The sequence below is a fragment of the Myxocyprinus asiaticus genome, chromosome 22, assembly GCF_019703515.2.
Source record: "Myxocyprinus asiaticus isolate MX2 ecotype Aquarium Trade chromosome 22, UBuf_Myxa_2, whole genome shotgun sequence".
NCBI lineage: Eukaryota > Metazoa > Chordata > Actinopteri > Cypriniformes > Catostomidae > Myxocyprinus > Myxocyprinus asiaticus.
In genome coordinates, this window is record NC_059365.1 from 4182782 (window position 1) to 4254870 (window position 72089).

At 38.2% G+C, this 72089-nt stretch overlaps 2 protein-coding genes across 2 annotated transcripts; both read left to right on the forward strand.

Annotated features, from left to right (window-relative positions):
• Positions 1-21407: 21407 nt before the first annotated feature.
• LOC127412796 (stress-70 protein, mitochondrial-like) lies at positions 21408-39521 on the forward strand. Its single transcript, XM_051649442.1, has 17 exons — positions 21408-21647; positions 25247-25305; positions 25401-25488; positions 26185-26366; positions 28653-28777; positions 28869-28942; positions 29458-29564; positions 30080-30242; positions 30999-31091; positions 31225-31434; positions 31563-31790; positions 32143-32247; positions 33839-33956; positions 36548-36642; positions 36960-37052; positions 37128-37268; positions 38246-39521. The coding sequence occupies exons 1-17, from the start codon at positions 21573-21575 to the stop codon at positions 38321-38323; spliced, it is 2034 nt and encodes a 677-aa protein (XP_051505402.1). The 5' UTR covers positions 21408-21572; the 3' UTR covers positions 38324-39521.
• A 5563-nt stretch (positions 39522-45084) lies between these two features.
• LOC127412817 (rho-related GTP-binding protein RhoG-like) lies at positions 45085-51686 on the forward strand. The gene is made up of 2 exons (XM_051649470.1): positions 45085-45141; positions 47664-51686. Exon 2 carries the CDS (start codon positions 47689-47691, stop codon positions 48262-48264), a length of 576 nt encoding a protein of 191 aa, XP_051505430.1. The 5' UTR covers positions 45085-45141; positions 47664-47688; the 3' UTR covers positions 48265-51686.
• The last annotated feature ends 20403 nt before the right edge of the window (positions 51687-72089 follow it).

Sequence of the window (72089 nt, forward strand, 5' to 3'; positions counted from 1 at the left end):
AACACATCCTTTCTTTGTTGGAGAGTGCTTTGTCATCGTGCTACTCCTAACTATGTTAGGATACATATCCAAAGTCTAAGTCTTAACACTTGTGAACCTTTAATGAATGACACTTATTCTTAAAGGGATAGTTCACCCAAAAATTTTAATTCTCTCATCATTTACTCACCCTCATGCCATCTCAGATGTTAATGTCTTTCTTTCTTCTGCTGAACACAAACAAAGATGTTTAGAAGAATATCTCAGCTCTGTAGGTCCATACATTGCAGGTGAATGGTGACCAGAACTTTGAAGGTCCAAAAAGCACATAAAGGCTGCGTAAAAGTAATCCATACAACTCCAGTGGTTAAATTCATGTCTTCAGAAGCGATATGATAAGCATGGGTGAGAAAGAGATCAATATTTAAGTTATTTTTTACCATAAATCTTAACGTTCACTTTCACATTCTGAAAGTGAAAGTGGAGATTTATAGTCAAAAGGATTTCTCACCCAAAACCAACTGGATTGATTCAGAAGACATATTAAACCAATTAAATTGTATGGATTACTTTTATGGTGCCTTAATGTGATTTTTGGAGCTTCAAAGGTCTGGTCACCATTCACTTGCATTCAAAGGTCCTACAGAGCTGAAATTAACAAAAAATCAAAAAATCTTTGTTGGTGTTCAGCAGAAGAAAGAAAATCATACACATCTTTTATGGAAGTTTTGGGCTCATAACTCTAATATATATGCTCCTTAAATGTATTTATCTTAAAAATCCATAGACTTAAGATTTTAAGTGTTAATAACTCAAAAAAATTAGGTTATGGAGAATTCTGATAGTCCCTTGTGTTTAAATTATTTATTTATGTTTCCTTGGTCAAAAGGAACTTAGGCTATGTTCAGACTGCAGGCAAATCGGATTTTTTCTCAAACCAGATCTTTTCAGGCAGACTGTCCGCAATATTAATTGCAAGTGATCAAATCAGATTTGCACGTTCAGACATAACCAACTTATCTGCATGGGTTGCTTTGGTAACAACGTAGGTGTACCCACGTGATGATGCTTTCAAAACAGTTGTGGGGAAAATGGAGGTGCATCATCTCGCTCTCCAAATAAGCGCCCTGTCCAGTCGCGGTGCAGAACTCTGACCAGGGACTGGTAAATATTGTGATGTTCCGTGCTGCAGTCACAGCTGGTTTATGAATACTTCCGGCATTTCCGTCACCAATTTTTGACATCATCGTTTTGTGTCACGTTAAGAGTGACGCAAAAGACCATTTGAAATCCAATTTGAGCTGCCAGAGCGTCCGGACTGAGACGCATCTGAACAAAATCTGATTTAAATCGCATTTGAAACCACCTTCCAATGTGGTTTGAATCAGATTCGGAAAAATCAGATTTCATGTGGTTTTTTGCTGTCCAGACTATCAACTCATCTGGATACAATCTGAATATTCAAAAAATCTGATTTTTAGTGGCAGTCTGAACATAGCCTTATTGTCAGGGTTGCTGGATGATCTGCTTGGCGAGTCTGTTCTATCTCTGTCTGTTCCCAGCATTTTCTTTTGTACACAGGGTTGCCCTGCAGGGGCTGAGGTGTGTGCCAGCACATAGCTTGATTAGCATCACCTGTTCCTTGTTGGAAGTTAATTTCTCCCCATCCACAATATTTCTGAGTCCCATGTGGGTGGAACTTCCGGTTAAGGGTAAACACCATTATGTTATGTACTAGCAGCATTAAAAATGACAGAAACTTGAGTACAAATGATCACAGAATTATAGTGAGGTGATATTGTTCTTCCTCACCTATCTGTTAATGATTATGGATTTCAGGATGATGGCCAAATATCGCAAATAGAAGCATTTTAGTTATTTTGTTGAGTCTTTTTCCATCGATGGAAGAACCTGAGCAGACTAACCTGAAAAGCTATATAGCCTATTAGCACCTTCACAGCTGTAAAATTGGACATGTTTTGAGAACTGTAGATAATTATGTTTATTTTAAAGCATATATTGAGTCTAGTCAGAACCTGAAGAGTTTGTTGTACAGAGATTATGTACTTACAGCAGATACAGGGGAGGTTTAGACAGCAGGATGCTCGTGTATTACAGGACTCAGGCGTTGATACTGTCATGCTGCCATTTTTTTTGTTTTGTTGATAAAATACAATTATTTTGCGTGAGATGAATGTGTAGTAAGCTCAATCTAGCTTTATAATCGTTAGTTTACATACATAATCTCTGTATCTAAATGCTATAACCTACATGAAATGTTTTAGTGTTGACTGAACAACTGATCCTGTTGATAGATTGAATGTATTGTTCTTGTGTAGGAAATAACGATGTTTTAGCAGCCTCACAATACAATTTACCATACAAAAAGAACAACATGCAATATATGCAAATTTGGACATATATTATAAACATTGTACACAAAAGTTCAGTGTTCTCTAGAAAGCAACTATATAACAGTATGCATTATTAAAAGCACTGTACAAATAAATGTAATTGATACTGAATTAATTTCCACATTGTTTTCTAAATGCACATTCTGCAAAGACACTCAAAAGAAAGTGAATTGCATGCAGGAAAGAGGAAAATCAGAATACAATTAATTTCAAACGTGATAAAACATCTCACTACTGTACATGTCTCATCTAATAATTATGGTCTTTCACTGTAGAATTTATTCATTTAGCATCACAGCATGAAAACCTCGTCACTACTAGCAGACAGTTCAGTAAAAACACTGTTCCTTTTTATATGCAGTAATAATGCCATTTTAAAACACATGAAGCATTCACAAAGGCCGATGCTGAATAGAAATGAACAAACTCTCAAAATCTCTAATGAACTTTCAGTACATGTACACACACCTGTTAGCACGATAATGTTTTCTTTTATGTAATTCAGTGCGCTCCGTTTATGGACGTCTATCGAAATCAGACCGTAACGGTGGATAATATGAGTAACCCCCCGCTGTTGACTTCTTGCCAATAAAGTGAAAAGAGCGCACAAACTAATTAATCCAAGCTTTTTCAAACAGATGTTCCTAAGACAATCCTTCTGTAGGCAGCCGATGGAAGACTGGACTGGAAGACGGGACTGGAGCGCTGTGCGAGTGGTTTCTGATCATAACATTGCTGTTTTAGATAAAACTTTAGTTTCGCTTGATTATTAAGATAACCATTAATTGCACACATTGTCTGGCAAATTTTAAAGACATCTTACAATGTTTATAAAGCAAGAATCAAACCGCATGACATGCAAGCAAGCAGAGACCGGCTACACACAATGCGCCAACCAATCGCACTTCCGCTAGCCAACCGGAAATTCCGCCCACCTAGCGAAATACAGTGGACTCACTGAGAATATTGTGGATATATACCGTGTACTCCCTCTTGTGTGGTGCTTTCTTGTACCAGATTGTCTTGTGCCTTCAGCAAAAGCAGTTGTGCCTAGGTCGTCAGCCGGTTCATTCGATGTTGACTCTCTTGTTTGTGTTGTCTGTTTTCTGCCATCACAGGCAGTCCTCCCCAGTCTCCAGTTCTCACCGTGTTCCACTCTGGTTTCTCTCAGCCCTCTCGGATTAGTTCCTGTGTGAGACTTACCCTTTTCCACCAGCCTGGAAACTTCTGTCACTGTCCACCACTGAGTAAGTGGTTGCCGCCATCTTCAACTATCAGCCTGCCAGACTGTCCTCCTAGAGACTTCCAGGTCCTTCTCCTCGACGTGGGTCCAGTTGTTTCCCCTCAGCCCACCCGATCTCTGATTTCATCCTTCACCTTTCCCATTGCTCTTCATGGCATTGCTGTGGATTCTGTTCTGTCGGATGCCCTCAAATACTGTAACCAGTTTGTGTTTAAATACAGTGGTTTATCCAGTATTTTCCCTGTGTTTGAGTCTTCAATAAATCTGGTTTATTTTCACAGTTTTGGATTTGCCTCTTCCCCTTCACCTTAACACTTTTGGTGGAATTTGAACTTTTATTAAAAATGCATAGAAGTTTTAGCACTTTTGTAGTATTATTTATGTTTTTTTGTTTGTTTTTTGTTTGTTTTTGCGAACAGTAGTTTTGTGTGTCACCATTGGAATGATCTGTGTCCCCTTTGACCAATTTCTGTGTAGAATTAAGTTTATCAAATAGAATCGGTTATAATCTTCTTTATTTGAGCTCTGTTAATGTATGACCTAAATTCGAGTCTATTCAATTAAATTTATTACGTAGAAACAACAATATTAACATAGCAAATCTTTAGTCCATTTGCATCTAGTTAATTTATCTTAAATACAGTAGTTAAGTTCATTCTGTATGAACACCAAGTTAAGTTAATGTGAATTTTTAGATATGTTAAGGGAACTCAATTAAACTGAGGGAATGAGTTTACTCAATCAATTGAGTAAAGTCAACTTATTATGGTCTTCAGTGTAGGAATAAGAGCAAAATGGCATCATTCTTAGAATTTTGACATACAAACAGCCCCCGCTCATGTTTTATGAATGCAGCCAAATGTGTCTGGATTGAACATGATGCTCAGTTGGACAGATGTCCGGCAGAGAATCAGAGAACATTCTGTATTCTTCTTGAAAGAGCTTGTGCTTCAGAAATCATGTTTGTCCCTTTCTAACACAGAGGGAAAAATCATATTAGACTATATTCTGTTTATAAGGCATTCTCTCTTTTTCAACGTTCCTCAAGTATTCCCCCCTCCCTGTTTCTAACGGTGAAACCTTTGGCTAGCGAACACCTATCTAGTATTCTAACAGAGTATTTTTCCCTTTTAAGCATCCTCAAAATCCTTATTCAATTCTAGGGAGTTTTTTGTTGTAATTTGTGGCCTTTTGCTTTCAGGGAGACCTTTAAACAGCACATAAATCTTTATTATGATGATACTGCCATTGTTTCTTATACCACATCTAATCAAACCCCATGACATCAGTGTAGTTTCATTAATCCGCCCGGTCTTGCCCGCAGCTGTAAATTCACTGTGAATTGTTTTTTCATGTGGGTTAGAAATCCCACACCTTGTGGTCAGTTGAGTTAGCAGGTCAGTGTGATGCCCGGTCGAGCTTCCTACACATTCGAACTCCAGACCGGTGTGAATTTACTAACCTCCTCTCCCTTGTATGTATATTTAGCTGGGCTTTCATTCAAAGTCTTACTATTGGAGTGCATCTTCTGCCAGACAAAATGACTTGATAGAAAATCACATGGCTGTTAGAATTTGTTTATTTGTGCTGTTTGCTTTTATTCATTTCAGTCCCGCTCTTTGTTTGTTGAAAGATTAAAACAACATTTAAAAAGCAAAGTCATGTATTTTCTCATAAATAAATAAACCACAGTGTTAAGAATCATCAAGCAACCAAAAGCATATATAAAAATGTTTCTGTTTTACCTTGGAAATGTAATAAATATTTAAGAAAGAGGGTGCACCCTCAAATATAAAAACATTACATAATAGATTGTTTTGCCAAAAAAAATAAACTTGTTAGATATAATCAAGTTCCAAGACCCTACCAGAAATAGTAACACTTTACACTAAGGTTGTATTTGTTAGCATTAGTTAACTAATGTACATTAACATTTAATACTTTTACAGCATTTAGTAATCTTGGTTTATGTTGATTTCAAACATATACGTTTTTTAATTAAATGTTGTACATGTTAAAGGTGCTGTAAGATTTTTTCATGGAAATGTATTCTTTCATTTTTTACTGCAGCCTGAAAGATATCACTAAAACAAAGATATCTCACCAGTCTCTGTGACAGCTCTAGACTCTGTAAATAGCAAACAAAAATGTGTCTGAGGACCGCAGACAATGATGCTTTATGCCTGACAATCATTTTGCACGTTCTCATCATAGTACTGTAGTTGCAGTGAATTATTGAGGCTAAATGTCATTTTTATGCCATGTTGCTCATAATAGTTGTCAGTTGAGGGCGCTATTTTGCTGCTGTTGTTTTTGAGAACCGTTTCTGCTCATGTCAAATCAAATCAAATCAAATCACTTTATTGTCACACAGCCATATACACAAGTGCAATGGTGTGTGAAATTCTTGGGTGCAGTTCCGATCAACATAGCAGTCGTGACAGTGATGGGACATATACCAATTTACAATAACATCAAATTAACACAGCATAATTTAAACATCTGATATACACATAATTACACTCAACAATATACAAATAATAACATACAAAAAAGTATATATAGTATATATAGAATGTACAGTATTGTACTGTATTGACATTCAGGCTGTCGATTGATAGTCAGTTGTTAAGAGAGAATATAATATAATAATAATATAATTTATGACAGTCCGGTGTAAGATATAAGAGTAAGGGTAATAAAGTGCAGTGCTGATGTATTTGATCGTGGGAGATCAAGAGTTCAAAAGTCTGATTGCTTGGGGGAAGAAGCTATCATGGAGTCGGCTGGTGCGGGTCCTGATGCTGCGATATCGCCTGCCTGATGTTAGCAGTGAGAACAGCCCATGGCTCGGGTGGCTGGAGTCTCTGATGATCCTCCGAGCTTTTTTCACACACCGCCTTGTATATATTTCCTGGAGGGAGGGAAGCTCACCTCCGATGATGTGTCTGGCAGTTCGCACCACCCTTTGCAGTGCTTTGCGGTTGTGGGCGGTGCTATTGCCGTACCAGGCGGAGATGCAGCCAGTCAGGATGCTCTCTACAGTGCAGGTGTAGAACCGTGTGAGGATGTGGCAGTTCATTCCAAACTTCCTCAGCCATCTCAGGAAGAAGAGGCACTGATGAGCCTTCTTCACAATGGCTTCAGTGTGGACCGACCATGTGAGTTTCTCAGTGATGTGGACACCCAGGAACTTGAAGCTGCTGACTCTCTCCACTGGTGCTCCATTGATGGTGATGGGACTGTGTTCTCTGTCTTTTCTTCTGAAGTCCACCACAAGCTCCTTTGTCTTACTGACGTTGAGGGAGAGGTTGTGCTCCTGACACCAGTGTGTCAGAGTGTGCACCTCCTCTCTGTAGGCTGTTTCATCATTGTTAGTGATCAGACCTACCACCGTCGTGTCATCAGCAAACTTAATGATGGCATTGGAGCTATGTGTTGCCACACAGTCATGTGTGTACAGGGAATACAGGAGTGGGCTGAGAACACAGCCCTGCGGGGCTCCAGTGTTGAGGGTCAGTGAGGAGGAGATGTTGCTGCCTATTCTAACCACCTGGTGTCTGCTTGACAGGACGTCCAGGATCCAGCTGCACAGCGAGCTGTTTAAGCCCAGAGCCTGGAGTTTCTCATCTAGCTTGGAGGGCACTATGGTGTTGAATGCTGAGCTGTAGTCTACAAACAGCATTCTCACATAAGTGTTCTTTTTTTCCAGGTGGGAGAGAGCAGTGTGTATTGTAGATGCAATGGCATCATCAGTGGAGCGGTTGTTGCGGTAAGCAAACTGCAGCGGGTTAAGAGAGAGAGGCAATACAGAGCAGATGTAATCTCTGATTAGTCTCTCAAAGCATTTGCTGATGATGGGGGTCAGAGCAACAGGACGCCAGTCATTTAAGCAAGTTATTTTTGATTGTTTTGGAGCAGGCACAATGGTGGATGTTTTTAAAGCATGTGGGGACTACAGACAAAGAGAGGGAAAGGTTGAAAATGTCCGTAAAAACACCAGCCAGCTGGTTCGCCAGTCGGTTTTAACAAAGCTCATTTGGTATCTCTGGAGTGCAGGGTTTTGGAAAAAGGTGGCATGGCTAATCCAACTGCTTAGTCTCGTGGAAGTAGAATGGCTAAATTTGCTTACAGCACTTTTAACATTAGTTAACATATTATGAACTAACACTGAACAATTGTATTTATATAAACTAACATGAAGATTAATAAATGCTGTAAAGACTACCACACCTGGAGTCACAAGTTCGAATCCAGGGCGTGCTGAGTGACTCCAGTCAGGCTTCCTAAGCAACCAATTGGCCCAGTTGCTAGGTTGGGTAGAGTCACATTGGATTAACCTCCTCATGGTAGCTATAATGTGGTTCTCGCACTCGGTGGGGCACGTGGTGAGTTGTGCATGGATGCTGCGTGGAATATCGTGGGCCTCCACACGTGCTACGTGCTCAACAAGCCATGTGATAAGATGCACGGATTGACAGTCTCTGACATAGAAGCAACTGACCACAAATACCAGCATCCTGACCAACGCTGTTATGAGTGTCGAACGGCCCTTCGGGGACAAGTCGACTGCCCAAAAGATAAAGATAGGCTAGCCCAGTTGTGGCCTCTTATCCTCTTTTTTTTTCCTCTCCCCAAAAAAAGAGTTAACCAACTGGGGCCACCAGGTCTACGTCGGGGGGGGTTTATGTCATGTGGAGAAGTCCCATGGTAGGTCCTACCCTACGGGGGAGGAGTTTCTACAAACATGGTGAAGGAAGACGCAGTTTACCAACAGGGAAACGAATTAGTGGAAGATATACGTCGCATGGGGTTACCTATGGGGAACCAACACATGCGGAGCACCTACCCCAGTACAGGGCTTAGTTAGCACATGTACTGAGCCAGCAGCGAGTTTCTCCGCAAACTTGTCTGCCACAGGGCTCGGAGGAAATCATCCAGGGAACACAGTTTGTGAATACTACTGGGAGTCAACAGCACACGTCTTCAGCTCAGGGGAGGTGAAAGGCACTATGCGCAAGCGATACACCTGCTCAGCTGTCCCGGACTTACCTGCTTGTGACTGCCACTACACGGGACAAAGCCGGTTCCACCCGGAGATTGTAGAACCTCGCAAAGGTGTTGGATGTTGCCCAGCCCGCTGCTCTGCAAACGTCTGTTAGAGAGGCGCCACTGGTCAAGGCCCAGGAGGCTGCCACACTTCTGGTAGAATGGGCTCATAGCCCTGCCAGGGCGGCACGTCCTGGGCATGATACGCCATTGTTATGGTGTCAATGAGCCAGTGGGCGATCCTCTGCTTGGAGACAGTGCTTCCTTTCTGCTGTCCACCAATGCAGACAAAGAGCTGCTCAGAGACTCTAAATCTCTGTGTGCGATCCAAATAGATGCGTAAAGCGTGCACCGGACACAGGGCTGGGTCTGCCTCCTCCTGGGGCAGTGCTTGCATGTTCAATACCTGATCTCTAAAAGGGGTCGTGGGAACCTTGAGGTCCCATGAGGGAATGAGGCGCAGTCTGAAGGGATTCAACTTCCTGGCACCTCTCAGGAACCTGATGATCAGGTCGTGCTTCCCTAAGGACTTACCGTCCACTGTGTCGTGGTGTGCCGCAATAGTGGCTACATACACCTTCAAGGTGGAGGGGGACAGCCACCCTTCCAACTCTCCTGCAGGAAGGAAAGCACCGTATCCGACTGTGCATCTTTGGGGGTCCGGGATGTGAGTGGCTCGCAGCGACTTGAGGTGCTGCTGACTCCAGAGGAGGAGATGTTGGGCGAGTTGTGACATACAACGGGAGCATAAACCACCTTGACGGTTGATGTATGCCACCGTTGCCGTGTTGTTTGTCCGAACTAACACATGCTTGCCCTGGATCAACGGCCGAAACCTCCGCAGGGCGAGCAGAATTGCCAACAACTCGAGGCAGTTGATGTGCCAACGCAGCCGTGGGCCCATTACATACAGCGCCCAGCCCGTTTTGGAGGTGTCTGTCGTAACCACGACGCACCTGGAGACCTGCTCTAGGGGAACGCCTGCCTGTAGAAATGTGAGGTCGGTTCAAGGGCTGAAGAGGCAGTGACAGACCGGCGTGATGGCCACGCGATGTGTCCCGCAGCACCATGCCCATCTCGGGACTCGAGTCTGGAGCCAGTGCTGAAGCGGTCTCATATGCATCAACCCGAGCGGAGTGACTACAAACAGTTTCAGTGGAACCGCTGTCTTCTGTCTGAACGCCTTCAAACAGGTCAGCACTGACTGTGTGCGCTTGTTCATGACGCGCCGTCATCAAGACTGAGTCCAACTCCAAGCCGAGAAAAGAGATGCTCTGAACCAGGAGGAGCTTGCTCTTTCCCCAGTCGACCCGAAGCCCTAGCTCATCAGACCATGGGAACAAGGGAGGTTGAAAGCCGAGCATGCACTGAAAGGGAGTTAGCCCCATAGCAGGTTGTCGGAGGGAGTTCTGGGCATACTCGGCCCAAGGAAGGAAACGATTCCAGCTGTGTTGATGGCTGTGGCAGTATGTCCTCAGGAAGCGTCCGGTCTCTTGGATTTTCTGTTCTGTCTGTCCATTAGTCTGAGGGTGATAACCAGACGAGAGGCTGACTGACACCCCTAGGATGGAGAAGAATGCCTTCCAGACCTGGGAAATGAACTGGGGACCACGGTCAGACACTATGTCTTCCAGGAGGCTGAAGTTTCAGAAAACATGGAATAGCGCTTCCGCGGTCTGTAGAGCTGTAGGTAGGCCCTTCAGAGGTACCAATCGACAGGCTTTGGAGAATCGATCAACTGCCACTAGAACACAGGTGTAACCATTGGATGATGGTAAATCGGTTACGAAGTCCACTCCTAGGTTTGACCAGGGATGATGAGGTATGGGAAGTGGAAGGAGTTTGCCAGATGGAAGATGATGAGGGGACTTTGACATGGCACATTTGGGGCAGGGTTGGATGAAGTGTTGGACTTCCTGAGACATACGGTGCCACCAGTAGCGATCACTGAGGAGTGAGAGGGTCTGATGGATGCCTGGGTAGCCTGTGCCCAGGAAGGAGTGAAGGGAGTCTAGGAGAAGCAAGCGGAGAGATGTGAGCATGTAGGTGCGTCCCTCCAGACACCCCGGCAGAGCAGGCTCAGTGGAGGTAGCTTCAGCAATTTGTTCATCCAAGGTCCACTGAATGGGGCTGACAATGAGGGATGGAGGAAGGATGGGTTCTGGAGTGACAGTGGTAGTGTCAGGAGAATGAAGCCGGGAGAGGGCATCCGCCTTGATGTTTTTGGACCCTGGACGATAGGTGATGGTGAAATTGAAGCATGTGAGAATAGGGCCCACCTGGCCTGACGAGGGTTCAGCCGCCGTGCCTCCCGGAGGTATTCGAGGTTTCGGTGGTCAGTAATTACTTGGAACGGATTATGGGAACCCTCAAGCCAGTGGCGCAACTCCTCCAGGGCCAGCTTGATGGCTAGAAGCTCCCGGTTGCCAATGTCATAGTTCTGCTCCACCAGGGACAATTTTCTGGAAAAGAAGGCATATGGGTGAAGCTTGAGAGGATTCCCCTGCCACTGAGAAAAGATGGCTCAGACACCAGTGGTGGAGGCATCCACTTCGACTACGAAAGGTCATTCAGGGTCTGGATATTGGAAAACTGGAGCAGTGGTAAAAGACTCTTTGAGTCGCTGGAAGGTGTGACTGGCTTGGGAGGACCAGGACAGAGATTTTGGCTTGGCACACATGAGGGAGGTGAGAGGTGCTGTGATGGTACTGTAGTTCCTAATAAAACAATGGTAAAAGTTTGCAAATCCAAGGAAGCCTTGCAAGTCCTTGAATGTAGTCGGTTGTGACCATGTCTGTACTGCTTGGATCTTCCCTAGGTCATCTGTATGCCTTTGGGACCGATGTAATATCCCAGGAATTGGACAGAGGGCTGATGGAATGTGCACTTCTCCTCCTTGAGGAACAACTGATGTTCACAGAGCTTTTCCAGGACCAAGGTGACGTGTTGTGTATAATCAGATAGGGTTCGGGAGAAGATGAGGATGTCGTTGATGTAAATGAGGACGAATCGCCGAAGGTATTCCCAGAAAATCTTATTCATGAACCCTTGGAACATGGAGGGGGTGTTGGTCAGGCCATGCGGCATCACCCAGTACTCATAGTGGCCAGTAGGTGTTATAAAGGCAGTTTTCCATTCATCTCCATCCGTATTCAGATGAGATTGTACGCGCTGCACAGATCAAACTTGGTGAACACCGTTGTACGCACTGCACAGATCGAGCTTGGTGAGCAGCCGGTGAGAGTCTCCAGAGCAGCCGGGACCAAGGGTAGAGGGTACTGAAACTTTACAGTGACCTCATTCAGAGCACGATAATCTATGCAGGGCCTTAAAACTCCATCCTTCTTGGAGACGAAGAAAAAACTCGAAGTCGCAGGGGATGTTGAGGGACAAATGTATCCTTGTTTGAGTGCTTCCTCCACATACTCCTCCATGGCCTTCTGTTCAGGTAGTGAGAGAGGATAAATCATGGTAATGGTGCTCCCTGCAGCAGATCAATGGCACAGTCCCAGGGTCGATGAGGTGGTAACTGTGAAGCTCTTTGAGGGCTAAAGACATCTCGGTAGTTCAGGTAGATTGGAGGGATGTCAAGTTTACGATTGCTCATGGGACTTTCTATGGAGGTGGCAAAGACAGATGCAGGACATGGTAGATCAGAATGGTAATGGCACTAGAGACTCAACGAGGAAGTGTCAGGCAACTCCAAAAGCAGGACTCACCCCAGTACAGGACCTCACCTGATGCTCAGGACATTACGGGAGAATGTTGCACCAACCAGAGCTCACCGTTAGATGTGGCGGATGGACTGGACAATCGGGGATGGCATGACCGGCAGCCCCACAGTAAAGGCAAAGATGGAGCTGAATGCGGTGTTGGCGTTCTGAGGGAGTTAAAGTCGATCTGCATGGGTTCCTCAGAGGTTTCAGGATGGCGATTCTGATGGGCAGTGGAAGAAGTCAAGCATGGATGAGGAATAGTTTCTGACTGGCAGGAATTCATACAATTGGCTACTCTTATGGAAAATTGAATAAATCGCTCTAACCCCATAGTGTCATCATATGAGTCCCTGGTGATAAGTGGTCAAGAGGGATGGCTCATTCCATCCACTAGCTGCGGCTAAAGTTCTGAACAGGATGGCATAATCGGATATCAACCGCTTCATCTGGCGGGGGTAATAGAGCTGGTCGTGAACATGGGAATCTCCAACGGCACGGCCAAAGACCTCTTTGAATTGCGAGATGAATGCTTTGAGGGAGTGAGTGACAGATCCATCCTGCTCCCATATGGTGGTGTCCCACTGCAAAGCTCGCCCAGTGAGGAGGGAGATGATAAACACTATTTTCGCTCTCTCAGTACTGAATCTGTGGGGCTACATCTCCATAGCAAGTGAACACTGAAGTAGAAAGCCATTGTAATCCTCCGCCAAACCAGCATAGGGTGCTGGAGAGTCCAAGGAACCAGCTGAACTCACCGAGGAAGAAGTAGAAGAAGTGACAGTAGGAAGCGGAGTGGTAGCGGGATGCTGAATACCGACAGATTCTCATGGGTTGGTAGTATTGGAGATTGAAGTGGATGCAGACGAAGATGAGGTGAGAGCTCGACGATACTGGTTAACCAGCATTTCAATATCGTCCAAGAAGAGATGAAGATCCAGAAGGTAATGTAAGGAAGGTAACACACGCAGATGGATGGTGAACCCAGATGCGGGAACTTTATTGAAACATTTAAAAAAACAGGTGAGTAGAATGATAAATGAACTTAGCTGGTTTCAGAGTAGTTTGGTTTGCTGTAGTCAGTCACTGATGAATAAGCAACAATGATGAAGAGCGCACAAAGATAGAGGACATTGCTGTGGAAGAGCAGTGAGGTCTGTGTGATCCTAAGGGAGACTAGACAATGACTGTGTGGCTGTGACAGATATTTGAGCTGTTCTTGATTACTAGTGAAACTGTGTGCAGGTGCAGGTGATTAGAAGCTTGGGAAGAGTGATCAGGGCAAGGGAGAGCCCGGTGGAGGCGAGTCATTTTTTGTTTTGCATGGATGAAAAAAAAAGCTATACGGGGTTGGAACAACATGAGGGTACATAAATGATCATAAAACTTTCATTTTTGCGTGAACTATTTCTTTAACCACCCGATCTCGTTACATTTTGCACATGATATTTCTCTTCTGAATAATGATTGCTGAGCCTGTTGAGCCGGAGAGAGAATGAGAGCTTCAGTGGAGGAGATCCGGCATGCTACCGTCTGAGTCCCAGCCATCCATCAGTAATGATTTCTGGCATGCTCGCTGGGACCAGACGTTGGCACTCTGCACTCACATTGCAATTATGGGATGTATGGAGCATGACCTAGCAGCCTAACGGTGGAAATGGAGGGAGGGAATGAACAGATTATTGGAGTTAAAATTGCAGAATGCAAGAGGGAAGAAAGTGAGAGAGGGAAAATTGTGTTTTGGTGAGAGTATGTCAGTAAAGGTAAATTATGTGTTTGTATACAATGCTTAAATAAATTTCTCAATCAGTATTTAAGTCTTGTTTACCAGTAAAAATTTCTAAACATCTTTAAAACATATCAATTTATCTGTAAAGCTACAAACAGTTCGGACGATTCTGTCAAGGCTCGGGAGTCCTTGGATATTATGGCGTGTTTAACTGCAATATGTTTTATTTATACTTATAAACAGTGCTGGGCGGATTACTTGGGCGGTACTAATTAAAAATTACACGACAAAAAATACAATCAGTAATGTAATCTCATAGATTACATTTTTAAGGGTAATCTAATCGATTACTTTCAACCTAAATCTATTTTATTATATGTCACATGCTTTTGAGTAGGATAATCATTTTAACATAAAACTACAAAGAGGAAGAAAATGTATTCCATTCTTTGAACTAATGTGTACCCTGTGGGTAGAGCCATTAGAGATGGCATTCTCTAGATCCTTTGAAGCAATTCATTTCTATGCGTGAGCTACACACCACTGGTGAGGTACTAAGAAATAATATATTTTTTAAACATATTTAGTTTATATTAAGTGCATAAACAATGAACAAACAGTAATAAACCTGAAATCAACAGCAATGACATTGTTGGGTCAATGCTAACAGCTCAAAATTCTGACACACTTACTTTTAACCCTTACTACATAGTAATAGTCCATCACCTATTCCTTTGCTGAGGTGCATATCTTAGTGTTGTAACGTAAAAGGAGCATATGCTTCATCTGAGATACTGTTGCACTTTGGGGTAAGAATATGATGATATTGATATGAAAATGATCAATAAATTATTAACAATTTACTGCCATTGACTTGTTAATGTGCAATCATGTAATCTACTAAAAAGTAGCTGTAGTCCGATTATGAGTATTTTAAAATGCTATGTAATCCAATTACAAGTACTTGATTTTTTGTAATCTGATTACATTATCCAGATTACATGTAATTCATTACTAGCTGCACTGCTTATAAACATATTAGTTTAGTTACATTGTATTAACATATTGATATTTTTGGCTCCCTAACACAACTTAACCACTTTTCAACAATATAAAACATGTAACAAGTAGATAAATTTATAGTAACAATAATTTTAGTTACATTTCACTATTATATCGATGTTTTTGAGTACCTAACCCAACCTCTTCACCTAAACACAGCTACATCTCAACAGTATACAAGATATATTTAAAATGTAACCTTGGGTAAAGTATTGAAATCCACCAAAATGAATTAAATACGTCTTCAGGGTGACATTTAAAATACATCAAAAGAAAACGTTTGGTTTGTGCACGCAAAAAGTCACTATAGGGACGTATCGTTATTTTGATGCTTGTATATTTTACGGTTCACAACCATTTATATTAGTAAATAACATAAACTTACAGTAAAATACCTACATTGTGGAACTGATCTGTTTTCACTTTAAAATGTATTGTTAATCACTGTAGTAACTACAGAAAGTTCATCAAGAGTGATTCTTCACAAAACACCATCAGATTAACACATATGAAATTAAAATAATTCAATAAACATGAACTAAACTACATAAAATATAATACAGAACAGCCTAATGTACATAACTGATGTTAAAAATAAGAAGAAACATAACTATTCCCATAAAATGTAATGAAATGTGATGGGTTACACAGAGACCTCCGGGAACACCAGATTATTATTTTTCAATATCATTTTAATAATAGTTTACTGTAAAAGTACATGTATTCTCTTGTGAAACGTTAATATACACTTATACCGTTAATTACAGAGTAATATCATGGTTTATTACATTTAAAAAACATAGTTTTTTACAGTATTTTACTGTAAAATTACATGTATTTTCTTGTTAAATTATTATATTTTACCATATATGTTGGTTGACCAATTAACTTTTTTTACTGTATCATTTTTACATTCTTTTTCCGTTAAAATTACGGGAAAAAAAAAAGTTTATAGTGTTGAATGATCTTATTTTAAGTGTAAATCTTGTGAATGGGGTAAGAAAAATAAACTTAATTTAAGTGATATTCTCTGAAAACAAGTCATTATTTTACACAATGATATTATTATTATCTTACACAATTTTGCCTCTCAAGTAAATTTATCCAGTTTCATTTCTAAATATCAGCATCATTTATAAACTCATGTCTCCATAAAAAACAGGATGAGCACTATTAACAACTATCTAGCAACACCCTGGCAACCACATAACACCTAAAACACACAACAAATAATAAAGTGTCTTAAATCATTCTATTCTATTCTATTCTACTGTAATATCAATTATAAAGTGTTCATGTGAACTATGTGATCTGTAAAAATAAGACATTTAAACGGGTCATTTTATGAAAATATATTATTCCCCCCAGCACACTGACGGTCCAAAAGTCATATTTAGGCAGCAGAAAAGTGATCCACACGACTCCAGTCGATCAGTTAATGTCTTCTGAAGCGAATCGATAGGTTTATGTAAGAAACAAGTCGATAATTAAAGCGTTTTTAACTTTAAATCGGCGCTTCCATCCAGGTCTCTGATGCAGTTTGAAATGGCCGAACTCTCGCGTGACGTTCATTCTTCTGTTGTAAATAAGCAGCGCTTCTGAATTCTCGCGGCAACTCGCCGACGCGCTTACATCACGCTACGTGTCAGCTGCTGATAGGAAGCGCTTTTTAAATGTTAAGAACATTTTAATTATCACTTGTTTCTTACATAAACCTATCGATTTGCTTCTGAAGACATGCATTGATCGACTGGAGTCGCGTGGATTACTTTTGTGCTGCCTAAATATGACTTTTGGACCGTCAAAGTGCTGGCACCCGTGTACTTCCATTATAAGGTCCTGACAGAGCTCTGTCTTCTTCTAAAAATCTTAATGTGTGTTCTGCTGAAGAAAGACAGTCATACACATCTGGGATGGCATCAGCATAAGTGAATAATGAGAGAATTTTCATTTTTGGGTGAACTATTCCTTTAAGACTTGGATTTAAACACAATTTTCACATTAATGTAGTTGCGTCCATTATGAATAGAGAAATTATTTCGGGTTAGGGATTTCTTTTTTTAAATCTCTGTAACTTCATGTCATCCCTTGTACTTGTTATACTGCAAAATTATGTGTGTGTCACTCCATGTGATTTTCCACCTCTCGACACCCTCCCACCTCATCCAGCAGCCTTGCTTGGCTTGGCATGTTGCTTTAGCACACCTGGCTGCTTCTTCTTGGTGGCGCACTTCCTCCACCACCAGAAGCCGGTGTTCAGTTGGAGAAGCCTTTTGCCAGGTAGGTTTGTATCTTATGTGTAGATTATGTGTTACGCGTAGCTCAATATGTGTTTGACAGCCAGTTACGTCTCAGGAAATTTCAGTGTGAAAGTAATGAATCCTGTTCTAGATTAGTTTGTTTGTAGTGGTGTATTTAATTAATACCACCTCATGAGATAAGTGTTTGCAGTCATTTTCTTCCAAACTGTATTCTTCAGTCTATAAAATGCAAACTAACAATTTCCAGCTCTCAAACGCAGAGATAAAGCAGCCCAGTATTCCTCTGCTTAATCACAAGAGTGGCAGGCATGTTAATCGATAGGAAACAGTTTTGAAGTTCAGGGCTGTATTACTCCTGTCAGTCTTATATGGTCCAAATAACACAGGGCTCTCTGTAGTGTCACTAATTACATCTGTTTCCTGTTTCCTCTGTCCTCTGCCACAGCATGCATCTGTACCCGTGTCATCATGACCCCGCTTGAATGTCACTGATAATTGGTTACTTTTTTTCACAAGGGCAGTTCAACGGGGTTCTGAAACATGTATCATAGTGCATACTTGATATTTGTATTGGAGGAAGAACAAAGGGAAACATTCCTACGGAAGGAAGTGTACTACTGTATGTATGTAAGAATGGTCCTGCAGAATGCAGTTGTCATGGCAGAGAGTGTTCATTTATTCCAAACTATGCCAAAAATCACACAAAAGTCACAATCTAAATTCAGTCAGATGGCTCCCTCTACAGGACCATTTGAGAGTGTGAAGTTAATCTCGTCCATAAATCGATTTCACATTTACTTTTCTTTTAAAAAGGATTTTTGCCTTTATAAAAAAAAATGATGTGAACTTCTAGAGTCCTTCATTTGATTCCAATGGGAATTTGAGTTGTTATTTCACTTATTAAAAACCAATTTCATACAGATAAATTCAGTTTTCAGGAAAAGTATTCTGATAGCAGAATTTGTCAGCATTTCTCAACATCATTTGTCTGGTCTTCAAATTTTAATGAAATGAAATAAATAAAGTGTTTGTCTGATTGTTTGTTTGTAACCCTAACCCATCTCAGAGCTGGTATGTTTATTTCAAGGCTTGGAACTCTTTATTAAATTAATGGATACATTTTTTCAGAACTGATAAAAATTGGGGAGTCACTGTTGTGCTACATTAATATGAGTTAATTGTCTCTTATGACTGCACGTTTCTCTAACTATTTTTTATTTTATTTTATTTTTTTCTCCCCTTTTCTCCCCAATTTGGAATGCCCAATTCCCACTACTTAGCAGGTCCTCATGGTGGTGCGGTTACTCACCTCAATCTGGGTGGCAGAGGACAAGACTCAGTTGCCTCTGCTTCTGAGACTGTCAATCCGCGCATCTTATGATGTGGCTCGTTGTGCATGACACCGCGGAGACTCACAGCATGTGGAGGCTCATGCTACTCGCCGCGATCCACGCACAACTTACCACGCGCCCCATTGAGAGCGAGAACCACTAATCATGACCACGAGGAGGTTACCCCATGTGACTCTACCCTTCCTAGCAACTGGGCCAATTTGGTTGGACCTGGCTGGAGTCACTCAGCACGCCCTGGATTCGAACTCGTGACTCAAGGGGTGGTAGTCAGCATCAATACTCGCTGAGTTACCCAGGCCCCCTTCTCTAACTATTTTTAAAATAACTGGCGAAAACCCCCAGCTTTCAGTCATCATTTACACTACCAGTCAAAAGTTTTGAAACACTTGACTGAAATGTTTCTCATGATCTTAAAAATCTTTTGATCTGAAGGCGTATGCTTAAATGTTTGAAATTAGTTTTGTACACAAAAATATAATTGTGCTACCATATTAATTTATTTCATTATAAAACTAAAATTTAATTTAAAAAAAAAAGTTTTTGAAATTGATGACTTGGACCAAATAATAAAGAAAAGCAGACAATAAGTGCCCTTATTGTCTTATATATATATATACAGGTGCATCTCAATAAATTAGAATGTCATGGAAAAGTTCATTTATTTCAGTAATTCAACTCAAATTGTGAAACTCGTGTATTAAATAAATTCAGTGCACACAGACTGAAGTAGTTTAAGTCTTTGGTTCTTTTAATTGTGATGACTTTGGCTCACATTTAACAAAAACCCACCAATTCACTATCTCAAAAAATTAGAATATGGTGACATGCCAATCAGCTAATCAACTCAAAACACCTGCAAAGGTTTCCTGAGCCTTCAAAATGGTCTCTCAGTTTGGTTCACTAGGCTACACAATCATGGGGAAGACTGCTGATCTGACAGTTGTCCAGAAGACAATCATTGACACCCTTCACAAGGAGGGTAAGCCACAAACATTCATTGCCAAAGAAGCTGGCTGTTCGCAGAGCGCTGTATCCAAGCATGTTAACAGAAAGTTGAGTGGAAGGAAAATAGTGTGGAAGAAAAAGATGCACAACCAACCGAGAAAACCGCAGCCTTATGATTGTCAAGCAAAATCGATTCAAGAATTTGGGTGAACTTCACAAGGAATGGACTGAGGCTGGGGTCAAGGCATCAAGAGCCACCACACACAGACGTGTCAAGGAATTTGGCTACAGTTGTCGTATTCCTCTTGTTAAGCCACTCCTGAACCACAGACAACGTCAGAGGCGTCTTACCTGGGCTAAGGAGAAGAAGAACTGGACTGTTGCCCAGTGGTCCAAAGTCCTCTTTTCAGATGAGAGCAAGTTTTGTATTTCATTTGGAAACCAAGGTCCTAGAGTCTGGAGGAAGGGTGGAGAAGCTCATAGCCCAAGTTGCTTGAAGTCCAGTGTTAAGTTTCCACAGTCTGTGATGATTTGGGGTGCAATGTCATCTGCTGGTGTTGGTCCATTGTGTTTTTTGAAAACCAAAGTCACTGCACCCGTTTACCAAGAAATTTTGGAGCACTTCATGCTTCCTTCTGCTGACCAGTTTTTTAAAGATGCTGATTTTATTTTCCAGCAGGATTTGGCACCTGCCCACACTGCCAAAAGCACCAAAAGTTGGTTAAATGACCATGGTGTTGGTGTGTTTGACTGGCCAGTAAACTCACCAGACCTGAACCCCATAGAGAATCTATGGGGTATTGTCAAGAGGAAAATGAGAAACAAGAGACCAAAAAATGCAGATGAGCTGAAGGCCACTGTCAAAGAAACCTGGGCTTCCTACCACCTCAGCAGCGCCACAAACTGATCACCTCCATGCCACGCCGAATTGAGGCTGTAATTAAAGCAAAATGAGCCCCTACCAAGTATTGAGTACATATACAGTAAATGAACATACTTTCCAGAAGGCCAACAATTCACTAAAAATGTTTTTTTTATTGGTCTTATGATGTATTCTAATTTTTTGAGATAGTGAATTGGTGGGTTTTTGTTAAATGTGAGCCAAAATCATCACAATTAAAAGAACCAAAGACTTAAACTACTTCAGTCTGTGTGCACTGAATTTATTTAATACACGAGTTTCACAATTTGAGTTGAATTACTGAAATAAATTAACTTTTCCACGACATTCTAATTTATTGAGATGCACCTGTATATATATATATATATATATATATATATATATATATATATATATATATATATGTATATTCGGCAAAATGTACTTCTTATTCTTTTATTATTAGTATTATTATTATTAAACGGTATTTTGTAATTTGCATGACACTCATTTGTCAGTGTTATATGATGTAATGACTACGAAACATTTTCGTTTGACCTTCACGATTGCATCCTTTGACATCCACGCATATGCCTGTTGTGTAGTTAATAACGTAACAGTTGAATAATTATATTCTGACCTCAAGTAAAAATACATTCACACTAAAACAACTCATAATAAACATCAAAATAAAACTACATTCAGAAACAGTACGATTTTTTTTCAAAGTTGAATTGTAAATTCTCTTCAGGCGTCTTGTGACTGCCTGTAGGGGTCCTTGTGATCGCCATGTGGTGTTGGATAATTCGAGAAAAGCGTCAGTGAGACTTCCCCATCGCAGATACCTGTGAACAACACATCGCAGCTCATTTATCTGATTTTCAGCTGCTTTATGAAGGCCGGACGTTCAACGATTAGTTAAAGAAAAATCATATAAATCAAAAGATGTTGTCTGCTGCGGTCCGAAATGTGTCGTGCTCTCAGAAGAGTGCCAGCAGTGTGTCTGAACTTATCAAGAAGGTGAGTGATGCTTGAGAACTACATGCTACTGTAAGAGTGTTACGAAATTTACTGTATACTAGATATGTGCTTGATGTTGATATTTCATCTTTACCTAATGCTAAGACGATTGTTGCCATATAATGTATGATATTAGCGCATGTTTGGCAGTTCTGTAATGTGATCTGGTGTGTGTGTGTGTCTATGACATTTGGCTGCAGTGGTGTTTAATAAGTTATATTATAGTTTTACATTTTTAAAATAGCTCTTAAACCAGTTTTCCCAATAATGTTTTGTTTTCGTTAGTCACTCTGTTCTAGTTTTCTAGTTGCAGTTTAGAATTGGTAAAGGCCTCTTTCCACTGTTCACGTGATTAACCGGCTTTCTACTTTGGTGTTTTGTAAGTTATTTATAAGCTACATCTCTTTGAAGATTTTTCAACAGCAGTGGAGGTCATTTATTCGTGTGGTTCAGAGTGGGTTTGTATGACCTTCATGAAGTGTCCCCGAAACATCCCCTCCCCCTTGTAGTATGATGACTTTTCATCAGTGTATTTTGCTTATAAATACGTTATTAATAAGTAAACTGCATTGCATATTTTAAGTGATGTTGCAGGTAGGGCAGATCGGTGAAGTCCACGTGATTGCCACCTTCTGCATTTCATTATGAAATGAAACCGCATGATCAGACCTTATGAAAAACCTATCAGCTTGCCCAACTTTATAGCTGGCTCTTTTGTTTATTTTTATATTGTGCTATTTACAAGTATGATTTATTTTTTGTTATACTGTTTTGATGATAATCGATGTTTCATCAGGAATAAAAAAACATGAGCTTTTGTAACTGTTCCACATCACACACACATTCATATGCATATATAGTTAAACCCTCTCAAATTCAAATAGAGTATATTATTATAGACTGGGGCTAGTTGTCAGACTTTTTACTCTAAATATTTCTCAGGGCAGGTCAGGTTCTGTACAGGTGTGTACATTAAAGTCTTGGTTACAAAAACAGGACATTTTCACCATTGCTGCCTAAGAACAAAGGTACCGTTTAGCAGTAGACCAAAATATCGCTTTTACAGATTAATCTGTGCCGATATGTGCTCTTTGGAACTATCGGTTATCAGCAAAAATTAAGCTGTGCGTTTGTTGCTCTTTGGAACTATCGGTTATCGGCAAAAATCAATTAATCGGTGCTGTTAGCTGCTCTTTGGAACTATCAGTTATCGGCAGAAATCAATTAATCAGTGCCGTTTGTTGCTCTTTGGAACTATCGGTTATCGGCAGAAATCAATTAATCAGTGTCGTTAGCTGCTCTTTGGAACTATCGGTTATCGGCAAAAATCAATTAATCGGTGCCGTTTGTTGCTCTTTGGAACTATCGGTTATCGGCAGAAATCAATTAATCAGTGTCGTTAGCTGCTCTTTGGAACTATCAGTTATCGGCAGAAATCAATTAATCGGTGCCGTTTGTTGCTCTTTGGAACTATCGGTTATCGGCAGAAATCAATTAATCAGTGTCGTTAGCTGCTCTTTGGAACTATCGGTTATCGGCAAAAATCAATTAATCGGTGCCGTTTGTTGCTCTTTGGAACTATCGGTTATCGGCAGAAATCAATTAATCAGTGTCGTTAGCTGCTCTTTGGAACTATCTGTTATCGGCAAAAATCAGTTACATCGGCGCTGTTAGTTGCTCTTTGGAACTATCGGTTATCGGCAAAAATCAATTAATCGGTGTCGTTAGTTGCTCTTTGGAACTATCGGTTATCGGCAGAAATCAATTAATCGGTGCTGTTAGTTGCTCTTTGGAACTATCGGTTATCGGCAGAAATCAATTAATCGGTGTCGTTTGTTGCTCTTTGGAACTATCGGTTATTGGCAGAAATCAATTAATCGGTGTCTGTTTGTTGCTCTTTGGAACTGTCGGTTATCGGCAAAAATTAATTAATCGGTGTCGTTAGTTGCTCTTTGGAACTATCGGTTATCGGCAGAAATCAATTAATCGGTGCTGTTTGTTGCTCTTTGGAACTATCTGTTATCGGCAAAAATTAATTAATCAGTGCTGTTAGTTGCTCTTTGGAACTATCGGTTATCGGCCAAAAAACAATTTATCTGTGCCGTTAGTTGCACTTTGAAACTATCTGTTATCTGCAAAAATCGATGCCGATAGTTGCTGGAAGGTTTTTTTTATTCCTCTGTGTTCCTCAATCTTTCATCATTGATAATATTTATCCATATTTTTATCCTCACTTCAATGCATATTTTCATTAGAAAATCAAGTATCTAAATTGAAGCAAGGGAAATACGACTATATGGAAACGTATTCCGTCAGGATATACTTTGTGTCTTGAACTTCCTATCTTGTGAATAAGAATAAACCTTATTCCTCATTAATCCTCATCTGGTAAAGTATATAAATATACAAAACCCTTCATCTGGTGAATATATAGGCTATAAAAAGCTTAATTTGGTTAATACTGAAATATAGAGCATTGTAACAGAGCCAAGTCTTGATCTTTTCAAAATGAGTCCCTGGTGTGTTTCGGGCTTATTTATAGTTAAAAGTCTCACGTTATACACCAAATCTTCATTTGTTTTCTGGTTATTTTGGGGATTTTGGATGAACAAATAACTACATCTGGGATTTTATTTATTTTGGACGTTTGTAGCCTCTGTTTTTGCATGTCATAGAGTAAGAAATGCTTTTATAAATCATTCTATAAATCGATTTTAAAAACTATCAGATGATTCATCGGTTACCAGCCTTTACCTCCATCTCCACCAAATCCACTATTGTTCGACCTCTAATATGGTTAATTGAAAACACATTGACCTTTTGTTACAATATGCCCCAATAGAGGTGTACGTTGTCCTACTATATGGGGTAAGTTGTCACAATAAACCCTGCCATTAAACTTCCTATTATAGGCTTTTCAGCTTAATTTAAACAGTTATAAAATCCAAAACAATTCATAGTATCAAGTATCAAAGAATATATATAAGGTACAAAAATATTAAACCATTGTTTGGGCCAAAAGATAGTGTAAATGAATAGGTCATATACATTTATAAAATTTAAAAAAAGATTTAACAACCACCTGACATTCATGAGAGGAAAAAAAAAGAACAAGGAACAGGGTTCCACATTTTGGTGAAATTCTACCTTAATTTATTAGTTGAATTTACACTGGATGAATGCTAGTGTGGTTTTATTGTGTTCACTTGTTTACCCAACAGCTATAACACATGATGATTTGGATAAAAGTGTCTGCCAAATGAATAAATGTAAATATGATGATGGAATTTTAGATTGAGGACAGAATTTACAAGAATTATTCTTATGAGTTGGTGTGACCTTGGTGTATGTGACAAACATACAAAATCGCTGCTAGAGAAACAAGCATTTGTAACTGAACTTGTGACATGAAACCTATCCCCTTTATTTTCACAGGCATCTTTACAGTCTAAGTTTTGTTCATTCAATTACTAAGTAAATTGCTCATTATAGAATATGGTAATCATTCAGTACCACAGTGTTTATCATGTGCCATGGTATTACCATGTGATCCATCACAGTAACATTTCATCGATAAACAACGATTTCTGTTTCCTCAGGCTTGCTGGAATGGATTGACACAACAAACTCTCCAGACTGCAGCCAGACGTCATTATGCGTGAGTTACTTTCTACTACTGTAAATTAATGATATAATCATGATTGTGATTTAATAAGATGAGTGTGTGAGATGCTCAATGTGTTTATTTCTCAGTTCGGAGGCGATCAAAGGAGCAGTCATTGGAATCGACCTGGGAACCACAAACTCTTGTGTGGCTGTCATGGAAGGCAAACAAGCGAAGGTAAGCTACCACTGGAATATTACATTATTCTGTGATTAAAAGGAAATAATGGCCAGTTATTGTGTCTATAATAAAAATAGTTCCAAAGAAAGCTTTAAGTGTTGCCGGTCGACTCAAGTAGAGTGATAGAAACTGTGATATCCCCGTTAGAGGTAGACCGATATATCGGACTTACCAATTAATCGGTGCCGATAGATGCTTTTTGGAACTATCGGTTATCGGCAAAAATCAGTGCCAATAACTGCTGTTAGTTTTTACATCATTTCGTATTTTCAATATACTTAATTATACTTTAAAGTCCAGCGTTATGCACCAAATCTTAATTTTTTCTGGTTATTATTGGTATTTTTGTTGAACAATAAACCGCATATGGGATTTTATTCATTTTGGACTGTTATTCTGTGCCCGCCATAGTAAGAAAATAATAAGATTGTTTTTTTGACATTCTATAAATTAATTTTAAAAACTATTGGACATTTAATCGGTTATCGGCCTTTCTCACCAGCTTAGTTATCGGTATCGGCAAAATCCACTATCAGTCGACCTCTAATCACTGTAAATATCGGCACTCTTGGAAGACCGCTTGGCCAATTAAATTAGAGGATCGGAATTTTTACTACTGATAGTGTTGTTTAAGACATGTAATTAATTGCATTGATGTAATATCCAAATCTTTACTATGTAACCTTGTAACAGGTCCTGGAAAACGCTGAGGGTGCGCGGACGACCCCATCTGTGGTGGCCTTCACAGCTGACGGCGAGAGGCTTGTGGGAATGCCTGCCAAACGTCAAGCTGTGACGAACCCCAACAACACCCTCTACGCTACTAAACGTCTGATTGGACGGCGCTATGATGACCAAGAAGTTCAGAAAGATTTGTAAGATACTTGATTTAATACTATGAAGTGAAAGTACTTGTTGGAATTTTGATAATGGATTAAATATTTGTTTAGTACTGACATCTCCTACTCATCACTTACATTTTACTGCTATTTTCTGTTTTATAATGTAAACATGTTATGAATTCAAATCAGCCGCGTATTTCGCAGAAATGTTTGTTCTTACCACAAGCGAGTGTCTTTTGAACTCTTGAGCAAGCGAGTGCGCGCATCCGCATCAAACCGATCGCAATGGAAAAAGGGAGTGCAATCATTTACATCATACCACGATTTCAGTTTCAATGTAATCAATTGTGCAGCTTTCATAGATATCAGACTGAAGTCTCAGCAGTCAAGGTGTGCCGGCTTTTAAAGTGTTTTCTCCTGTCTTTTCAGCACAAGAGTGAATTTGCACTGTGTTTAAAGATGATTGTACTATATTAACGAGTATGTAATGTTGAATATAATGTATTATTAGGGCTGTCAGTCGATTACTTTTTAATCAAATTTATTACATGGTATGCCGATTAATCGCATGTATAAATATTTTTTAGAAAGCCCCTGAAATACCAATAATTCAGTAAATAATGATTAAATACTTATAAATAGTTATATTTAAGTCATTATAAATAAAATATAAGAAATAATAATATCGATAATTAAAATGCATTATATCATTGCGGCACACGAGTAAAGCATTAAAAAAGACGGTAACACTTTACAATAAGGTTCCATTTGTTAACGTTAGTAAATGCACTATGAACTAACATGAACTTAAAATCAACAATTGTATTTTTATTAACTAATATTAACGAATAGAACCTTATTGTAAAGTGTTACCAAAAAGACAATTCAAAAAGTGGTTTTAGTATGCAATATTTTATTTCGTATTATTGAACATAAGCCTATCGTTGGCCTACAGTACACAATCCATTTTGCAGTTGAATTCGTCACACAGTCCGAGATTTATTATGAGAGCTTTTCTAAGGATGCGTCAATGCACACCTGCGTCAGATGCTTTTGGAGTGTCTCGTTTGCGTCGCGTCATAAACATACTGTTTTTAGGTCGCTGTGTCAAGTTAAACATAGTTTGAAGCTTAGAAAAACACGTCTTGAGATCCCTGTGTTCGTATTTGCGCTCCTTCAAGCTGTGTTTGAACGCAAGTACGTGTTTTCATCTTGTTTTGTCTGCTGTCGGTGAGTGTGGTTTGTTCTCTGTATAAGCTGCACATTGCCTATACAGCTGGAGTTTTGCTTACTGCCCCCTGGAGAAAACAGCTGGTACTTCAAGCTTGAATTGCTCAGATGGAAGGAATATTCCTTATCACGGTCCGTTATTTTATTTTTTTTAACGCGTTATTTTTTTATATAATTAATCGCACTGAATTAACGCATTAAATCCACAGCCCTAATAATAATGCTAAGGGTCGTGATATTTGAAAGTCCTCCTGATAATGCCTCATGTAAAGTCACTAGTAAATTTATACTATGCCAAAAATTATTTTACTGGATAAACGTACGCAATTTATTGAAAAGAATAGTTTAGAAACATGTAATCAGTGAAAATACTATTTTAAAAACTATAATATTAAAATACTTAAATGTTTGTAATCAGTGACAGTGTACAAGCATATGTATCTAACATAATTATGTATTTTTCAGCTGGGCAGAATTATTAATATTTCTATTCTCGTGCCACTATTGCCCTCCGCTGGGCTGCTTAATTTATTTTTGTCCAACTCCATGCCCATAAAGATTTTATTCTTTAATGAGTAATTTTTTTTTTTTTTAAGTTTTACAAGTAAAGCAACTGTTTTGCGTATGTCCTGAAAGTAATAATAATAAACTTTTCATGATTCAGACTTTGTTCAAAGTTTTGTGAGAGTATAGAATTGTGAATTCAGTAATGTAGATCACACCAAATCCTTACGCCCTTTATTATTTCAGTTTTTTGAATAATGTTAATAAAATACAGGAAATAACATTTAATTTTTATCCGATTAATCGTAGAAATAATCGAAGATTAATCGATTATCAAAATAATCGTTAGTTGCAGCCCTAAACATTTGCAATCCATTTTTACGTTCACATTTGTGTGTAAGCACATGTAGTGAATGATAACCCACCATAATTTTGAATTGTTATTCATGGAAGGTACATGTGACTCAAGTGCACTTATGCCTTGATTCTAAGTAGGCAAAATCTACAAATGTATGCTTTTTTGATGGGTTTCACGTGTTAATTTTGATTTGTCATAAAAGTGATGAGCTGTGCTGTAATTCACAGGAAAAATGTGCCCTATAAGATTGTGCGTGCCTCTAACGGTGACGCCTGGCTCGAAGCTCATGGCAAACTGTACTCGCCAAGTCAGGCTGGAGCCTTCATTCTGATGAAGATGAAGGAGACGGCAGGTGAATCTGACAACTATCTGTGTGAAGAAAATCATTTTTTTTTATGGAAAAACTGCAAAAACTTATTCAAACCTCCTTTTCTCTATTTCAGAGGGCTACTTGGGTCATACGGTGAAGAATGCGGTTATTACAGTGCCTGCATACTTCAACGACTCCCAGAGACAGGTAAGCACAATACAGTCCACTGCAATATTAACCTATATTTATGAACAGGGTTCCCATGGTCATGGAAAACCTGGAAATATCAGGGAATTTAAAAAGTGTGTTTTTCAGGCTTAGAAAAGTCATGCAAATTAATAAAATCTTCAAAAATCATGGAATTTTTAGTGAAATATGTAATATGCAATACTTGCCTAGTTGTGCTCAGCTCTAAAATATTTTTTCACATTTGTTGTTTTCCAAGTAGCCTGTATGTACATATACTGCATTTAATGTGTTCTCTTTCAAGTTACTTTTGGTGCAATAGACAAACTATTAAAGATTGTTTTCATTTTCTTGCCAAAGACACATTAGGGGAAGTATTTAAAAAATCCTATAAATGCATAAACTCACACACACACAAAAAACAGAATCGAATCTAATTGAATTTTAACGTGTATCAAATCGTTCTGAAAGTTTTGCTTTCAATCCAAAGATTCACACCCCTACATACTGTTTAATATCTACTGTGTTTATTACAGGCGACGAAGGACGCTGGACAGATTGCAGGTTTAAATGTGCTGCGTGTGATTAATGAACCGACTGCTGCTGCTTTAGCCTACGGACTTGATAAGACTCAGGACAAAATGTAAGTATTATACACTTGCATTAAATTAATTGATCAGATTTAATTTTTAAAGGGAAAGTTCACCCAAAAATGAAGTTACACTTATGTTGTTCTAAACCTGCTTGACTTTTTCTTCTGTTGGAACACAAAAGGAGATGTTAGGCAAAATGTTCAGACTCAGTCACATTTCACTTTCATTTTATGGGGGAAAAAAAAGATGCAATGAAAATGAATGTTGCCTGATTCTAACATCTCATTTTGCGTTCCACAAAAGAAAGTCAATGGGTTTGGAAAGACACGAGAGTCCGTAAATAATGAGAGAATTTTTGGGTGATTAGGTTGTTTTTGTAGACTGTTAGCTAATGACTAATTGTTGCAGTAATCAACCGAATAGTCAAATAATCGTTTGATTAGTCGATTAGCAGAATAATCGTTAGTTGCAGCCCTACATGTTAGTATACTTCAATATTAGATGATGTTTTGGTCCTTGACGCAATGCAGAAGAACTGATATGATCATGGTCTATTTCATTACAGAATTGCGGTGTATGATCTTGGTGGTGGGACGTTTGATATCTCTGTCCTGGAGATCCAGAAGGGGGTGTTTGAGGTAAAGTCCACCAATGGAGACACGTTTCTGGGTGGAGAAGATTTCGATCAGCACCTGCTCAGACATATTGTCAAGGAGTTTAAGAGAGAGGTAAGAGTCCCATTAGTCCACCCAAATAATGAAAATTCTGTTAGTTTCTCACCCTCATGTTGTTCCAAACCCATATGACTTTTTCCCATGAAACGCAAAAGAAAACATTTTTGTAAAGTTTCCATACGGTGGGGTCTGGGTAGCTTAGTGAGTACTGACGCTGACCACCACCCCTGGAGTCACAAGTTCAAATCCAGGGCGTGCTGAGTGACTCCAGCAAGGTCTCCTAAGCAACCAAATTGGCCCGGTTGCTAGGGAGGGTAGAGTCACATGGGGTAACCTCCTCGTGGTCACTATAATGTGGTTCTCGCTCTCGGTGGGGCGCGTGGTGTGTAGTGTGTGGATGCCGTGGAGAATAGCGCCAAGCCTCCACACTCGCTACGTCTCCGCGGTAACGCACTCAACAAGCCACGTGATAAGATGTAAGGATTGATGGTCTGAGATTCATCCTCCGCCACTTGGATTGAGGCGAGTCACTACGCCACCATGAGGACTTAGAGAGCATTGGGAATTGGGCATTCCAAATTGGGGAGAAAAGGGGAGAAAATAATTTCCATGCAATGAAAGTGAAGTGACTGTGCTGTCAAGCTCCAAAAAGGACTAAAAGACACCATGAAACCACAGTAAAAGTAGCCAAATGATGGCTTATTCACTCTCAAATCAAACCATTTATGATCTGAGGATGTGGCACACAAATAAAATATGTGGACTAATTAATCCTATTCTTGTAATCTAAAGTGTTGTCTGTCATTGCAGTCTGGTGTAGATCTGACCAAAGACAACATGGCACTGCAGAGAGTGAGAGAGGCCGCAGAGAAAGCCAAATGTGAGCTGTCTTCATCTCTACAGGTAAGGGTGTCTTTTAATCGTCTTCACAGCACTATTCGATTCTCTGCGTTGTGTTGTGGCCGCATTATCACCTCAAGGTGTGCATATATTTTCAATAATTAAATGGCCCGTCATCCATTATTCCTAACTACAGACTGATATCAACCTGCCGTATCTGACGATGGATGCATCTGGCCCTAAACACTTGAACATGAAGCTCACTCGCTCTCAGTTCGAAGGCATCGTGGCCGATCTCATCCGCAGGACTGTTGCGCCCTGTCAGAAAGCCATGCAGGATGCTGAGGTCTCCAAGAGTGACATCGGTGAAGTGCTGCTGGTCGGAGGAATGACCCGAATGCCCAAGGTAAGACCCAGATGCATATTGATGATACTAGAGAACAAAAAGTGAAGTTCTTCTAGCCCAGCGATCCAGAAGTGAGACACTTTTTCTAAAGTATGCAAGTGTCTATGTATCTTGTTTTACCACGTTAGGTCCAGCTGACGGTTCAGGATCTGTTCGGTCGAACTCCCAGTAAGTCTGTGAATCCGGATGAGGCCGTGGCTATCGGAGCAGCCATTCAGGGTGGCGTTCTCGCGGGAGATGTCACCGACGTGCTCTTGCTGGACGTTACGCCGCTGTCTCTCGGTATCGAGACTTTGGGAGGCGTCTTCACCAAACTCATCAACAGAAACACAACCATTCCTACCAAGAAAAGCCAGGTACGGTAATATGAGAGGGTGTATAGAATAATTAACAACAAAAACATTATTTGCTCTGCACCTAGCACAAACAACTGTTTGTTAGGACACTGACAATATCCAAGGAATAAACTTTCCCATGCACTAGGGCTGGGGTTGGGTGATATATCAAATATTCATGATTTATTTGCGTTTGTTTTTGCTGGCGATTTAAATCAGCTTGGTTGAAATGATGGTTCTTCTGATTGGAAAAACAATTATCTCAGAGGAAATCTCTAGCAGATGACGTTTTCTTTTCTGTTTTGTTATCTAATAAAGTAATTTGAAGTTTCTTTTTTGTTGGTGATGTGGTGGTCTCTTCTCTGTTTGTCAGGTGTTCTCCACCGCTGCTGATGGACAGACGCAAGTAGAGATCAAAGTGTGTCAGGGCGAGCGAGAGATGGCTGGAGACAACAAGATTCTGGGACAGTTCACACTGGTACGTGTTGAAATTGGAAAAAATATTCTGATTCAGATCATAACTAGTTATTTTGTGGCCGATTGCATTGGCAGAATTTGGTTGAGAATTGCTCATCAAGTTAGGGATGTCATTTTTCAGAAAATGTTCATTTTTATAGTCATTAAAATTAATTAGTTTTATGGATGTTAATCGATCGTGATTAATAATGGTACATTAAAACAAACATTTAAGTAGAATCAAATATATTTGTCACAAAAAAATTGGTTAGTCACCATTTATTTTTGTTATTTAAATATGTACATGTTAAAAAACCATAATAGTTCAATTAGACACATTTTTACAGTTAAGTATGTATTCATGCCATAAAATCAGTGGCATGCTGTCATTAAAAGTTGAGCAAAATCTTCTGCTGTTTTCCAGTGGACTTTTTGAATGCTTGCCCGTAGCTTGCCCGTTCTCCCACACCTGGCTCACCACTGGCGTTTGAAGTCTCCTTTTTCCGTACAGTTAATCCAGTGTTTATTTTACCTCCTGGAAATGTATTTATACCAATTTTAGCATCAGGAAGTAAAAAATAAAATAAAATAAAAAATGGATAATTGCGTTAATTTTTAACTTTTTTTTTTACACATTACACAGTCGCAGAAATTAATGCATTCAATTTCCCAGCCCTAATTAATTGTTTACGTTAATACCAGGTATAAGGTATAAGGTATAAGCAGGACCCAAAATATATGTAAAAAATTGTACTTGCTATTTTCTTAATACATTTCCAGTCCACTATATTGAATGATACATTTAGACTCTTAAAGGAATAGTTCACCCAAAAAAGAAAATTTGCTGATAATTTACTCACCCTCAGGCCATCCAAGATGTATCTGAGTTTGTTTCTTCATCAAAACAATTTGAGATTTTTAGGATTTTATTTCAGGCCTCCTCCTTTAAACAATTCAAGTGAATGTCCTCCATTTTTTTGTCGGTCCAAAATGCATATTTAGGGTGCATCAAAATAATCCACACGACTCCAGTCGACAAATAAAATTCTTCTGAACCCAAACAATTGATTATTTTTAGAACAAAATAATACTTATATACTTTTTAACTACAAATGTTCGCTTCTGTACATCTCTGTGACGTGAGAGGGATGACGTAAGCTCGTTGGTAAGGTCACGCGTCACATGGAGGAGTGAACTATTCCTTTTAAGTGTGAATTTAATTTAAATTGTTAAATGTTAAATTATTGTTAATGATAATAGTACTGTATATAGTAAGTTCAGATATGACTCTTTCTCCATTAAACTTTACTTAGTGAGATTTTGACAAATTCTGACTGAACTTAAAATAATAACACTGATTACTGCATTCTTACAAGAAAGCCAAGAGTGTCCCGTTTAAACCGCAAACATTATGTAGTGTGTGAGCTGCAGTACACACTGTAACATCACATGATTTTAAAGGCAATGTTTTCGCCATCTGTTTGCATGATTACTGAACACATTTGTGCTGAAATTGATTAGTCGACAATCAATAAGCTTATTCAATTAAATATTGACAACAATTATTCGATTGATTAATCGTGTATGTTCATTCCCTACTTTGTATTGAACAGGTGGGCATCCCTCCGGCTCCTCGTGGAGTTCCTCAGATTGAAGTCACCTTTGATATTGATGCTAACGGTATTGTGCACGTCTCTGCTAAAGACAAGGGGACCGGACGTGAACAGCAGAGTAAGTCTGGGCACAACTTTAAGTGGCAAGTCTTGGTGAAAAACGTCTGAGACAGTATAAAGGGGAGGTAATGGGCACAAACAATTATTTTCAAGCTTAAGTTATCCTAAATATATGCACAATGATGTGGCTAGTTGCATTTAATTATTGTCATTTAGCGTGTGTTATTCTTTGCGCACTGTCGCTGGGGATTTAAAGCAATGTTCTCTGTATAGATGCTTTAGAACAATATTTATTGTGGAAAGTGCAATATATATATATATATATATATATATATATATATATATATATATATATATATATATATATAATGTATATATAAATTTTATTAGAACTGAAAATGAATTGGAAAAGAGATGCGCTGTCAACTAAATGCAAAAATAATTTCCATATACTGTGTGTGTGTGTGTGTGTGTGTACTATATATATATATATATATATATATATATATACATTGGCGGCCAAAAGTTTGGAATAATGTACCGATTTTGCTGTTTCGGAAGGAAATTTGTACTTTAATTCACCAAACTGGCATTCAACAGATCACAAAGTATAGTCAGGACATTACTGATGTAAAAAAACAGCAAATCAAATCCCTCAAATCCCTTTATTGTCACTCAACCATATACACAAGTGCAACAGTGGGTGAAAGTCTTGGGTGCAGTTCCAAGCAGCATAGCAGTATGACAATTACAATAAACATCTGATTTACACAAAACACAGTTTACACATCTTGTTACACAACACAATATACACCTCTATAATATAGAGTTTGCACCTCCTCTGTTTCATCATCATCAAGGCTGTTTCATCATTGTCAGTGATCAGACCTACCACCGTCGTATCATCAGCAAACTTAATGATGGCATTGGAGCTATGTGTTGCCACACAGTCATGTGTGTACAGGGAATACAGGAGTGGGCTGAGAACACAGCCCTGCGGGGCTCCAGTGTTGAGGGTCAGTGATGAGGAGATGTTGCTGCCCATTCTAACCACCTGGCATCTGCCTGACAGGAAGTCCAGGATACAGCTGCACAGCGAGCTGTTTAAGCCCAGAGCCCGGAGTTTCAAATAAAGCTTGGAGGGCACTATGGTGTTGAATGCTGAGCTGTAGTCTACAAACAGCATTCTCACATAAGTGTTCCTTTTTTCCAGGTGGGAGAGAGAAGTGTGTATTGTAGATGCAATGGCATCATCAGTGGAGCGGTTGTTGTAGTAAGCAAACTGCAGTGGGTCCAGTGAGGCAGGCAGCACAGAGCAGATGTAATCTCTGATTAGTCTCTCAAAGAATTTGCTGATGATGGGGGTCAGAGCAACAGGACACCAGTCATTTAAGCAAGTGATTTTGGATTGCTTTGGTACAGGCACAATGGTGGACATTTTAAAGCATGTGGGGACCACAGACGAGAGCACCATCACTATTTGATAAAAGTAATTTTTAATCAAATCTAGACAGGCCCCATTTCCAGCAGCCATCACTCCAACACCTTATCCTTGAGTAATCATGCTACATTGCTAATTTGATACTAGAAAATCACTTGCCATTATATCAAACACAGCTGAAAGCTGTTTGGTTCATTAAATGAAGCTTAACATTGTCTTTGTGTTTGTTTTTGAGTTGCCACAGTAAGCAAAAGACTGGCATGTCTTAAGGTCAATATTAGGTAAAAAATGGCAAAAAAGAAACAGCTTTCTCTAGAAACTCATCAGTCAATCATTGTTTTGAGGAATGAAGGCTATACAATGCTTGAAATTGGCAAAAAACTGAAGAGTTCATTCAAAGGTGTACACTACAGTCTTCAAAGACAAAGGACAACTGGCTCTAACAAGGACAGAAAGAGATGTGGAAGAACAGATGTACAACTAAACAAGAGGATAAGTACATCAGAGTCTCTAGTTTGAGAAATAGATGCCTCACATGTCCTCAGCTGACAGCTTCATTGAATTCTACCCGCTCAACACCAGTTTCATGTACAACAGTAAAGAGAAGACTCAGGGGTGCAGGCCTTATGGGAAGAATTGCAAAGAAAAAGCCACTTTTGAAACAGAAAAACAAAAAGAAAAGGTTAGAGTGGGCAAAGAAACACAGACATTGGACAACAGATAATTGGAAAAGAGTGTTATGGATCTTAACCCCATTGAGCTTTTGTGGGATCAGCTAGACTGTAAGGTGCGTGAGAAGTGCCCGACAAGACAGCCACATCTATGGCAAGTGCTACAGGAAGTGTGGGGTGAAATGTCACCTGAGTATCTGGACAAACTGACAGCTAGAATAACAAGGATCTGCAAAGCTGTCATTGCTGCAAATGGAGGATTTTTTAATGAGAACTCTTTGAAGTAGTTTAAGAAGTTCTGAACATTTTTTTCAAATTGTAATAGTAATTTTTCACGTTATTAATGTCCTGACTATACATTGTGATCAGTTGGATGCCACTTTGGTGAATTAAAGTACCAATTTCTTTCCATAAGAGCAAAATCTGTACATTATTCCAAACTTTTGGGTGTGTGTGATTTATATATCATGCATACTAGTTTTCTACTACATAAATATGTTTATTAATCATACTTTTTTTTTTTTTTTTTTTTTTCAGTTGTCATCCAGTCGTCTGGTGGCCTCAGCAAAGACGACATTGAGAACATGATTAAGAACGCTGAGAAGTACGCAGAGGAGGACAGGAGACGGAAGGTAGTGTCTTATTTAATGATTTTAAATGCTTTTAAATGACAATTATTGTTTGTGTCATGATATGTGATGTCACTATTTCTAGCACAGTTAAACTGAATCTTACTTGTGAAGAATATTAATCGCTCTGTTCCAAAATCTAGTGAGCTGACTCTGAAGGCAGCACTTTCAAGCATCCTCGAGTTGCTATTTGTATGATGATCAAAAGTTGCTCTCTATGTAGAGCATTTGTTATGTTGCTGCTTTAAAAGTTAGCAGCCTACATGGGAACAGAGCACATACTTATTGCAACACCTTAACCGGGTCATTTTGATTTGTAGGACCGCGTGGAAGCCGTCAACATGGCCGAGGGCATCGTTCACGACACCGAGTCAAAGATGGAGGAGTTTAAGGATCAGCTGCCAGCCGATGAGGTATGAAGTCATGCGAATGATCAATCTTAAGTGTCTCGACAAAAGATACTAATGATTTGTTATTGGTTCCTGCAGTGTAATAAACTGAAAGAGGAGATAGAGAAAGTACGAGAGCTGCTTTCACAGAAAGACACAGAAACGGGAGAGAACATCAAACAAGCGGCTACAAACCTACAGCAGGCCTCGCTCAAACTTTTCGAGATGGCATATAAGAAGGTAAACGCAATGGTTTTTACATTTTGCATGTGCTTGATAAGACGCACATTGGGCGCCATTTTTAGACTTATGCGGACACGTGCCTAAACTGTAATGTTTTCTCATATCTCTATTTCTTTCCTTTCCTCTTATCTATCTATTTTCTTTCATCTATTATTTTTCTTTCTTTCCTCTTCATCTATCTCTTTATCTTTCCTTCCTCTCTATTTTCTTGCCTCGGTTTTATCTGTTCTCTTTTCCTTTTTTTCTTTCATCTATCTATTTTTCTTTTTTCTTATCTATTTAATGGTTTTCTTATTATCTCTTTAATAAAGAAAGAAATAATATTTCTCCATCTTTCTATTTTCTTACCTCTGTTATCTTTTTTCCTTTCTTTCATCTGTCTTTTTATATTTATTTCCTATTTTTTTTATCTGTCTGTTCTGCATTCTTATTTATCTCTATCTTTCCTCTTCTTTCTTTCCTTACCTCTATTTTTTCTCTTTCCCTTCTCCTTTTTCATCTTTCTATTATTTGTCTTCTCTTTTATCTTTCTTTTTCTTATCTGTTTATCTATCTCATTTTCCTTTATCTATTATTTTTCTTTCTCCTTTCATCTTTCTATTCTTTTTTCTTTCCTCTATTTTATTTATTTCCCTTCCCTCCCCTCCCCTTTCCTTATCTAGTATTTATTTGTTCTATTGCTTGTAATTTGACTTATGCAAATTAGTTTGTATTTTGTGGTGTAGAAACTGGTTTTCGAGAATCGTCAAATTGCTCTATATATGTAGACAAAATGGACATTATAACTGAACTATACCCAAATTAATCCGAATTTAAATGTATCTGGAAGTCTGTATCTCTATCGGTTATAAATATGTTTGTTTTACAACAAACGACCGCTAAACTGATGGGTTTATCATGTATGGCGAGTTACATATAGGGCTGGGAAACTGTCTACATGTAGTGCTCCTCTCATGAGATGTTGTGTTTCACAGATGGCGTCTGAGAGAGAAGGCAGCAGTGGCTCAAGCTCAGGAGGAGAAACGGGAGAGAAAAAGGAAGGACAGCATTAAAGTCCGTCATGTCTGAGTTTGTTGTGGGACTGAATGGCTTGAGAACATAAACATTGTGTTGCCCTGAGCAGCGTACCCAAGTTATTCTTACATGTACTGTGTTTTTGGCAGTAAATTCTACATTACGTCTATTATAATGTCTCATCCACCTTTCTCTATGACTAGTAGTTCATATTTATTTACTGGGTCATGAATCTCGAAGCAGCAAAATGTGCAATTTAAGTGTTTGATATTCCATCTTAGGTTTAAAGGCCTGACGATGTACATACTCATCGTAGACATAATGACACTTTAGTCATTTCGGCATACATTCCAGCATGTTGACCAAATGTTTTATTTTGTAAACTATGTTAATATTGGAAGTAAATGGGACTGTATGTATGGCTAAATGGCTTTAGGATATCTATTTATCTACAATGAGTATGTATAATTTCAGGAGTCACAAAGACACTTTTATATTTAAATAGAAATAATATGCGATCTGCCTACATGTTCTGTTATGCTTGGAAATTGATTACATGCTCAAACACTTTTGATGTACAAAGCTGTATGATAAAAGTATGAGTCACAGAACAGATGATGTGCAATTGGTAGTTTAATGTTCATATTTTTTCTGTTTGATTTTGCTGATCATACTGGCATCTTATATTAAGCAGGTTTATAAAGATCAAATCTGCATCAGTCTTCTGCTTGCTCAACAAAAATAATATGCTGATATGGCTTAAATTTCCCTCCAGAACATGCCAAGATGCTCAGAGAGACCTCCAGGCAAGATCAAATAAAGGTTGCATATTGAAAGAGTTATCGGACCGATTTGTGCTGATGTGCATATTGTAAAATTGTCAAATATACAGGATAAGATATATAGGGTGGGTTTGTTCATTTAGCTGATAATTCTCATTTTTGCTGTTATGGAGTACTGGTTTACTTTAACGAAACCATTGTCTTGAGGCTGTCTTACCTAAAGAATTACTTAAGATATTTCTGTCTGTTTGACAGCACAGAATTAACACACAAAAGCCAACTTACATGTTCTGGGTTATAGAAGAAAATAACCTGTAACCACAGATGCTCTGTACAAAGGCTGATGTCTTTTGAAAATGTTTAATGTGAAACATGGAATGCAATGACTTAATGGGTTTGAAGAAAGTAATATTCCAATGCAGTCTTTTATAATAAAATAATCAAAGTGTTTGAACTGCCGTTTTTGTATTTTTCACATAAACATCATATTTGTGTTAGTGTACAAATTGTAATATTACATGCCACCCCCAATAGACCACATAAACATGCTGGACCTTTAGTATTATACATGTTTTGTAAAGCACCTTGAAACTGTTTGACTTAATAATGAAAATGTGTTTTTTTCTTCTGGTTACTTCAGTTCTCTTGAATCAAATGGTTACATTGTTTTCCATCTCCACCTAGGAAAATTAACCCTCATTTGTAGACATTGTTATGCAGTGCGTAACTTACCTTCTACCTTATTTTTTATTATTCTCAGGTAAAGTAAGTCGAATCTGGCCTAAAATATAAGCATAAATTATACTTGCAACCTGGAGAGAGGACTGTCCAAAACGAAGCAGCATCTCTGACGCCTAGATGCCAAGCTGATATTACCTTTGATTGAAAAACTTTTCTGATTTTTGTCTTTACGTTGTATTTATTTAGAAAGTTTTTGACTGCTAGAAAAAGAAATTGTAACCAATAAATTGAATTATATTGATTACAAGTCATTTGCCTATTGAGGTTTTGATGTTTTAAGTTCGTGAGCCAGAACAAACTATGAAGGAGTCTTCTGTCCAGGTTGTTAGTATAATTTAGGCCAGATTCGACCTACTTTACCTAACCTGAGAATAATAAAAATAAAGTAGGTGTTAAAGGAATATTCCAGGTTTAATACAAGTTAGGCTTAATCGACAGCTTTTGTTGTGCAATTATGATTACCACAAAAAAAAAAACATTATTTTGACTTGTCCATCCTTTCTTTAAAAAAAAGCAAAAATCTAAGTTACAGTGAGGCACTTACAACGGAAGTCAATGGGGCCAATTATTGGAAGGTTTAAAGGCAGAAATGTGAAGCTTCTAATTTTATAAACGAACGTGCATTTATTCTTCTGTTAAAACTCATGTATTATTTGTGCTGTAAAGTTTAAATCATCATTTTAGGGTTTAAGGGTTTGCTGACATCGTCATGGCAACGAAGTTGTAAAACTGGCTATAACTTTACACAGATAAGGTTAGTAAGCGATTCTATCTCACTAAAATCATGTTAACATGCATATTGTTTACGTCTTGTGACTATACTTTTGAAAACTGAGTTTTTAACATTTACTGATTGCCCCCTTTCACTTCCATTGTTAGTGCTTCACTGTAACACAGATTTTATTTTATTTATTTATTTATTTTTAAAGAAAAGGAGGGGCAAGTCAAAATATATTTGTGTGGTAATCAATATTGCAAGTAATTGAAGGCAAACTGATAAATGAATAAAAAACGTCAGACACAAACTTCAAAGCTTCCAGCTGATGAAAGTGTCTGAATGTTATCTCATGCTAAAGATCAAGGAACATTTGAATTGTCAAGATACGACCTCTGTAACAAAATTTAACTTTAAAAATTATTTTAACTGCAAAGGAACAGAGATAGTGGAGCCCTTTTGCAATAGAAAAAATAATTGTCACTCAATGACACTATTGTTAATAAAAACACTAATAACATTATTTCTGGCATTATTGGTTAATTTTTTGAAGCATTTCATATCTGTGATTAATTATATACCAAATGATTTAAACACTGTAATTAGAACAATAAGAAAGTGATTCATTGGCTACATGGTAGCTGAATGAGTGAATTAAAGGTGCACTCACTAATTTTTTCCTCATTTAAAAAGTTTTAGTTCTAAAGAAATTTATTGTAGTTTTAAAACATAAGTATAAAATCTTGACCACTCACATGAGATGAAGACTCCAGTCATATCAGTAACCTTATAAAAGCTGTTTTATTCTACATGGAGAGGGTCCGCACATGGAGGCGGCCATGTTAGAATCACATGACTGGCCGAATAACCGCCCTGATATTGGACACTTACTAATGGATTAAATTAATCATGGTTAGTACATTTTTACAATGACATCGGTAACTGAAAACTATTGCATTTGAATGATGATGTATCCAAGCCCCCAGGTGTCAGTGTAAGTCCAAGATTGCATATTCAAAATGGAGTGAAACTTTAATAAATGTTTGTTTGTCTTTTACAATGGCATTTTGTCATGTTGGTTTTGTGACGTATTTTAAAATGTAACAATTTTATTGCCTTTTTCTTGTTATTAACCATTTTAATCATAAGACAAACAAACACAACATAAAATATGGAATAAATTATGTACTTTAACCCCCACCACCCCCCCCCCACCCCCCTCCACTGCCCCTCCCCGAGAACCATCCAAAAAAGCCAAATATCCACCTCACTTCCCATTTACCCAGCCTTCTAAAAATCACCTCCTCAAATGCTGCCACCCCGCCCATCTCCCCATACCACTCCCGTAACGTGCCCCAGCCGACTTCCACCACCTGTGGATTATTTGTCTGCCGATCATAACTCCGGCTAGGACCCAACTTTTTAAATGACTATCCCCAATATTAATGACCGCCCCATCACTTAAGATACAGAGTCTGGGGCAAAATGAAAATTGAGTGTCCAATACATCACACATAAAGCTCTGGACCCTCAACCAAAATTCTTGGATCTTAACACATCCCCAAAAAACATGGGTTTTGTCCCCGTCTTCTGATTGGCATCGCCAGCAGGTGGGTGTGTCTTTAAGACCAAGCCTATATAATCTAGAGGGGGTCCAATAGTCTCTTAAAATCTTAAATTGCATCAGACGCACCCTTGCATCTCTAGATGTTTTATTGCCTTTTTCATTGCATTATAGAAATATGTATGCTGATGATAGATACTATATATAAACTCAGCAAAAAAAGAAACATCCCTTTTTCAGGACACTGTATTTAAAAATCCAAATAACTTTACAGATCTTTATTGTAAAGGATTTAAACAATGTTTTCCATGCTTGTTCAATGAACCATAAACAATTAATGAACATGCACCTGTGAAACGGTTGTTAAGACACTAACAGCTTACAGATGGTAGGCAATTAAGGTCACAGTTATAAAAACTTAGGACAGTAAAGAAACCTTTCTACTGACTCTGAAAAACACCAAAAGAAAGATACCCATGGTCCCTGCTTATCTGCGTGAACGTGCCTTAGGCATGCTGCATGGAGGCATGAGGGCTGCAGATGTGGTGAGGGCAATAAACTGCAATGTCCGTACTGTGAGACGCCTAAGACAGAGCTACAGGGAGACAGGAAGGACAGCTGATCGTTCTCGCAGTGGCAGACAACGTGTAGCAACACCTGCACAGGATCGGTACATCCGAATATCACACCTGCAGGATAGGAACAGGATGGCAACAACAACTGCCCGAGTTACACCAGGAACACACAATCCCTCCATCAGTGCTCACACTGTCTGCAATAGGCTGAGAGAGGCTGGACTGAGGGCTTGTAGGCCTGTTGTAAGACAGGTCCTTACCAGACATCACCAGCAACAACGTCACCTATGGGCACAAACCCACCTTCGCTGGACCAGACAGGACTGGGAAAAAGTGCTCTTCACTGACGAGTCGCAGTTTTGTCTCACCAGGGGTGATGGTCGAAGGAATGAGCGTCACGCTGAGGCCTGTACTGTGGAGCGGGATCGATTTGGAGGTGGAGGGTCCCTCGTGGTCTGGGGCAGTGTGTCACAGCATCATTGGACTGAGCTTGTTGTCATTGCAGGCAATCTCAATGCTGTGTGTTACAGGGAAGATATCCTCCTTCCTCATGTGGTACCCTTCCTGCAGGCTCATCCTGACATTAGTCTCCAGCATGACAATGCCACCAGCCATACTGCTCGTTCTGTGCGTGATTTCCTGCAAGACAGGAATGTCAGTGTTCTGCCATGGCCAGCGAAGAGCCAGGATCTTAATCCCATTGAGCACTTCTGGGACCTGTTGGATTGGAGGGGGAGGGCTAGGGCCATTCCCCCCAGAAATGTCCGGGAACTTGCAAGTGCCTTGGTGGAAGAGTGGGGTAACATCTCAAATCTGGTGCAGTCCATGAGGAGGAGATGCACTGCAGTACTAAATGCAGCTGGTGGCCACACCAGATACTGACTGTTACTTTTGATTTTGACCCCCCCTTTGTTCAGGGACACATTATTCCATTTCTGTTAGTCACATGTCTGTGAGACTTGTTCAGTTTATGTCTTAGTTGTTTAATCTTTTTATGTTCATACAAATATTTACACATGTTCAATTTGCTGAAAATAAAAGCAGTTGAAATTGAGAGGACATTTCTTTTTTTGCCGAGTTTATATATATATATATATATATATATATATATATATAAATCTCACATAAATTGCCCTGCTGTCTTAAAGATATAAAGGTGATATAAATCGCTAGCCCTATCGCCGAGTGCCTACAGCCCCATGGACTCTCTGTGCCAGTGCCCTGATGAAATTAACAGTTGGATGTGCCGAAACTTCCTTCAGTTAAACACAGACAAAACAGAGGTCATTGTATTTGGCAACAAAGGGTGAAATTGCCAAGGTGAACACATACCTTGACTCCAAAGGTCTAAAGACAAAAAATCAAGTAAGGAATCTTGGTGTCATTTTGGAGTGAGTCCTTAGTTTCAGTAGTCACATCAAAGCATCATCTAAAAATATAGCAAGAAATAGATATTTTGTATCCCGTCAAGACTTAGAGAAACTTGTTCATGCATTCATCACCAGCAGGTTGGCCTACCGCAATGGACTCCTCACTGGCATTCCCAAAAAGACCATTAGACACCTGCAGCTCATTCAGAACACCGCTGCCAGGATTCACCAGAACAAAAAAGACTGAGCATATTATTTCAGTCCTCTGGTCTTTACAATGGCTTCCAGTCATATTTAGAATTGATTTTAAAGTACTATTACTCATTTATAAATCACTCAATGGCCAAGGACCTATATGCATTGCAGATATGCTTGTTGAATATAAACCTAACAGACCTCTCAGATCAATAGGATCAAGTCAGTTAGACATAACCAGGGTTGGGAGGGTTACTTCTGAAATGTACTCCACTACAGATTACAGATTACATGCTGTAAAATGTAATTTGTAACGTATCCCGTTAGATTACTCAAGGTCAGTAACGTATTCTAAATACTTTGGATTACTTCTTCAGCACTGGTAGATTTTTTCACTTGTTTTGACTATAAAAACTCTGCCAGTACAGTAAGACAAAATACACATGTTAAAAATACATTCTCTGAAAAACCTAAATATCTTATGCAGTGTTGTTTCTAAAACAAGATCAATCAAATTGATATTGTTTTAAGGATTTTTAGATATTTTTACAGGACAACAATACAAAAATTATTATCAAGATAGGAAAGGATATTATCTATTAATGCCCTTTGGGAAATAGAGGCATTATATCATAATTATCATGTTAATTTAGATAATAAATAATTTTTAAATAATCAAATATTGTTAAATAGTAAAACGCATATTTAAGTGAATAATTTAGACAATAAGAGTGAATATTTAAGTTGATATATAGTTGTTATTTAAAATATTATTAAGCTAAACGCACAAATAAATATTGTCGATTAGGGAACTCTTATTGTGAAATTGTTTTTGATGCGCCCTCTGTGTTTGATCACACTATCTGCTTTAACACGAACGCTGGTCGGAGAGGCGCAAGAGGATTTCAGAGGCGGTGAGAGTTTCTTGAAACTATTTTCCGAAACATGACTGTCGTTTTAGGGTTCAAATAGAGAGTCAAATTTGACTTGCTGTTCAGTTGCTATATAGAGCGTTTGATATGGATGTAAAACTTTACAGGAAATAGCGCGCGCAAGAACTAACGCGCTACACTGAACGCGACTAAACTAGAACTCCGTTACAGCGGCGTTTATTTTTTTAAATGTTTAATTTTAAAGTGCCATATTGGCATGATTATTTAACATAAAATATTACATTAATTATATTAAAAAAATTCAGGTAATACTAACATACCATGAAATTAGCAATACAGTAGTATAGCACATTATAAATGATTGTAATAATATTATAAATATTATAACGGAAGCGTTTGTGTCGCGTTCAGTGTAGACGGGGCGTGCACTGTCGGCCATCTTTTGTATGCTCCGGGGAGGCTATTTCCATTCATGATAGTACACCTCCTATCTACTTGAATGGGGAAAGACCGAAATCTCAAAAACAGTTGATCAAGATTACGATCAAAGAACATATCTCATCAGCAATCAAATTTGATAATATTGGAATCATAAATTGTGCTTCTTTACCTAATTTTACGCTTAGACACGCAATTTTCTCGGCTTGTATAGCTAATGCGCATGCGCTTTCTGGAGTTGATTGACAGGCGATGTCTGTATCTCAAAGGTGATTGGCTCTTTTAGCTATAAGGCGGGACTTTTTTTGGTACATCCGTTGACCGTTCCTATTTCTCCCATTCATTTGAATAGAAGTGGCCCAGAACCCATTCATAAATAGTCTCTGGCGTGAGTCAGTCACTGCTAACAGCAGTTAATCAATGTCACTGTAAAAGCTGTTTGTAAAAATGAGGAAGTACTGACTTCCCCAACATGAACTGATCACTGACGATATGTGCTGATGTGCTGATTTAAAGACTTAAATATGAATGAAGTGCGTTTTATGAACTTTGTCTTCCTGTTTGCTTCATCTAGCGGCTAGCATTAGCAGCTTCCGCAATAACAGTCTGTCTACTTTACAGAGAGCTGCTGAATCTGCTTTACTAATTTGAGATTTTGATTAGTTAAGTAAAGCCAGTTTTCGACATGTTTTAAGACAGTTAGTGGCCCGGTTTCCATCTGATCCAGATTAGGATTGGTCTGATTTTATTCCTGTCAAGGACCTCAAAGACCTTATTTAATTAGCCTAGATGATTTGTTTTGATCCCATTAGAATCTTTTAGGATTGTATACAAATTATGAATGAAATCCGGTACACACAATTTCATTTTTAATTTTTTTATTTTTTATGTATTGTATTTTATGTGACCAGCATATGCGACACAATCTTTATTCCATGCCAATTTGAAAATAATAATTTCAACTCATCCCTACTTAAAAAAAAAAAAACAAACAAACAAAAAAAAAACAATTAAGGTTACAGTAGAAGTGAATGGGGCCAAATTTTGGAGGGTGTAAAGGCAGAAATATGAAGCTTATAATTTTATAAAACCAATTACATTATTTCTTCTGTTAAAACTTGTGTATTATTTGAGCTGTGAAGTTCGTAATTGTTGTGGTTGTTTTCGGGTTTACTGCATTACGTCGTCATGGCAACAGAGTTGTAAAATTGTCTATAACTTTACACAAATGGTTGGTAAGTGATTTAATCATACTAAAATCATGTTAACACACATATTGTTTATGTCTTGTAGCTATACTTTTGAAACGGTGAGTATTTTAACGTTTATGGATTGGCCCCGTTCACTTCCATTGTGCCGCAAATGCCGTCAATTAAGCTTAATGGATTACTCCGGGTTCAGTTCAAGTTAAGTTCAGTCGACAGTATTTGTAGCATAATATTGATTACCACAAAAAATTTGGACTCATCCATCCATCCTTTTTTTTTTATTATTTATTTATTTATTTATTTATTTTGTGATGTGAGGCACTTACAAAGGAAGTGAATGGGGCCAATCAGTAAATGTTAAAATACTCACTGTTTTAAAAGTATAGCCACAAGACATAAACAATATGAGTGTTAACATGATTTTAGTGAGAGAAAATTGCTTAACCTTTTCTATGTAAAGTTATAGCCAATTTTACAGCTCCGTTGCCATGACGATGTAATGGCAACAAACCTTAAAATGACTGTAAAAATTATAATTGAAACAACTTTACAACTCAAATAATACACAAGTTTTAACAGAAGAATTAATATAAGTGCTTTTATAAAATAATAAGCTGCACATTTCTGCCTTTTAAACCCTCCAAAAATTGGCCTCATTCACTTCCATTGTAAATGCCTCACTGGAAATGCGATTATTGCTTTTTTTTTTTTTTTTTTTAATAAAAGGAGGGACGAGTCAGAATAATTTTTCTGTGGTAATCAACATTTTGCCACAAACGCTGTCGATTAATCTGAACTTATATTGAACCTCTTAATATCAGTAATGACAATTTTGTCCCAGACCCCGTTATTTTTAGCGATGACTCTGACTTAAATCAGCGTTCTACTTTGTTGTAGGTGCCGCTCCCCGTGTGGACGAAGAATGCAGACGATAAAGTGTGTAGTGGTGGGTGACGGGGCGGTTGGCAAAACATGCCTTCTAATTTCCTACACAACAAACGCCTTTCCCGAGGAGTACATCCCTACTGTGTTTGACAACTACAGCGCTCAGATGAGCGTTGACGGCCGTACGGTAAGCCTTAACCTTTGGGACACGGCAGGGCAGGAGGAATACGACCGTCTGCGCACACTCTCCTACCCGCAAACAAACGTCTTCATCATTTGCTTCTCCATCGGAAGCCCCTCCTCCTATGCTAATGTTCGCCACAAGTGGCACCCGGAGGTGTCACACCACTGCCCGAGCGTACCCATCCTTCTGGTGGGCACCAAAAGGGATCTACGTTCCGACACGGAAACGGTTAAGAAGCTCAAGGAGCAAGGGCTCATGCCAACGACCCAGCAGCAGGGCAGCGCGCTAGCCAAGCAGATCGGCGCCTTCAAGTACATGGAATGTTCCGCGCTTCTCCAAGAGGGCGTACGGGAGGTGTTTGTAGAGGCCGTACGTGCGATGCTGTATCCTGTGACCAAAAAGAATACCAAGAAGTGCGTGCTCTTATAGTCTGTGCATTGGTGACTGCCAGCGGATATGAACTTGACCGCAGTCGAAAATCAGCCGCGCAGGGAGTGTATCCATCCCTTTTTATTTATGCCTCTTTAATTGCTCTTTCAGGTCACTGTGGCTTTGTTGATGCCTCGTTTCTTCATATTATTTTAAATCAGTCAGCCAAAGTTCCTCACCTGTTTCTGATTATTAATAACAATGTATTACCAGCACCACTCAATGAAAAAAAACATTTGCAAACAAATTAACGATTTTCCAGCAGGAGCGTGTTGCGCTTCCTTTGCCTTGTATTCCAATGCCTTTGCATTCAGATAAATGTGCAATATAATGAAGACTGTTGTGCGACCAAGGCTTATATATGCAACGAGTTTGTCTTCAGGCCTCTGATGAAAACGGATCAGTCTTTGATTAAAGTTGTTATGTGGGACGTTTCCCCATCAAATGTGCCTTTGAAATGGATTTTAAAATATATATATATATATATATTTTTTTTTTTTTTTAAGTATATATTGTATTTTTACCATATATGTTCGAGTATCACCAAAGCGATATTTGAAAGAGTTGTAAAAAATAATGGATTGTTTGGGTTGCATTGGTTTAAGGCTGACTCTTATGAAATGTCTAGATTTTATTTCAACCCAAAAACAAAATAAATGTTATTTTTCACAAATGCATATTTTAGGTCCATTAACATTTTGAATTGTGACAATAATTTAATGGCTATTAAGCATGTTTTAACCCAGGTAATTATTAATGCATATAATTAAGTAATGGAAATAATCCTGTGAAAATACAAAGATTTTACAACAATGTTGTATTTGTGAACATAAGGTATCATGAACTAACAATTAAGAATATTTATTAACAGCATTTACTAAAAGAATATTCCAGATTCAATACAAGTAAAGCACAACCGATAGCATTTGTGGCATAATGTTGATTACCTCAAAAAAATATTTCGTCTCGTTTAAAAAAGAAAAGAAAAGCAAAACTCTGGGTTACAGTGCGGCACTTACAATGGAAGTGAATGGGGCCAATCAGTCAATGTTAAAATACTGTTTTAAAAGTATAGCCACAAGACATAAACAACATGTGTGTTAACATGATTTTAATGTGATAAATTCACTTACTAACCTTTTCTGTGCAAAGTTATGTCCAACTGTACAACTTGTTGCCATGACAACGTAACGTCGAACACCCTAAACAACCATAAAAACGACAATTTAACAACTTTACAGCTCAAATAATACACAAGTTTTAACAGAAGAATTAATATATGTTCTTTTATATAATTATAAGCTTCACATTTCTGCCTTTTAAACACTCAAAACTGGCCCCATTCACTTCCATTGTAAGTGTCTCACTGTAACCTCGATTTTCGCTCTTTTGTTTTTCTTTTTAACGAAAAAGAGGGACGAGTCGATTTAAAAAAAACAACAACATTTTTTGGTAATCAACAAATGCTGTTGATTGAGTAACTTGTACTGATCCTGGAATATTCGTTTAATCTCAGTTAATGTTAATTTAAAAAAAATACAACTATTCAATGTTAGTTTATAATGCATAACTAATGTTAACATATGCATATGATTACCATTAGTTATGCGTAACTAATGTTATGTATTATACACCGTGTATATATATATATATATATATATATATATATATATATATATATATATATATATAAACTGCATAAATTATGTACACTTAAAATTGTATTTTAGAATTTAAAAATCAAATTTTTTCGTATTATGGAAATTACAATGGGAATATGCTTTGCCATAAAAAAAAATAATGCCACAATGCAAAATAATTTAAATTTCTTCGTTTTGTAAGGCTTTTTCTTTTGGGGTGAAATACGACTAGGACATGTTCTCAGAACAGTTTCGTGGGATCCATCTTTAATCATGTGACATCAGTGAGGGAGTCATTCTGAGAATTGTGCCTTATGGAAACATCTCAACGAAAGGCTCTTAATGGCTTCATCCCACTGCGACGCTAAACAAGTATTATAGTCATTTACGTATTATCAGCACATCAAATTTGGGTATTTCCTTGTTAGAGTTTCTCTGTGAAGAGATTGTAAGTCAGGTTGACCTGCATGCCTTACTGAAGTTCACAACAAAGCCTTTGCCCTACAGTTTGCCTTACTTTCTGCTGTCATGTCACTTTGATTTAGGCTTCCCTTGATTTTTTTTATTCTCCACGAGAGTCGACTGTAGTAAACGCCTCATTCCTCGCTGCATTGTGTCTCGGTGTGACACAAAATATTTTGAATTCGTCTTCTAGACCAAAGACTGAGTAGCAGGCATGCGTGACTGCCGTTGCGCTAATCCACTGCATCCATAGTACAAACCCAACACCAAGACAAGTTTGGTTTTGCATTTCGAGAGGCCAAAGTCTGCCACATGATTCCTATCAACAACATTGGCAGATGTTTAATTCATCTTGATCTAAACATGGAAAAACCAAGTTAACCTGCATTAAATGTACGTCAATATTGCCTCACTCACACAATCTCAAGATATAAGATGTTTTCCAATATTATTTTCGTAACTTCCACTTTCCACTCATCTCGACAATTAAAAATGTAATTGCGCGCAGTGTGTGAGCTGCTTGTTATGTTGCGTCTGTTTTACTCTGGTGTAAAAGTCCTTGACCTGTTATTGTGTTTTTTTGCATTCTTAGTCTGAAGTTGTGGTTAAACATTTTGCAAAACTGACATTGCTGAATGGCATTGTGGTATGAAAACAGACACTGTTGAAACCTGAGACAAAATTTCATAAACCGCAGATGTTTTATAACTGATATAGTCAAAGTTTGAAAATGCCTTGCATTTTTAATGTGCTTTTAATATTACGCTTTTCTTGTCTGTCTGCCAAATGTGGCCAAAGAGTGCCTTTGGATACAAAGATTTATTGTGGAATAACTGGACTTGTATATGCCAACGTTTGAGTCACACCTGATATGAAACGCAACAATGTTTGTATCTATCGATGAGATCATTCCCTGTTTTGATTTGAGTTTGAATTTATTCCATGTTGCCAAACTGAATTAAAGCATTGTATTGTTGTTAAGGTTAAATGATGTCAGGGAAATGCTCTCAGAAATTAAATCTGTGCAAACGTTGATATTATTACTAGGTGTGACTGTGTGCAAGGGGGAATGAGTGACTGTGACTGTGTACTTGTGAACTGGTTTTTGTTTCATCACTTCAGTGTAATGTGTTGTCATAAGCGGACAGTAAGGCCTCACGCTGCATGCTGTCTGTGGTTTATGGTATGTGGTACTACATTTATACACTGGGAACTTGATTTTGTCAATATTACCTTTTTTTATAACCAAAAATAAATTGTATAAATGAACTAACCATGAAATTATTTTAAATTATGCTGAATAAATTTTTACGTAGTTTACGTGTCTTGTCTTTGTGGTTCAGTGACTTTATTAGTGTCATTCTGTGAAATTGGTAGGCTTATTAAGATTTTAAATATTCTATCAGACAAGTAATATGTTTACATGTTAAAGTATACATTGCGTTGTGCCATCTCAATACTACGGAGCCCCTTACAGAGAAATTTTATTGTCAAATAGTTTTGCATTCCATCACAGTAGTTTTAGTTGTCTTTTTTTTGGGGGGGGGGGGATTTTCCCCTTTTTCTCCCAATTTGGAATGCCCAATTCCCAATGCGCTCTAAGTCCTCATGGTCGCATAGTGATTCGCCTCAGTCCGGGTGGCGGAGGACGAATCCCAGTTGCCTCCGCGTCAGAGACGTGGCTTGTTGAGCGCGTTGCCACGGAGACATAGCGCATGTGGAGGCTTCACGCCATCCACCGCGGCAACCACGCTCAATTCACCACACGCCCCACCGAGAACAAACCACATTATATAGCGACCACGAGGAGGTTACCCCATGTGACTCTACCCTCCCTAGCAACCAGGCCAATTTGGTTGCTTAGGAGACCTGGCTGGAGTCACTCAGCACGCCCTGGGATTTGAACTAGCGAACTAGCGAACTCCAGGGGTGGTAGCCAGCGTATTTTACCACTGAGCTACCCAGGCCCCATAGTTTTAGTTGTCTTTACGCAATGTGTTCCTCACAATAGTTTTGCACCCTTTCGAAATAGTTTGCTTTCCCTCGCAATAATTTTCGTTCTCACGCAATAGTTTGCTTTCCCGCTAAATAGTTTACGTTACGTCACAATAGATTTTGCATTCCCTCACGATAGTTTGCATTCTTTCTAAATAGTTTGCGTTCTCTCAGAATAGTTTTTGTTCCCCCGCAGTAGGTTTTGCATTCGCTCGCAATAGTTTGCATTCTCACTCAAGTTTTACATTCTCCACAATCCTTTGCATTCTCTCGCAATAAGTGTTGCGCCCCCGTCACAATAAGTAATGGGCTCCCTCGCAATAGTTTGCACCCAATCGAAATAGTTTGTTCCCTCGCAATAGGTTTTGCATTCCCACTAAATAGTTTGCGTTCCCTCGCAATAGTTTGTGTTCCCCAGCAACAAGTTTTGCGTTCCGCCACGAAGGGTTTGTGTTCCGTCGCAATGTTTTGCGTTCCCTCGCAATAAGTGTTGTGCCCCCTCGCAATAAGTGTTGTGCCCTCTTGCAGTAGTTTTCACCCAATCTAAATAGTTTGTTCCCTCGCAATAGGTTTTGCATTCCCTTGCAATAGTTTGCGTTCCCTCAGCAACAAGTATTGCATTCCGTCACGAAGGGTTTGTGTTCCGTCGCAATGTTTTGCGTTCCCTCTAAATAGATTGCGCCCCCTCGTGATAGTTTTCACCCAATCGAAATAGTTTGTTCCCTTGCAAAAGGTTTTGCATTCTCACTAAATAGTTTGCGTAACCCTCACTATGTTTTGCGTTCCCTCGCAAAAGTTTGTGCTCTCGCAATAATTGTTGCGCTCCCTCACAATTAATCTTGGGTTCCCTCGCAGTAGTTTTCATTTTCAAAGAATACATTTTACTTTCTCTCGCAATAATTTGCATTCCCTTGCAGTAGTTTGCATCCCCTCGCAATTTTTGCAATAAGTTGTGGGGTGTTTCACAATAATTTTTGAGTTTAATAAAACTCATAATCATTCTGCAAAAAACATGGTTAATTTTACTATAGTAACACCATGGTTATTTTGTGGTACATGAATAAAGGTTTTTAAAACCACGCTTTATACCACAAAAAATGGTTACCTGGTTACTGCAGGTGTACTATTGTGAAATCATGGTTAATTTTCATAAAGGCATGTTTTTTGGTGGAAATCATTGTTTTTAAAACCATACTTGTACAACAGATTAACCATGCTTGTAAAACTAGTAACTTTTTTTTTCCCTTTTTTTTTATTTTTTTTATAGCCGAATGAATTTTTATTATTACCATAGTCTTATTACTATGGTTTTACTATCATGGTTAAAATATGATGGTATATATACTGTAGTAAAACCACGGTAAATGTTGTAGTTTCTGTGGTTTTACTAATACCATCATTTAAGTATGGTTGCTGAAGTAAAACTGGTTTATTTTCTAAAGGGATGGATAGTGAGGGAACGCATAACTTACTGCGAGGTAAAGCAAACTATTGTGAGGGAACACAAAACATTTTGAGTAAACGCAAAACTATTTCAGTAAATAAATTCCCTCCCTGTCCTCTAAGGGGCTCCGTACAAGCTGCATTTAAAAATGTTAGTATATTTTGGGATGTAGCTATGCCTTTAAAATATATATCAGGGTTGACATTTTTCAGTTCAGTTAGATTTAACTTGTGAGGTTATGACACTACAAGGTGTTTATTAGAGAATTTAATGCTGATATTTATACAAATATCCAGTTTTCAATAATCAGTTGTTTCCTATACAAAATAACGGTGGCAAACCTAACAAAATATCAGTTCATTCATTAGAATTATTTCAATTGTATTTATGGAATTGTTATGTTAACAGGGTTGGCGCATAACCTGGGGACACAAAGTCTTTTTTTGGAAAATATTATACATTATATGAATTCTAAAAACATATATTTAGAGAATAAATACAAGCTTTTATTTTCATGTATATTTTTTATTTAAATTAAAATGTGCGTATGCTTACACAGCATGTGTGCAGAGTATTTCTGATGTTACAAAACCACACACTTGGATACTTTGGACATAATACATCAGCGTATGCTAAAACAGAAAGTAGAGACACGTCAGTAAGCAGGGTGGCATTGTTGCTAACATGTAAAAGTGCAGCACATGTCCTTAAGTCTGTTTCCGCTGCTGCTGTGCACAAGCCACAACAAAGGGCTGATAAATATCAAGACACGCTGCAAGCAACTCAGAAATGCAAAGCTCAAGAGAACATGTCGCAGGTTCGAGTAGGCCTTATTGTTTGTGGTTGCAACCTAAATGATGCCCCCATTGTAATGAAATATCTGTTTATTTCTCACACTAACTGCAGACTGTACTCCAAAACAGCAGAGAATATTTGTATTTGTATTTGTACAGGGTTCCCACATGACTGTTTATTTGGAGAAAAAGGTTCAGGTTATTTTAAATGTAAAAACAAAATCACATTTAATGTAATGACTTATACATTAGATCAGTAATGCTATTTCAATGTAGCTTTTAAATGCAGCATTTTGTGTAGTTTTAATCGTTTTAATGTCATGCAACAATGTTTTTCACTAGATGGCACTAAAGCCCTATATGCCATATGGGTGGTCTGTCGCACACATTGTGTGTACTACCCTACTACTCTATTTCTGTAGTACATAGCATGTATACTGTGTACAGTATGCATATTTCTGGATGCATAAAATACCCAGATAGCCTGTTACATTTGCTAAACTGTGCACTGAACTGGAATTGGAAGTATTTTCAGCCACAATTACATATGTGTAAATTTTTTCAGAGACATTTTTTGAGGTAAAAAGTATGTTAAGGAATGTTATAAATCATTAACGTCACAAACCTTTCTTTGGTTTATACCATCTGACAACCTGAACTAACCTAATATGTCAAAAAAAGGTCAAATTATCTGATATTTTTAAGATTAAGTAACCATGACATAGTCATGAGAATCTCTTTGGTATTATATGTTTTTATGCAATTATGTTTTTAAATAAATAATAACGCCAAACAAACTTGTAAAAAAGTTTGAGACTTTTAGTGAGATGTTTTTTGCAAGACAGTTACACCACCTAGACATTTTTAATCCCAATTTTACACCCCACAAAAAATTCAGAAATGTAAAAATTTACATTATAGAAGATGTCTATTGAAATCACTTTATGTATGAATTATAGACGGTTTTAATAAATAAATAGGTCTCGATGAGCATTACATAATTGATCATTTATCCTCCATCCATAAATATGTATGTATGTATAATCACAAATCTGTCCACACTACAAGAGTGCGACGTGTCGCAACAAACGAAAAGTTTCCTGTTATAATCACAAAGCTGTCCACACTGCAAGTGTGCAACATGTCGCAACAAATTAGAACATTCCCATTATAAACAAAAAAGCTGTCTACAATGCAAGTGTGCAATGTGTAGCAATAAACTAGAACATTCTCGTTATAATCAACAAAGCTGTCTACAATGCAAGCGTGCAACATGACACAACAAACTAGAACATTCCTGTTCTAATTTCATAGATTTTTTACACTGCAAGTGCGCAACATGACATAAACTAAAATCTTCCCGTTATAAACACAAAGCTGTCTACACTGCAAGTGTGCAACTTGACGCAACAAACGAGAATGTTCCAATTATAATCACAAAGCTGTCCACACTTTATGTGCACAACGTATCGCAACAAATGAAAAGTTTCCCGTTATAATCACAAATTTGTCCACACTGCAAGTGTGCAACTTGACGCAACAAACGAAAAGTTTCCCGTTATAATCACAAAGTTGTCCACACTGCAAGTGTGCAACATGTCGCAACAAACTAGATCATTGTCATTCTAATTACAATGTTTTTTACACTGCAAGTGCTTAACGTGACGACATAAACTAAAATGTTCCTGTTATTATCACAAAGCTCTCCACACTGCAAGTGTGCAACGTGTTGCAACAAACTAGAATGTTCCCATTATAATCACAAATCTGTCCACACTTTAAGTGCACAAAGTACCGCAACAAACGAAAAGTTTTCCGTTATAATCACAAAGCTGTCCACACTTTAAATGCACAACGTACCGCAACAAACGAAAAGTTTCCCGCTATAATCACAAAGTTGTCCACACTGCAAGTGTGCAAAGTGTCGCAACAAACTAGAATGTTCCAATTATAATCACAAAGCTGTCCACACTTTAAGTGCGCAACGTATCGCAACAAATGAAAAGTTTCCCGTTATAATCACAAAGCTGTCCACACTGCAAGTGCCTAACGTATCGCAACAAACTAAAATGTTCCCTGTTATAATCACAAAGCTGTCCACACTGCAAGTGCGTAACGTATCGCAACAAACTAAAATGTTCCCATTATAATCACAAAGCTGTCCACACTGCAAGTGTGCAACATGTCGCAACAAACTAGAATGTTCCCATTATAATCACAAATCTGTCCACACTGCAAGTGTGCAACTTGTCGCAACAAACGAAAAGTTCCCTGTTATAATCACAAAGCTGTCCACGCTGCAAGTGTGCAACATGTCGCAACAAACTAGATCATTGCCATTCTAATTACAACATTTTTTACACTGCAAGTGCTTAACGTGACGACATAAACTAAAATGTTCCTGTTATTATCACAAGCTCTCCACACTGAAAGTGCGCAACGTGTCGCAACAAACTAGAATGTTGCCATTATAATCACAAATCTGTCCACACTGCAAGTGTACAACGTGTTGCAACAAACTAGAATGTTCCCATTATAATCACAAATCTGTCCACACTTTAAGCGCACAAAGTACCGCAACAAACGAAAAGTTTCCCGCTATAATCACAAAGTTGTCCACACTGCAAGTGTGCAACGTGTCGCAACAAATGAAAAGTTTCCCGTTATAATCACAAAGCTGTCCACACTGCAAGTGTGCAACAATCCGCAACAAACTAGAATGTTCCCATTATAATCACAAATCTGTCCACACTGCAAGTGTGCAACTTGTCGCAACAAATGAAAAGTTCCCTGTTATAATCACAAAGCTGTCCATGCTGCAAGTGTGCAACATGCCGCAACAAACTAGATCATTGCCATTCTAATTACAACATTCTTTACATTGCAAGTGCTTAACGTGACATAACAAACTAAAATCTTCCCGTTATTATCACAAAGCTCTCCACACTGCAAGTGCGCAACATGTCGCAACAAACTAGAATGTTCCCATTATAATCACAAATCTGTCCACACTGCAAGTGTGCAACTTGTCGCAACAAACGAAAAGTTCCCTGTTATAATCACAAAGCTGTCCACACTGCAAGTGTGCAACGTGTTGCAACAAACTAGAATGTTCCCATTATAATCACAAAGCTGTCCACACTACAAGTGTGCAACGTGTCGCAACAAACGAAAAGTTTCCCATTATAATCACAAAGCTGTCCACACTACAAGTGTGCAACATGTCGCAACAAACGAAAAGTTTCCCGCTATAATCACAAAGTTGTCCACACTGCAAGTGTGCAACGTGTCGCAACAAACTAGAATGTTCCAATTATAATCACAAAGCTGTCCACACTTTAAGTGCGCAACGTATCGCAACAAATGAAAAGTTTCCCGTTATAATCACAAAGCTGTCCACACTGCAAGTGTGCAACAATCCGCAACAAACTAGAATGTTCCCATTATAATCACAAATTTGTCCACACTGCAAGTGTGCAACTTGTCGCAACAAATGAAAAGTTTCCTGTTATAATCACAAAGCTGTCCATGCTGCAAGTGTGCAACATGTCGCAACAAACTAGATCATTGCCATTCTAATTACAACATTCTTTACATTGCAAGTGCTTAACGTGACATAACAAACTAAAATCTTCCCGTTATTATCACAAAGCTCTCCACACTGCAAGTGCGCAACATGTCGCAACAAACTAGAATGTTCCCATTATAATCACAAAGCTGTCCACACTGCAAGTGTGCAACGTGTTGCAACAAACTAGAATGTTCCCATTATAATCACAAAGCTGTCCACACTACAAGAGTGCAACGTGTCGCAACAAACGAAAAGTTTCCCGTTATAATCACAAAGCTGTCCACACTGCAAGTGTGCAACATGTCGCAACAAACGAAAAGTTTCCTGCTCTAATCACAAAGCTGTCCACACTGCAAGTGTGCAGTGTGTCACAACAAACGAAAAGTTTCCTGTTATAATCGCAAAGCTGTCCACACTACAAGTGTGCAACATGTCGCAACAAACGAAAAGTTTCCTGTTCTAATCACAAAGCTGTCCACACTGCAAGTGTGCAACGTGATGCAACAAACTGGAACATTCCAGTTGTAATCAACAAAGCTGTCCACACTGCAAGTGCACAACATGCCGCAACAAATGAAACGTTTTCTGTTATAATCACAAAGCTGTCCACGCTGCAAGTGTGCAACATGTCGCAACAAACTAGATCATTGCCATTCTAATTACAACATTTTTTACACTGCAAGTGCTTAACGTGATGACATAAACTAAAATGTTCCTGTTATTATCACAAGCTCTCCACACTGAAAGTGCGCAACGTGTCGCAACAAACTAGAATGTTGCCATTATAATCACAAATCTGTCCACACTGCAAGTGTGCAACGTGTTGCAACAAACTAGAATGTTCCCATTATAATCACAAATCTGTCCACACTTTAAGCGCACAAAGTACCGCAACAAACGAAAAGTTTCCCGCTATAATCACAAAGTTGTCCACACTGCAAGTGTGCAACTTGTCGCAACAAATGAAAAGTTTCCCGTTATAATCACAAAGCTGTCCACACTGCAAGTGTGCAACAATCCGCAACAAACTAGAATGTTCCCATTATAATCACAAATCTGTCCACACTGCAAGTGTGCAACTTGTCGCAACAAATGAAAAGTTCCCTGTCATAATCACAAAGCTGTCCATGCTGCAAGTGTGCAACATGCCGCAACAAACTAGATCATTGCCATTCTAATTACAACGTTCTTTACATTGCAAGTGCTTAACGTGACATAACAAACTAAAATCTTCCCGTTATTATCACAAAGCTCTCCACACTGCAAGTGCGCAACATGTCGCAACAAACTAGAATGTTCCCATTATAATCACAAATCTGTCCACACTGCAAGTGTGCAACTTGTCGCAACAAACGAAAAGTTCCCTGTTATAATCACAAAGCTGTCCACACTGCAAGTGTGCAACGTGTTGCAACAAACTAGAATGTTCCCATTATAATCACAAAGCTGTCCACACTACAAGTGTGCAACGTGTCGCAACAAACGAAAAGTTTCCCATTATAATCACAAAGCTGTCCACACTACAAGTGTGCAACATGTCGCAACAAACAAAAAGTTTCCTGCTCTAATCACAAAGCTGTCCACACTACAAGTGTGCAACATGTCGCAACAAACGAAAAGTTTCCCGCTATAATCACAAAGTTGTCCACACTGCAAGTGTGCAACGTGTCGCAACAAACTAGAATGTTCCAATTATAATCACAAAGCTGTCCACACTTTAAGTGCGCAACGTATCGCAACAAATGAAAAGTTTCCCGTTATAATCACAAAGCTGTCCACACTGCAAGTGTGCAACAATCCGCAACAAACTAGAATGTTCCCATTATAATCACAAATCTGTCCACACTGCAAGTGTGCAACTTGTCGCAACAAATGAAAAGTTCCCTGTTATAATCACAAAGCTGTCCATGCTGCAAGTGTGCAACATGTCGCAACAAACTAGATCATTGCCATTCTAATTACAACATTCTTTACATTGCAAGTGCTTAACGTGACATAAACTAAAATCTTCCCGTTATTATCACAAAGCTCTCCACACTGCAAGTGCGCAACATGTCGCAACAAACTAGAATGTTCCCATTATAATCACAAAGCTGTCCACACTGCAAGTGTGCAACGTGTTGCAACAAACTAGAATGTTCCCATTATAATCACAAATCTGTCCACACTGCAAGTGTGCAACTTGTCGCAACAAATGAAAAGTTCCCTGTTATAATCACAAAGCTCTCCACACTGCAAGTGCGCAACATGTCGCAACAAACTAGAATGTTCCCATTATAATCACAAAGCTGTCCACACTGCAAGTGTGCAACGTGTTGCAACAAACTAGAATGTTCCCATTATAATCACAAAGCTGTCCACACTACAAGAGTGCAACGTGTCGCAACAAACGAAAAGTTTCCCGTTATAATCACAAAGCTGTCCACACTGCAAGTGTGCAACATGTCGCAACAAACGAAAAGTTTCCTGCTCTAATCACAAAGCTGTCCACACTGCAAGTGTGCAGTGTGTCACAACAAACGAAAAGTTTCCTGTTATAATCGCAAAGCTGTCCACACTACAAGTGTGCAACATGTCGCAACAAACGAAAAGTTTCCTGTTCTAATCACAAAGCTGTCCACACTGCAAGTGTGCAACGTGATGCAACAAACTGGAACATTCCAGTTGTAATCAACAAAGCTGTCCACACTGCAAGTGCACAACATGCCGCAACAAATGAAACGTTTCCTGTTATAATCACAAAGCTGTCCACACTGCAAGAGTGCAACGTGTCGCAACAAACGAAAAGTTTCCTGTTATAATCACAAAGCTGCCCACACTGCAAGTGCACAACGTGTCTCAACAAACGAAAAGTTTCCCGTTATAATCACAAAGCTGTCCACACTGCAAGTGTGCAACGTGTTGCAACAAACTAGAATGTTCCCATTATAATCACAAAGCTGTCCACACTACAAGTGTGCAACGTGTCGCAACAAACGAAAAGTTTCCCGTTATAATCACAAAGCTGTCCACACTGCAAGTGTGCAACATGTCGCAACAAACGAAAAGTTTCCTGCTCTAATCACAAAGCTGTCCACACTACAAGTGTGCAACATGTCGCAACAAATGAAAAGTTTCCTGTTCTAATCACAAAGCTGTCCACACCGCAAGTGTGCAATGTGATGCAACAAACTGGAACATTCCAGTTGTAATCAACAAAGCTGTCCACACTGCAAGTGCACAACATGCCGCAACAAATGAAAAGTTTCCTGTTATAATCACAAAGCTGTCCACACTGCAAGAGTGCAACGTGTCGCAACAAACGAAAAGTTTCCTGTTATAATCACAAAGCTGCCCACACTGCAAGTGCACAACGTGTCTCAACAAACGAAAAGTTTCCCGTTATAATCACAAAGCTGTCCACACTGCAAGGGTGCAACGTGACGCAACAGACTACAGCATTCCTGTTGTAATTATGGCGTTTTTTTACACAAGTGCACAACGTGACCAGTGTTGGGTGTAATGCATTACTAAGTAATTAATTACTGTAATTAAATTACTTTTTCATTGAAAAGGTAAAGTAAGGGATTACTCTTAATTTTTCAGTAATTTAATTACAGTTACTTCTGATGTAATTGTGTTAAATACTTTATAGACTATAGAACAATTCTATATAAAACAATAGTGAATTTAAAATCGAAATTTAAAGTCTAATGTTAAAATATATGTTTTCTAATTGAATGCAGCCCCCTTAAATTCTTTGGCCAGTTGATTAATTTATTTGATTTTATATGATTTATTTGAAAGAATTAAAAGAACAATTTCATGTCTATCCTTTTATGCCCAATTCCTAAGGCGCTCTAAGTCCTCATGGTGGCGTAGTGACTCGCCTCAATCCGGGTAGCAGAGGACGAATCTCAGTTGCCCCCGCGTCTGAGACAGTCAATCCACGCATCTTATCACGTGGCTTGTTGAGCATGTTACTGCGGAGACCTAGTGTGTGTGGAGGCTTCACGCTACTCACCACGTGCCCCACCGAGAGCAAGAACCACATTATAGCGATCACGAGGAGGTTAACCTAACGTGACTCTATCCGCCCTAGCAACAGGGCCAACTGGTTGTTTAGGAAGACTGACTGCAGTCACTCAGCACACCCTGGATTCAAACTTGCGACTCCAGGTGTGGTAGTCAGCGTCATTACTTGCTGAGCTACCCAGGCCCTCATGTCTGTCCTTATATTTTTCATCTGGTTGAGGTTGATAAGGGTTTTAGAAAGTAATTCATAATAAGTAACGCAATTACTTTTCAGACAGTGTAATTAGTACAGTAATCTAATTACACTGTAGAAGATGTAATTAGTAGTTAGTAATTAATTACTTTTTTAGAGTAACTTACCCAACACTGAACGTGACATAATCTAAAATGTTCTTGTTATAATCACGAAGCTGTCCACAATGCAAGTGTGTGACGTAATGCATCAAACTACACCGTCGCTGTTATTATCATGAAGCTGCCTACACTGCTACTGTGCGACATGTCACAACAAATTACAACGCTCCTGTTGTAATCGTGAAACTGTCTGTATTGCTAGTGTGTGGCATGATGCAACGCTTGCCGTATAGGCAGATTAACTGATTAAAATGGGAGCTTTCTAGTTTGTCGCATCACGCCGCTTGCCGTGTAGCTTCCATCTCAACTGCAGTCTTAATTTGACCCTCTGCAATGCAGCTTTGTGAACATCCCTGAGTTTCAACTCAAAATCATAGTACTTCAAAAATTTTGCCCACTACAAATTCCTCCACAGAAACAGCGTAGCCCTGCATTCAAATGAGATTATTCAAAAAAAGTCAGAGGAAGGAAAAAAGGAAATCACAGTGTGCGTGCTGATGTGGAAAGATGGAGCTAACTATATATTTCCTCATTTGCTTTGAAAGACTGTGATGTGTTGGGAGTTGATTAATGAAACCCTGAGGGCGTTAACATGCACAACAATATGCTGATTACTCTCAAAATCATCTTATTTTAAAAAGGATATAATAAAAATGAACAGTTTGCAAAATTTTCCAAATCAGGTTTGCCCATATGTTTCTTCTGTGTCTTTCTAATCTTGGTGATTGAACAGGGTTTTAAAGTGTTAAGCCCATATGGAAACTATCGTCTATCAGCAATGTACTGGAAGGGTTGCAGTGCAATTTAAAGTGACTGTTAACTTGCTGGGCCAGCAGTTGACACTAATGTATTAGGGCTGCTGCACATTTAGTGCACAGATCAGCTAGAGAAATTCACTTCACTAGTTAACCCTTTGGCAAGTGAATTGTTTATTTGAACTGGTTCATTGACATGATCCATCCAAACGTACCGATTCACTAAAAGTTATTTGATTTCCCAATGCTTCATATAAGTGAATCACTGAGTCATTTATTTGAACTGATTCATTTACATGACCCGTTCAACCGTACCGATACACTAAAATTAATTGGACTTCACAATGCTACTTTTAGGTAAAATTGTGAATTTTTCCACCTGGTTCATTGGCATGTATCGTCCGATCACACCAATTCACTAAAATTAATTTGACTTCCCAACACTTACAATGGGGGAAATAAGTATTGAACGCATCAACATTTATTTCAGTAAATATATTTTTAATGAGGCTATTCACATGAAATTTTCACCAGACATCAGTATTAACTCAAGAAATCCGCAAATGTAAAGAATTCACATCATTAAATTCCATAAATAAAGTTATGTGTAATAAAGTGGAATGACACAGGAAAAAAGTATTGAACACGCTAAGAAAAAGCAGTTCTCCAAGGCAAGGTAAGGCGAGGAACCAGCTGAAATCCGTAAGTAGTTAGCAAGTAATTATACCTCCTATCTGTGCAAATTAATATAAGCTGGGTTAGTAAATTGATGGTCTATAAAAAGGCTTTTCGTTACCATGGTGTCACACAAGAAACATCTCATGATGGGTAAAAGCATAGAGCTCTCCCAAGACCTTTGCAACCTTATTGTTGCGAAACATATTGATGGAATCGGATACAGACGTATTTCAAAACTTCTGAATCATCCAGTAAGCACCATTGGGGCCATTATCCACAAGTGGAAGCAACATCACTCTGTCATCAACCGGCCACGCACAGGAGCTCCTCACAAGATTTCTGACCAGGGAGTCAGAAGAATAGTCAGAAGAGTAGCCCAAGAGCCAAGAACCACTCAGAAATAGCTCCAGAAACACTTGGAGGCAGCAGGTACCATCGACACAGAGAAAACAATAGGCAATGCACTCCACCGCCATGGCCTCTATGCACACTCACCCCGCAAGTCTCCATTACTAAAGAAAAGGCATGTCGAAGCTCGAGTAGTCTGTGTAGTCTGGTCAGACGAGAGCAAAATGTAACTTTTTGGCTGTCATACTACACACCATGTTTGGAGAAGAAATGGCACTGCACATCACCCTAAAAACACTATACCAACAGTGAAGTTTGGAGGTGGAAGCATCATGGTGTGGGGCTGCATATAATTGAAGGAATGATGAATGGAGCCCTTTACCGGGAGATTCTTGAGAAGAATCTGCTGCCATCCACCAGGATGATGAAGATGAGATGTGGGTGGACCTTCCGGCAGGACAACGATCCAAAGCATACAGCAAAGGAAACTCTCAATTGGTTTCAGAGAAAAAAAATCAAGGTGTTAGAATGGCCCAGTCAACTCAACCCTCTCAAGAATGCACATAAAATAGCTGGCTTGAAGCGAAGAGTTTTAAATATTTCTCTTTTTCTTACACATACCTAGTGTTTAGCTTCTGAAGACATTAATTAATCCACTGGGGTCGTATGGATTACATTTATGATAGCTTTATGTGCTTTTTAGATCTTCAAGATTTTGGTACCCGCTCACTGTATTGACCTACAGAGCTGAGATATTCTTCTAAAAATCTTTGTTTGTGTTCTGCAGAAGAAAGAAAGTCATACACATCTGGGATGATGAGAGAATTTTAATTTTTAGGTGAACTATTCCTTTAAGTGAGCCAGATTGATTACTGTCACACGACTAGAAAATATAGTCGCTAGTTACAAAACTGCAGCTGATGGCACATTTTCCAATATGTCCTCTAGGCATTTGTAGTAGGGGAAATAGACATAGTTATAATAATTAATAATTATAATTTTCTTTATTTATCACACATTATACATATACAGTGAAATTCTTCTTTTTCACATATCCCAGCTAGGCTGGGGTCAGAGTGCAGGGTCAGCCATGATACAGCACCCCTGGAGCAGATAGGGTCAAGGGCCTTGCTCAAGGGCCCAACAGTGGCATCTTGGCAGTGCTGGGGCTTGAACCCCTGACCTTCTGATCAGTAACCCAGAGCCTTAACCGCTGAGCTACCACTGCCCCATGTTATGTATCTAAGAGGCTTTAAAAGGCAAATGCAAGGAAGAATTTAAAGTGACGAGGATTACAGTGAGGCTTTCACTCTAGCGCTCGCGTGTCGATGATTGCCTGCCTCTCTCATGTCTCTGTACATGAGCAGCTGTTCGTCATTATGGTGATAAGCACTGCTGTTTTGATCTGGACTCAGCTGAGCACGGTTGGGAGGGAGCAATTAGTTCGGGCTTCACAAGTGTACCGTCCCACGTGTGTGTTGATGGGAGCTGAGGTAATGAACTCAGCTGAAGATGAGTATGGCAAGCCGAATTGACTTTAAATCTGCAGGATGAATTATTGATATCAAAAATTACATTTTCAATTCCTAAAATGCAAATGGTTGATATTTTAGGAATAGAATTACTACTAGTGAAAGTGCTAATATTTTATATCAGTAATTACATTTGCACTAGTAAAAATGTAAATTCTTGATATAAAAAAATGACGTCATCACTTGCAGAAATACATTATTGGTGTCAAACATTTAATTTCAACTAGTAAAAACTGCATTTTCACTAGTGGAATTTCACAATGATCTGTCATCCATTCAAAATGCAATTATGAACATCTAAAATGAATTTACTAGTTAAAATTCCAATTTCACATATCAGCAAAAATGTCATTTTTTTATATAAATAATTACATTGTTACAAGTGCAAATATCTTTACTGATATATATATATATATATATATATATATATATAAATGCTCAGTTTTGATATCAGTAATTTGGTTTTCACTGTTGGCAATGTTAATTTCTAATATATGTCATGTGATTATGACTAGTAAAAAAGCCTTTTTAGATATATTTAATAACTCTCCAATTTATTAATATCTGAAATCCATTTCGAGATATCTGAAATACCAAATCTAACATGTTTCAATACATTTAAAGAGACCAAAAACTAGTTGGTATTACATTTTTTATGTCAAGAACGGACATTTGAACTAGTAACCATGTAATTATTGATATAAAAAATTTATCATTTTTACTAGTAAGAAGTAAATTGCTGATATGCGAAATTGGAATTTCAACTATGAATAGGAGTGGATGACACTCATGATTTCATGATCTTGAAATAGTGAAAATACAGTTACAGGTGTCAAGAATTACAGTTTTTAAAAGTTGAAATTAAATTTTGGATATCAAGAATGTGTACTTTTGCACATGATGACATCATTTTTTATATCAAGAATTAAGGTTTTTACTAGTGCAGATGTATTATTGATATAAAAAATTAGCACTTTAGTACACTAACACTAGTAGTAATTACATTCCTAATATGAAGAATTAGCATTTTAACAAGTGAAGATGTAATTGTTTAGATCAACCATTCATATCCAGCAAAGGAATAAATGTCAATTTGGCTTGCCATATCGCTATCCCTTTTGACATTTAATCAGGAGCATGATGTGAATTACAGAGATCAACAAATTCAGTTTTCACTAGTTAAAATGCTAATTCTTGATATCAGAAATGACATTACTACTGAAAGTTATCATTCTTTTATATCAGTTATTGCATTTGCACTAGTAAAAACATTAATTCTTGATTTTAAAATGACATAATGCAGAAATAAAAATTCTTTATCTGTAATTGCATTTGTACTAGTAGAATTTCACAATGATCTGTCATTCACTCCTGTTCAAAACGCTATTACAGATATATATAATTAATTGCTTAATAGTTGAAATAAGCCGAATTTCACATACCAGTTATGTACTTTGTACTAGTAAAAATTATCAATTTTATATCAATAACTAACTACATTATTACTAGTACAAATATCCTTTCCTGAAGTCAACAATTAATTTACAACAAATGAAAATGCTAATTTTTGACATCTATAAAGTATTTCAGCATGTTACATTTGGTATTTCAGATGTCTGGACATTTGTTTCCAATATCAATAAACTAGAAAGTAATTAAATATATCTTTAGAGAAAACCAAATTTCAGATATCAAAAATTAGCATTTTAACTCGTTTACACTAGTAACAATATAATTACCGATATTTTTACACAAGCCTGTAAAAGTCATGGAATCAGTCAAATCTGAATTTGTATTGTGAAAATGCAGAAAGTTTTCTAGTTGTGCTCTGCACTGAAATATTGAATCACCTAGATATTATGTAGTAGAGTCAGACTTGCAAGCCATAATGATGCTTGATTTGTGTGCAAATTGTTCCTTGAGTCGGTTTTGTTCAATGAATTAGTCGAGACTGTTCACAAATCTGTCTAAATGATACATTTGCCAATTGGTCTGGATCAGAATGATTTTTAAAATTCTATTTCCAGTCATGTCAAAAGGTCATAGAAATTCGTTGATCAAAAGAGTGGGAGCCAGATGGAAACTAGACAATATTTGGTATATGTACATTAGTTGTAATTGTAAAGCCAGAGGAATCCAGAGGGCTCTGAGTCTGATTCCTCGAAATGTTTCTCCCTCTACTACCTAAACATCTTTGAGTTTCCAAAGAGCATCAAAGAAACTGACCTTTTGTACAAAAGAGTTAACATCAATGTCACAAATTTGCTTACATATAATTTGTGACCTAGAAATAGTGGATTTTGAAAAAAATATAATCAAATAAAAGTTATTACGAAGAAATACTTAAGATTCTGCCCTATTTTCATCATAAAGTTCAGCTTCAGGACCTTGGTCTTTTTCTTATTGAAAATGCAACCACACTGTATAGGCAAATTCCACTCCATTGCTCGATTTACGCAAACCCAGTGAGACTGGCATGTCTGCGTAAGTATGTTTTACTTTAATTCACTCCAACCACTGAACTGAATAATAATCCAAATGGCATAACAGATTACCTCCTTCAGAGCTGAAAGTTAATTCCTCTATTAAGCCCCTTTTTCATATAATTGGTTTTTGTATGTTTTTAGACTTTTTAGAATGGAAATATTTGACCATTATAAATATTTTTCACATCTTCATAAATATTGTTTACATCCTCAAACTGCTTTCCTCACAAGAATGTCAATATCTCTGTTGTATACATTTTTTGTAAGAGGCCGAAAAAGCATCAGGTTCATTCGGGCACTTTTATGTCCCAGGGGTTGATTTTTATTAAAGCCGATTTTAACACATTTCATTTTGTTATATGAAGGTCACATTAACACTGACTTGGACACTTTTTACCAGGCCTTCATTATTACATTTTTGGTACTTTTCAAATGCCTTTTATGTGTAGATTTTACTGTTTTAGCTTTGTCCCAGAGCCAGATCTTCAATATCCATTATAAAAATACAAACACTACTGAGAAAAAACCCATTGTAACCTAAACAAAGAAAAAAATGATTTAAATGAATGAAATGTAAAGCCTTGTAAAATGCCGATAAATGCACACCTGTAAACACATTCAATATTAATGCAGCAACTTACCATGTTGTTTGAAAACGTTTGGGCTAATAAACTACAATATATTACTTGGCGGGAAAATGTTCTGTTCTGAGGATTATTAATAATAAATTGGTGTATTTTATCATATTGCTGTTGCCAGTTTTTCTAAAAGCAATAAGCATATCGAAGTTACAAATATTTCACCGTAGTTAAAGGGATAGTCAACCAAAATATACAAAAGTCATTATTTACTCAGACTTATATGTGCAGTTAAAAAGTAAAACTGAAAAAGCAATTACATATTTGTCTGTTCTCACCCAAAACAGATTGTACTGCTTCAGATGACATGGATTAAACCACTAGATTCATATGGATGACCTTTATGCTGCCTTAATGTCTTTTTTTTTTTTTTTTTTTTTTGGAGCTTGAAAATTTTGGACCCCGTGAGGTTTCGTTGGATAGATAGAAAAACATCATACATCTATAAAAATATCTTTGCTTGTGTTCCACAGAAGAAAGAAAATCATACGAGACGGCATGAGTAAATGATGAGAGAATTCTCCTGTTTGGGTGAACTGTAGGGGTGGGAATCACAAGGTAACTAGCGATACAATATAATATCGATATTTAGGTCACGAAACGATATTATTGCGATTCTTTATTTGTGGTGTATTGCGATTCAAAACTATGACATATTGTGATATTTCACTCAATTTCTCATTCGTCTTCATTGGATTTCCAAATCATGAAATGCATTGTTTATTTGTTTTGTTTTGGTTTTTTTTTTATCCCCTTTTCTCCCAGTTTGGAATGCCCAATTCCCACTACTTAGTAGGTCCTCGTGGTGGTGCGGTTACTCGCCTCAATCCGGATGGCGGAGGACAAGTCTCAGTTGCCTCCGCTTCTGAGACCATCAATCTGCGCATCTTATCACGTGACTCGCTGTACATGACACCGCAGAGACTCACAGCATGTGGAGGCTCATGCTACTCGCACAACTCACCACGCGCCCCATTGAGACCGAGAACCACTAATCGCAACCACGAGGAGGTTACCCCATGTGACTCTACCCTCCCTAGCAATCGGGCCAATTTGGTTGCTTAGGAGACCTGGCTGGAGTCACTCAGCACGCCCTGGATTTGAACTCACGACTCCAGGGGTGGTAGTCAGAGTCAATACTCGCTGAGCTACCCAGGCCCCCACGAAATGCATAGTTAAATATAAATGTGCCAGTTTAAAAAAACAATGTCTATGTACAATGCAAATCCTTAAGCATATAAGACCATATTGGCTCCCTATTTCTCTGGTTAGGTCAATGTAACTAGTCTTTCTAAATATGAATTATAGTATTTATGAATACAATAGTAGCCTAAACACTTTAAAAAGCATTATTTATTACAACACAGTTTCAATACCCAAAAGTATAATAGATTTCACATAAAAGGTTAGCTTATTTTATATGATACTAACATTTGTCAAAACACCTCAGTTAATGTTACTACTGTAAAATCGTAAAAAAAACAAAAAGAAATTAGTAAGGGAGGGTAATTATGTGTGAAGCGTGATAACGGCACCTTCTAATGGACTGTTATTGAGTTCCTAGACTGATTTGGCAAAGATAATTTTTTCCCATCACCACAATATTAATGTGGAAACATTTGGCGTGCAAATATCACAATATACAATATCACGAGGAAAAATATCCCGATACTTTAACATATCGATATTTTTTTCCCACCAGTGAACTATTCCTTTAATCAAACTCATGGGAAGACCAAAAACATTTAAGTGAATCAGTTCGTTTATAACGGTTCATTATAAACGATTCACCAATTGACTTGCATGTAGCGTCAGGGTGTCCAAATCATTGTAAATCGGTTTGTTCGGATGGTTGTAATGAGCTAGTTCAAATAAACAATTCACTGATTCACTTCAGCCCCTGCGTACGGTGCATAGAAGTCTTTAAATGTTCCTTTTTTAAGCGTAATATTTAATTGCAGTTTTTGACCATGTTTTCGATTCAGTAGCATAAAGGAGTGTTTTGTTTAATTTAAAAATGAATTTGTTCAACTTAGAAAGTTTTTAGTGTAAATTTAATTGTAATGCTGTCACACTAAATTAAATCATCATTGTTTTCGTGCCAGATAAATTGTGTAGAATTTATAGTAGAATTAAATAATATAATTTGATTGTTGTTTTATAACAAACATTTTTTTCCTGTAGTATCTTGCGACCCATTTTAATAAATTATTTAATATAGCAGAACACATTGTATTACTTTTTCACCTCTTTTTTTTTTGGACACACACCTTTGTTTTACAGGATTTTTTCAAACTCATTCATGTGCTGAAGCTTCATAGTTCAGTGATTGAATAATTGGTAACCATCTACCAACTTTCACACTTTGATAACAATAGAGGATGTCAAAGCTATGACCTGCTATTTCTAAATTCTTGCCCCTCCTCACTTGTCACACACTGCAAGAGGGATGATCAATTAAACGAGTGCCTCTGACATTTCTTTCTGATTCCCCGTCGTGTAGTGTTATGCTTCATTGGTCACTCTCAAGATCAGGGAGCAAGACCACTAATAGAGACTAAGAAATTCCAAACTATTCGTTGTTCTCAGTGTTCATAAAGGGAGTTCTAGTGTCATTAACTCAGTGGGAAGTTGAGTCGGTGGGGCTGTTGGCATTGACAGCCTGCTGACAGCCACTGGCTCTGTGCCATCACGCTCCCTGGTTCCCTATGTCATGAATCAGTATATCAGGCACTAGCAAGTGTGTAGATTCATTAAACATTGGGGCACTGACTCCATGTGCGACACCATTATGAGGTTGCACATTAAAACATAGCTGGTATTTATCAAAAACATTGCTGTATAACATGCCATCGTGCATCTTCGTTATAGATGTTAAGAAGTACAGTGCTATTATGTATGAGAACAAATAAATGGGTCTCTTAAATGTTATTCTGACAACTCTTAATAAATATTCCAGGTTCAGTACAAGTTAAGCTCAATCAACAGCATTTGTGGCATAATGTTGATTACCACAAAAAAAAAATTCAACTTGTCCCTTCTTCGAAAAAAGCTAAAATTGAGGTTACATTGAGGCACTTACAATGGAAGTCAATGGGGCCAGTTTTTGGTGGG

What these genes read in the sequence shown, in the direction of transcription:
- LOC127412796 (XM_051649442.1), top strand. Translation starts at nt 21,573, where the DNA reads ATGTTGTCTGCTGCGGTCCGAAATGTGTCGTGCTCTCAGAAGAGTGCC. An exon ending in TCAACGACTCCCAGAGACAG is followed by an intron (nt 28,943 to 29,457) that starts GTAAGCACAATA and finishes TGTTTATTACAG; the next exon opens with GCGACGAAGGACGCTGGACA. An exon ending in TCGAGATGGCATATAAGAAG is followed by an intron (nt 37,269 to 38,245) that starts GTAAACGCAATG and finishes TGTGTTTCACAG; the next exon opens with ATGGCGTCTGAGAGAGAAGG.
- LOC127412817 (XM_051649470.1), top strand. Translation starts at nt 47,689, where the DNA reads ATGCAGACGATAAAGTGTGTAGTGGTGGGTGACGGGGCGGTTGGCAAA.